The sequence below is a fragment of the Drosophila kikkawai genome, unplaced genomic scaffold (genome assembly GCF_030179895.1).
Source record: "Drosophila kikkawai strain 14028-0561.14 unplaced genomic scaffold, DkikHiC1v2 scaffold_320, whole genome shotgun sequence".
NCBI lineage: Eukaryota > Metazoa > Arthropoda > Insecta > Diptera > Drosophilidae > Drosophila > Drosophila kikkawai.
This window is the reverse complement of record NW_027222669.1, coordinates 147-72,235: the sequence shown is the minus strand read 5'-3', so window position 1 is coordinate 72,235 and position 72,089 is coordinate 147. Positions and strand designations below refer to the sequence as shown.

The 72,089-nt window shown below is 37.3% G+C and overlaps 3 long non-coding RNA genes across 3 annotated transcripts; all 3 read left to right on the top strand.

Annotated features, from left to right (window-relative positions):
• Window positions 1-38,050: 38,050 nt before the first annotated feature.
• Window positions 38,051-39,159, top strand: LOC138929548 (uncharacterized). The gene is made up of 2 exons (XR_011445815.1): window positions 38,051-38,392; window positions 38,452-39,159. It is a non-coding gene; the product is annotated as an uncharacterized lncRNA (long non-coding RNA).
• An 8,186-nt stretch (window positions 39,160-47,345) lies between these two features.
• LOC138929549 (uncharacterized) lies at window positions 47,346-48,521 on the top strand. Its single transcript, XR_011445816.1, has 2 exons — window positions 47,346-47,754; window positions 47,814-48,521. It is a non-coding gene; the product is annotated as an uncharacterized lncRNA (long non-coding RNA).
• A 4,663-nt stretch (window positions 48,522-53,184) lies between these two features.
• LOC138929547 (uncharacterized) lies at window positions 53,185-54,167 on the top strand. Its single transcript, XR_011445814.1, has 2 exons — window positions 53,185-53,400; window positions 53,460-54,167. It is a non-coding gene; the product is annotated as an uncharacterized lncRNA (long non-coding RNA).
• The last annotated feature ends 17,922 nt before the right edge of the window (window positions 54,168-72,089 follow it).

Sequence of the window (72,089 nt, the reverse complement as noted above, 5' to 3'; positions counted from 1 at the left end):
TTTGCTTCGACAACTCTGCAGTTTCCCCCTCTATGGTAAGGGACTCAGAGTGAGGCCAGCTCCTTCAAGCGAAGCAAGTAACACTTGTAGCTAAAAGGTAGCAAAATAATTAACTCTTGTTTCCCCCCACCCGTGGTAAGGAACAGAGTATAAAATAAAAACAAAAAGACACAAAAGAGTCTTTTATGTTTTAAAAACATGCACCATGTAGGTTGCTGTAATACCATGAAAAAAATGGTAAGGCGTGCTGGAGCCAATAATATCAGTAGAAAATGTGCTTAAAGAAAATGTAAAAAGTGCATAAAATTATGTTATGGTATTTGAAATGGCCAACATATACCATATATATATGCAAAAGGATAAAAAAAGAGTCCTTCTTGTTAAAAAAAAAAAAAATGGTCGAGGAATCGACAAAATTAAAAAATAAATATAACAAATATTTATTGCGGGCGTTTTTTCGAGGCCTAAAACATCGAAAAGTCGCGGTAGTGAAAAAAAAAACCTATCGTGACAAAATTTAAAAAAAAAAAACACAATAATAAAAATGTTTTTGGTGGTCGTGAAAACGATAATTCAAAAGGTCAAAAAAGAGTCCCTTTTGTTTTTAAACAAAAAAATTTTTTCCAACTCCATTGGTTGGTTTTTTAAAATTAAAGGACAATAAGAGTCCTTAATAATATTTTTTTTTCCAACTCCATTGGTTGGTTTTTTTGTAAATGCCAGATATGGCAACCAGAAAATAAGAATAAAATAATTTTCTGTGGTCGAGAAATCGGCTAAGATATTGTGTGGAAGTTACCCAGCCCTTGACGGAGAAAAGTAGAAGGAGGGACGACCTCACGGCAGCAACTACAAATAAGTCTGCAACAACAACGACGGCCGCAGCGACGATACAGAAACAGGCGGCATCAGGAAATCATCCTACAACAAACAACGGCGGCAGCGACGACAGCAGCAGCAAAAACAACAACATCAAATTTAAAGACGACGGCGGCGCGGCAGAAGTGGAAAAAGCAGCAGCTAAGTCGACTTAATTAAAATTATTTTTTTTAATATAATAATTTTTTGATTTTGTAAAAGAAAAGAATTTATAAATATTGCACTCATAAGAGGCAGGAACAAAGTCAGATCAGAAGTTATTTAACGCAATATTCCCCCGGCAGGACCTCACTTCGGAGGTATTTATAAAGCTGGAGTTAAAGTCAGAAAATATCAGTTAAAACGAATAGAAATTTTTTCAAAAATTAAGAAAAATAATACAAAACAAAAAAAGAAATACAAAACAAACAAATTTTGATGAATTAAAAATTAAAAGTTAAAAAGAAATAAAATTGTACATGTATTAAGCCATGATACGGAGGGCTTTGTAAAATATTAGTTGCAAAATTAATTATATCGAATGAAACAAAATAAATACAGTCCACTTAATTTTAATTGCAACTAATTTAAATGTACCCCGAATCTTGCTGGCCCTTGGCAGAATGTTCAAACATGAACACGGTTTTAGATAAGAAGCATCTGTTAGCGATTAAGTCCCAGCAGCAGAGCACGGCCTAGCACTTGTATGTGCATATCTATCTATTAATACAACCGCCACTTGAGACTATGTAACAAGTAACCCGAAATATGACCTCCTGTGAGCGGTCTGGGTTTGTTTAAGATATGCGCTATCGAGTTGCCTGTGTGCACTCTTATCGTACTTAAAATATTTCTCACGATCGGGAACTGTCCGATGCGTGGGTCTAGAACTAAGATCTACAATGTACATTCTCATGTTAGCTATATAAGCTAGGGTTTGAATGGAATAAAATCAGTTTCTTACAAAAACTCAACACATGAAGACTTCTCAATTATTTGGGGTTTTCACTAATATTAACCTCTGGGCTATAGACGGGATTATGAATAGTTCTACATCTTTCTCTTTATTTTGATACTGCATTTTTACTTTCAGACTTCCTAGAACTTGGTGAGACTTGGCGTCAGCGGTTCGGACTTGAGACAAAATTGACTTAAAATTGGGATACTTCGAAAAGTCCGTAAGCGCTAGGGATGAACCAATACAACTTATGTTGGCCCCCGTGTCAAGCAAACCTAGTTCAGAAAAATCCAAGAATGCTACGCTGGCATAACTACGACGATCAATGTTGTTTTGAAAAACAGTTGACACAATCATAGTTTTCTTCTTTATTAACGAACGATAGTAATTTCGCATCCTGAGAGTATTCCGTCTACTCTTTTTCACGAGTCCAGCAAAAATTCGTTCTCTTACTAGATAATAGTTTCTTAACCTCTCATGATAGGGCTTAAATGATATATTAACTTCAGGATTCGACTTTTGATCTAACTTACTTTCTAAGATTTTAACCTTTTCAACCTCTGTTCTTGAGCTATCTTCTACTTCTGGGACACCCTTCCTGGATTGGATGCCCCCCCTTGCCGGTTTTCCGCCTTTCGCTTGCAGTTTTGGCAATTGGGTTTATATATTTGCGGGGCTCCGCAACCATAACAAAAAATACGTCTCTCGGCCAAGCAATTTTCCCATATGTGACCGGGAGCCTCACAATTCCAACACAACAAAGGAGTTGTGCGTTGAATTGCTGCAATTTCGTTATCATCCTCACATTCCTGAGTCTCACTGAGTTGATTGTCCTCCACCGCGTATACGCGATATGGTCCGGGCTTAGTTTGTGATGACCGCACTCGGCCTGCTTCCCTAAGAAAATTCTCTCGCTTATGAACCAACCTTCGTAACTCGGAAATAGATGAAATGTTTTCAAATAACAATCTCTCTTTCATGTCGATCAGTAGATTTCCCTGTATCATCTCTACTAGCTCGTCTTCTGCAAAACTCACTGATAATCTATCCATGAGCTTACAAACACTCTCATAAAACGTATCGAACGATTCTCCTGGCTTTTGCTTCCGGGAGCGAATTTGTTCACGTAACTCTGTTGCTGTTCTGCTCTCACGATATTGTTCTCGAAAAGCAGAGCAAAATTCTCTCCAGTTGAATGTTTGAACCCTTTTATGGTATCTCCAGAACCAACTACTAGCTTTACCAATTAAAAGATGATGAATATTTCGGCTGATAATTTCTAGATCACCGTCAAAATGTTCAACTGTCAAAATCTTCACTCGGTATAGAAATTCCTTTACCGATAATCCTTCTACTGTTCCATCAAACCTTACTCCCCATTTCTGAAGAACATCTGCGATTTTATGTGGACCAAGAGTATGCATATGCATACCATTTGCGGACCTATAACTTCGAAGTGTACCTGGACTTGCATGTTCAGCTACTTGTCCGGGTGGCGGTGCAAGGCTCCCACTTCCTGACATGGATGACAAAACCCGAGTCACTGTCTCTCGAACGATAGATTCTATCTCCGCTCGCGGTACACTATTGGCTACTGGTGGATTATTCTGTCTTCTTTGCCTAGGAGGGCGACCTCGTCTAACTGGTGCGTTGGCGACTTGATCTGATCTTGCCCTAACTTCTTGATTCGTAGGCGTACTTCCTGGTGTATGTTGGTTTTCTGAATTTGATAAATTAGACTGGTCGTGAACTCTGACCAGAACCTCGGCTTCCGTTGGTGCCGGTTGTGCAATTGCTTCTAGTTGATGTGCTAACGACCGAGTACACGGACGAGAACCTGTTGCAACGACTCTTTTTGGAGGGTTGTGGACCGCGCTCCTTGCATTCGGCGATTGGCTACCTAAAACTACTTTCCAATCTTTTGGCTGTACTGCTTTTAAGCAGCAAGGACACTCTTTATGTACTGGTACATGTGTTTCCAAACATTGCTTATGAAAAATGTGATTACATTGCGTTATAACACAAGGTTGTGTATTTAACATAATTTCTTCGCAAATAAGACAGATATTTGCTGCCGAATCTGCTTGATGCTGAGTTTTTCCTGACTCAAAGCTGTGTTCAAGTGGCATACTTAACAATTTTTTTTTCTTATGGCGTTTTCAGGGAGACCTAAACAAAAGACGAATATTTCTGGGCTTTCTACTAATTCTGTGCTTTATGAATTTATTTAAATTGGGCTATTGCAATTAGTAAATGTAATTCATGTGCATGACCTCCATTATCTACTTTACTGTACAGTTTTCTACGGACAATAAAACACAAATGCATTTATATTGTATTCCAGTAGCTTACCTCTAGTTCGTTTTCCAACAATGATCACACAGTAGAACACATTGGATTAAGACTTTCTCTTACTTTACTCAAGTTGTTAATTATTCTGATAGCAAGCTACCTGTAATCTCGGTCGAAAGTTTCCGAATACTCAAAAACTCGATTTCCAAAGATGTATAACAAAATCAATCAGTTTTCTTGACTACTTTCATAATGGTAATAAAAATCTCATCAAAGACAAAGAGCTTTCAGATTTTGACTGTTGTAACAACCCGATACTGTTCTCACAAATTACCAAGGCTAAAGCGAAAAACGATTTCGTTTCAACTCTGTCACTCGTTAGATCATACGTTGATGTTATTTGGTTGCAAGCTATTTTATTCCAAAGAATTTTCTTTTTCAGAATTAAATTTCTACGGTCGATGCCTATCAGCACTCGCTAATAATGGATCGCTTTCCAATAGTCTATTTAAAACTTACTAAAGCTTGATTTACACTTTCAATAATCAGGGGTTAGTACCTATACAAAACAAATATTTAAGCACCTGCCTTTTAGCATTAGCGACTGCACGGAAAATCGAAGTGCTGTTCGCACCTGCCTGCTGGGCCAAAATATATGTACCGTAAACGCACTTGCCCCACACGTTGGGCGCCAAAAATCTATGTGACGTAATTTACGCCGTTGAAAGGGGAAAACATAATCAGGGTATCGTTGTTCTCGATCATACCTCCGAGTGCTAACCACATTCAGGCTTGTCGACCCTTAACCATCAGCTGAGCGGGACCCACTGATTCCTAGCTCTAGCGGGAGATGTGGGGGGGGGTTTTTGCTGTGGATAAGGATTGTTACGTCAAAGGTTTTATTATAGAGTCCCTCCTGAATCTACACAATGAGACGATCCTCATTCGAAACCAACACACTAAACAATGGTCTCATAATTAGTAATATATGAAACCAGGCAAAACTAAACTGCAAAAAAAAATTGAGAAACGAGAAAGCACGAATTAATTTTTGAGCCTGCAGGGGTGGCCTTGGCTGTTGTTCGCCACACCCTATATCTTTACCCTCCCAACCATGGTCCTTCTTGTAATCGTTAGCGAAAGACCCCAAAAGTATTTACGTATACATCAGTTTGTTAGTCTCCCATGCCATAAGTAAGAAAACTTAAAAATTCATCATCATTATAATAATTTTTAATAATCAAACAAAAATTCCTTTTCCATATTTTTCAGTGTACATATCTCCAAATTCACAATAATAAACAAAATCCTAATATAATGATGTTTCTGCGTACATTTCAAGGCCTAATTTATTTATTTATTAATTTCTATACCCTATCATTACATAGCCTATTTTATTTACTTATGGTTAATATAATTATTTATTTAATCATTTAAAAAAAAATTTTTCAGTGTCATTATAATTCTAATTTGTTTCGTTTAAAACAATGATAATGATAAGGTGGTGCCTAATTATGATGCTATAAAATATTATTAAAATCTAACTATGCCCATTTAATTGTTTTTATTTTTTGTTGTTTTGGGTCTACATAATTTTATTTATTTATTATTCGATTTTTTGTTTAGCTTCAACAACCTACATCGCACAATTACAATAAAACAGTTTCTATTGCTGAAAACAAGAAAATATGTATATGTAAAATAACAAAATAATTAGGTTTTAATTTTCTCAGTGTAGCGCATGTTTTGGCTTTACATTTAAATGCTTTAAATTTACGATGATAACATGAATTAGAATAAAAAGAGGAATTGGCAAAATAACAAAAATCAATCGATGCTGATAAGCATTAAAGCCGGTAATCAGCCTTTACACTGGGCGACATAAGTTGTTTTCTGTGTTCACTCACCCACTTTGTTGTTCTCGAAGAAGGCCTTCTTGTCGATGAGGTTTTGGTGTGTATTAGGGGAAAATTAAAAATTAAAAATATAGCCGCATGATCTTAATTTGTTTGTTTGTTTTGTTTTTTTTTTTTGATTAATATTTAAAATATGTAGAAGTTATTTAAATTTTTTTTTTCAGTTACGTGTTCATATTTGATATTAATTCTACTACATATTATTTTTTTTATTTTCCTGTGTTTTAGTTTTTTGTTTAGTTGTAAAATTTTTTATATTCTTACTGGCAACGAAACTTTTTATTGCACTGTACGATTTTAGTTGGATTTGCTAAGCTCACGCTCTTGTTTTTTATACCCTTGCAGGGTATTATAATTTCAGTCAGAAGTTTGCAACGCAGTGAAGGAGACGTTTCCGACCCTATAAAGTATATATATTCTTGATCAGCATCAACAGCCGAGTCGATATAGCCTTGTCCGTCTGTCCGTCTGTCCATCTGTCCGTCTGTCCGTCTGTCCGTCTGTCTGTTTCTACGCAAACTAGTCCCTCAGTTTTAAAGCTATCTGAATGAAACTTTGCATATAGTCTTCTATATACTCTCACTGCTATATATGTCGGAACGGGCCGGATCGGACGACTATATCATATAGCTGCCATACAAATGATCGATAAATTTTTCGAAAAAAAATTATAACTTTGCTGTTTTTTAACATTTTTGCACCATTTTTTAGATATGGCCATTCTATATTATTTCTGAATTTTGGTAAAAATTTTATGAAAATCGGACGACTATATCTTATAGCTGCCATAGAAACGATCGGGAAATTAATAGGAAACAAATTATAACTTCGTTGTTTTTCAACATATTTTCATCTACTCTGAGATATAAGCTTATTTTATTATTGTAGAATTTTGGTATAAATTTCATGAAAATCGGACAACTATATCATATAGCGGCCATAGGAGCGATCGGTAGATGTAGAGAAAATGTAAAGGTGTGAATGTAAAACTGTAACTGTCAAACTGTAAACATTATAAGTATAGTTGAAATGTAATGAAATAATATCTGCAAGGGTATACAAACTTCGGCGTGCCGAAGTTAGCTTCCTTTCTTGTTTTTCCTATCATATTGACTGCTCATATGCATCACCATCACTACCACTGTCATTGTTTTTACCCCGTTTACATCTTTTACATGCCTATTTTAAATTTTATATTTCTTATCGGATTTGAGACACTTCATAATAATTCATTTCATAATTTGGCAATAATGATGATGTTTCGAGAGGGTTTAACTCTATTGGTATTTAATAAAAAAAAATAAGATTTATATATTTATATTTATATATATATATGTATTTACACTATTCTGCATGTTTTTTTTTTTCGCTTTGAGGTCGGGTTTTGAAGATTTTACATTTTAACTAGTCGTGTATTTTATGAGTTGTTTTAACCCATTTCCTCGTCTTCGTTAACTTTTAATTTGTCACTAGATTTTAAGGGTTTTTAATTTTTAAATTTCTTTTTTTTTTAATCTGCACTGTTTTTTCACGTTTATTTTTGGGTCACTTTTTGTGGGTTTTTCTCTGCTCCAAGCTGCTGCGAACTCCAAATGAATTTTCCCCAGCAGAGATAGCTGCTCCAGCCGCCTTTTTTGGCCAGAGCGGAATAGCGTAACCAATCTGCTCTGCTGCCTCGTTTAGCTACAGGAATTAAATAATTAATGTTGTGCAAACGAGCCCAGGAATTTTTTAGAAATATTTACCCAGTGCTTCCTTTTCTTGTATTTTTTTCTGCTCAATCGACCTAACGATTTCTCGCCGTGTAGTCGAAGAAAATAAGCGTGACCTACACGTGCAACGAAAATATTATTATATGTCGATCGGCTTGGACATTTTTTTTATAAAAAATATTTACCTTGCCGACACGGCAATCTTTGGCAGCCGGTAGATTGGCGTTTGTTGATGGCCTTTTCCAACCGATGCCGAAATAGCAGTGGGATTAGGGTCCGGAGCACATGTGCATATGCTCTCTTGTATATTTTCCCTGCTGGGTTCGGGACCAACTTCTCAGCTTGACGACTCCAATAGAAAAGATCGAAGCCAGAAGCTGGAGACCCGAAGAACCCTTCACCGATTTGCACTTCGGTATTCACCAGCTGGTGGTTTCAACTGTCATTTTTAAGACGTTGCCAGATAAGAGGTCGATACTAATTATCGCTACTATTTTTAGGCGCGTATCATTTTAATTTCAAAAAAAAAAATACTAAAAAGTTTTTATATGGGTCCATTACAGATTCTGGCTGCAGTCACAAGTACCTCTTCCAGTGCGGAGGTGGAGGAGTCGATGTCGGTTTCAGTATTGAGCTGGGGGGCTAGCTCAATGTGGGAACTCACATACTTTTTGTATTTCATCCAATTGGTTCTGTGCGACGTCAGCCTATAGGGGCGATCCGTAGTTTCTGGGCTTTGAAGGAGGGTTATCAACAGCGGCGAGTGATCTGAAGAAAGGTCTGGAAGGGCCTTGGCGTTTATTAAATTTCGTGGGATGTTTTTTGTCACCGCGAAGTCAATTAGATCGGGTATCTTTCTGGGGTCTGCTGGCCAATATGTGGGGCTACCAGGGGAAACGTAGTCCAGCTTATTTCTCACATTGATGAGAGCGTTGTACAGTTGTCTTCCCTTGGGGGTCACGAGGCGGGATCCCCAATGCGTATGCTTGGCGTTGTAATCTCCTGCAGCTATAAATCGATCTCCAAGTGAGTTGTAAAAATCCATGAATTGACCTTCAGAGATTGTAAAGCGAGGTGGGCAGTAGACAGCAGCAATGCAAAGGTTGCCGTTACCTGACTGCACTTTAATGGACGTAGCTTGCAGGTAATTTGTTGCAAACCTTTGGTGGAAGTGGTGTTTGATGCGTTCTCTGATAAGGATGCCGGTCCCGCCGTGGGCTTTACCATCTGGATGATCTGTGCGGTAGAAGGTATAACCTCTTATATGAAAGTTGTATCTGCTTGTGAGGTGCGTTTCAACCAGTAGCATGGCGTCGATGTGGTTTTCGTTTAGAAATTGTGTTAGTTCAAGTTTATGCCGTGAGACGCCATTGGCATTCCACGTGGATATACGTAGATTGGACATTGATTATTTTGACTGTTGTGCTACGAGCAGCTGTATCACCATATTCTGATTCTGGACGAGCGTTTGCATGGTCGTTTTCATAAATGACATGGTCACCATCATGGATTCCATGTTGTTTTGTGGCTGCTCTGGGGCCTGCTGAGCATTTACTGAGTTTGAGGGGAGTGGATTTTGCATACCTGTCCGTAGAGCTTCGGCGTAGGAGATGCCCGTGGGGGCATTTAGCAGACCAAAAGAAGATCTGGCTGCTTTGGCAAAAAATACTTCTGGAGTAGTTTTTGAATTAAAATACACATTTTGTGTATTTTGTTGGCGTGTAGCTGTCGCTCTTCGCATGCGACTCTTCAGCTCCTTGTAGACCTCACAGCCTCTGTAGTTAGCTGTATGGTTTCCTCCGCAGTTTCCACATATTTTCGTGTTGGGGTCTTCTTTGTTCGCAGGGCAGTGTGCGGAGTTGTGGAAGTCTCCACAGACTACGCAGACTGACCGAAGGGTGCAGTATGTCCTTGTATGACCATACTCCTGGCAATTCGTGCATTGCACAGGACCGTTGCGTTTGTGAGGTTCTTCCACGGTGATTCTTCGATGCAGTAGGAACTGCAACTTGTAGATCGGGTGAACTTCATTCTTCTTTAGGGCTTTACTGTCTGGCTCAAGTTCGACTTTGAAAAGAGGTTGCGGCTTTTTGTTTTTGTTGATAATGTTGCTAACATTCTTGGCAAAGAAACCCTTGCCTTTCAGGGCTTCTATTATCTCGGAGGGGGCGACATCTGGTTCAATTCCTTTCAGCACTACTTGCAGCCCCTTGCTGCTTTTTAGTTGGTAGGTGTAAAAGCTCTTTTTTGCTTCCTGCAGGTTATTAGACACAGCTCGAAAGTGTTCTTCTGTTTTGGTTTGAACTTTGGTTTCGCAGATGTTCCCTTTAATAATCGGAACAACATGAAAGTTTCCGTCCCCGACCACCGCAACAATTTTGTTGACCAGGGCGTTTGAACTTTTCTCCCTTATATATATAGGTGGGGGCTTTGGCTGTTTTTGAGTCTCCTGCTAGTAGTAGGATATCCTCAGAAGCGGGCCAGCTTTGATCTTTAATCGTTAATTAGGGTCATTAATTAAATAGATAGGGGTGATCTGACCCCTGTCACCTTAAAAGGGTAGGGTAATAAAAATTGATTAGGGTGTGATTGAATGGATTGAGGACACGTGAGAAACGTGTGCGGAAGCGGTACCGCCCCGAAGACGCAGTCGATACGGGAGCGAGGGGGCGAGGGAGCGATAACGCACACGATACGCCTTCGAGTGCGTATGCGAGGGAGCGATATCGTTCGACCCGCGCGCGAGCGGGTGCGTTACCGCCTCGAAGGCGCACACGAAACGGCTTCGAGAGGGAGCGATAACGTTCGATCCGCGCGGGAGCGGGAACGTTACCGCCCCGAAGGCGCACTCGAAACGGCTTCGACTCGAAACGGCTTCGTGTGCGTATGCGATGGAGCGATATCGCTCGACCCGCGCGCGTTGGAGGGTGAAAAGGTCACATACCACTGCACCTGTGTTAAAGAAATTGGAAGGACGAACGAGTGCGATCCTTAAAGGGATGAAGATGTTACGAAAGCCGGTGTACACCTGCGAATGCACAATGCAATTAAGAGGGATGAAAAGGTCACAGTCACCCAAGATCTTTAGGAGTGATAGAGAACTTGTGTGTGCTACCTTTCCACCAAAGGACGGTCACTGAAGATGCAAACGAAAAAGGGATGGAGGGTGAAAAGGTGATAAACTGCATTCATCCATTCAATTCCCCCATATCATTCACAACGTGCTGTGATATGCATGAAGGCTCATGTCTTCATCTTAGAAGAGCCGACTTTAGCATAAGGGTGGGGCGGTATGGGAAAAGGTTCAGTCTCATACCCATTTCTCTGATAAAAAAGTCTGAACATCGAAAAAGGAAAGTAACTCCTCCATACATTCTAACTCGCAATGGTATGAGGCGCCACACAAGAAAAAGGATCTTTTTTTTCCAGTCAATCGTGACGAATGCAAAACTGGATCAATATGTTGGAAACTCAGGTGAATGAGACCATAGAGCATTAACGCAGAGCTCTAGACTTTCACTTTTAGTTTGTGTTCCAAGCGACTTCATCACGCCGGTCTTCCCTTCAACTTGAAGAAAATCAAAAGTGCTAGTGAAAATTGAACGAAAATCAAATTTAAACATTTTAAACAAAACAAAAAATATAAACATTGAAAATCAAAAGCAAAAACTTTTTGTTATCCTTCCAAGTGATTTCAACACGCCGGTCTTCCCTTGTCTTAAAGAAAAGACAAAAGTGCAAAAAACAAAAAAACAAAACAAAATAAAAAACAAAAAAACAAAACAAAATAAAAAACAAAAAAAAAAAAAAATAATAAATAAATAAAATAATAAATAAATAAATTTATTTTATTTCAACAATCAAAATCAAAATAACAGCAAGATGAATTCGACAAACAACAACAACAGCAACATCATCAGCACCAGCTCCACCTCCACTAGTAATGCTGGTTCCATTCCCCCTCTTGCGACAACCAGTGGAATTTACTGCAAATATTGCAAAATATATTTGCCGATGGGAGTGCAATGGAAAAATCATATCCGCACTGAAGCCCATAAAGTCTTCGCCACACAACATATAACTGGAAGTGTGAAGCAGATTCTGGATGGATTCAAGGGACGAATTCTGCAATACATGTTTGTCAATGAGGGGCCTGCAATCAGGAATCCCATTGAATTCTTCAATGAAGCGGGTGTAGCATTTCTCCCCCATTTAAAAAAAGCGCTGACCACCCACCTTTGCTCCAAAATTAATTTTGAGTTCTTTGGAGAGTATATGCTAGTAAAGGAGCATGATACTCGTGTTGAAATAAAGTCATTCCAAACTAAAATGACATTTATTACTTCAGCATCAAATTTACCAGCCTACATGAATTTCCATAAAGAGGAACTGGAAATAAAAATGGGAGAATTCCAAGAAAGGGACAGTGGTTGGACCCTAATTCGAATCATCAGAATGGAAATGAATATGATGAAATGTGATCCAATGAAAGGATCAGCTCATTTCAAGCTCCCTGAAATACTACAACGCAAAAACGCCGTAATAAATGTGAATAACAATGATGAATTTTGTTTTAAGTGGGCAATTCTTTCGAGCTTTTCAACAAATGATAAGCCACAGCGATGCTCTACATATAGGGTGAACATATTATCAAATATAATATACGCTGAAGGAGGCGTAAAACTAGATTTTACTGGATTAAATTTCCCAGTGGTGGTGGATGATGTGAAAAAGTTCACTGCACAAAATCCACACATAAGCATAAATGTGCTTGGATGGGATACGGATATAAATAAAGTTATTGGACCACTTTATTCAGATGGAGTGGAAAAAAATACGCACATAAATTTGATGTTTGTCAAAGGACCAACGGCCAACGTTCCCGGACATTTCGTCTACATAAAAAATATGTCACGGTAAGTAAGAATAAAGTTAGAAAATAAATAAATAAAAAAAAAAAAAATAAAAAGGAAAATATATAAATAATAAAAAAAAAAATAAATAAATAAATAAATAAATAAATAAAATAATAAATAATATAATTAATATGCTAATTAAACTCAAAAAATTACTTTTGCAGACTACTCTCAGCCCAAATGGGTAAGCAACAGAAGGCGCGACTTTTCTGCAACAAATGTTTATCTTATTCAACGAATGACGCAAGAGCTGCAAAACATGCGGAAATATGCAGCAATGTCGTCACTGAAGTACCACATCCCAATAAATCAGAGCTGAAATATTCGAATTATCATCGACAACTGGAGGTGCCTTTTGTGGTTTATGCGGACTTTGAATGCATACTGGAACCGATGTCAGTAGCAGTAAGTGAGAAAACAAAGTTAATTAATAAGCATGTTCCAATATCATTTGCATACTACATAAAGTGTGTATATAATTCTAATTTAGATAAGTTAGTTTTAAAAACAGGTGGAAATGTTAGTCGCACTTTCATTGAAAATTTAACGTCCGATTTGTCCGAGATATATCAAAATCATATGTCAAAAATAATTCCACTTCAAATGTCTCAACAAGACAATCTAAATTTTAATACAGCTCTTAATTGTCATATTTGTAAGGGAAAATTAGGGAATGACAGAGTGAGAGATCACTGTCATTTTACAGGCAGATTTCGAGGTGCAGCTCATAATGAATGCAATCTCAAATTTAAAACAGGTAATTTTATTCCCGTTTTCTTCCACAACTTTTCCAAATATGACGCCCATTTATTTGTGAAAGATCTCGGTGAAACAGAAGGAGAAATTCGTGTAATTCCTACGAACAAGGAATTATATATAGCCATTTCAAAATATGTTCCAGTAGGAAAAAATACATTGGAAATTAGATTCTTAGACTCATTCAGATTCATGTCCTCTAGTCTAGAAACTCTTGCGAATAATTTAAATGATGAAGATTTAAATGTTTTAAGCCATCAATATCCAAATAGGGAAGATTTTTCCCTTCTTCGTAGGAAAGGTGTTTTCCCATACGAATATTTAGATTCGTCTCAAAAACTTGAAGATATTTCTCTTCCACCAAGGGAAAAGTTTTATAGCAATTTGACAGAGACAGAATGTTCTGAGGATGATTACGCACACGCATGTAAAGTATGGAGTCATTTCAAGTGTCAATCACTTAAAGACTACTTAGAATTATATTTAAAAACTGATGTTTTGTTGTTGACCGACATTTTTCAAAATTTTAGAGGAATTTGTTTACAAGTTCATGAGCTTGATCCTGCTCATTATTTTACAATCCCGAGTTTGTCTTGGGATGCTATGCTGAAAACTACTCAAATTACCCTCGAATTACTCACGGATATCGACATGATTCGATTTATACAGTGTGGGATTCGAGGGGGCTTAGTACAATGTAGTCATAGGTATACCAAGGCAAACCATAAATATCTTAAAGATTTTGATCCTACCAAGGAGTCAGAATACTTAATGTATGTGGATGCTAATAATTTGTATGGATGGGCCATGTCTGAGCCCCTACCTTATGGAAAGTTTAAGTGGTTAGAAGTAGAAGAAGTAGAAAAATTTAATGTAGAAAATATTAGTGATGACGGCGAGTATGGATATATATTAGAGGTTGACTTAGAATATCCATACTCGCTTCACGATTCACATAATGATCTCCCTTTCTGTCCAGCCAACAAGCTCCCCACAGTAAATTCAAAAACAAAAAAGTTAATAGCAGATCTCCAAGACAAGGAGAGTTATATTATTCATATCAAAACCCTAAAGCAGTGTATGAAGAATGGATTGAAGCTTAAAAAGATTCACTCTATCCTTGAATTTAAACAGAAGCCCTGGTTAAAAATTTATATTGATATAAATACTGAGCATAGAACCCGGGCAGACACTGCTTTTAAAAAAGCCTTTTACAAGCTCTTAAATAATTCAATTTATGGAAAATGTCTTGAGTCAAGTGAAAAGCATGTAGATGTCCGTCTAGTCACTGAATGGGAAGCTCCACCCAGTGGTCCACAAGGAGGACGTCCACGACTATGCGCCAGGGAGTTAATAAGTCGACCCAATTTCCATAGCGCAACAAGGTTTACAGACAAACTGTATGCGATTCAGTTAAAGAAATTACGAAACGTTTGTGATAAACCACTTTATTTAGGTTTCATAATTTTAGAATTATCAAAATGGAAAATGTATGATTTTCATTATTCGTATATGAAACCAAAATTTGAAAATAAATTACAACTTAATTATATGGATACCGATTCATTCGTTTACTCAATAAAAACTGATGATTTATATGCTGACATCAGAAATGATATCGAGTATAAATTTGATACATCCGAGTATTCAGATGAACTGGCTAAGCAATATAATTTTAAACAATGTAATAAAAAGCGCTTAGGTTTCTTTAAGGATGAATTGAACGGTAGGGCAATGACAGAGTTTGTAGGCTTGAGGTCAAAGATGTATGCCTATAAATCAGAAAGTGTCGGTAATCAGCCTGAAAAGTGTGTGAAAAAGAACAAGGGTATAAAATATAGCAGCTTAAAAAAAATAACATTTGATGGATATAAAACATGTCTATTTACTGGTCAGCAAGAATATGATTCTATGTGTATGTTTAGATCTAGAGGACATGAAATAAGCACGATAAAAATAACAAAAATAACATTAGACAATAAAGATGACAAGCGAATTATTTGTGATGATAGAGTTTCAACTTTAGCAATAGGACACTATTCAACAGTGGAAAATAGAATTAGGGGTGAAATGGCGATTTTAGAAGCTCAGTCACAGGATTTGGAGTCTCAAATTCAGAGACAAACTGATAGTCTTGTTCGTACAGAAAGACTAAAAAGAAAGTTGAAGGAAAATGAAAGTGCGACTATCAACCAAATGACACATTTAATAAAGCATTTCGCTTCCGATTATTATGCTAAGAAATTAAAAGAATGTTAAGAAAGACTAAAAAAAAAAAAAAAAAAAAATAAAAAAGAAAAGAAAAGAAAGAAAAAAAATTTGTAAAATATATTAATAAATAAATACAACTATTAATTTAAGTTTGAAACAATATACTTTATTTAAAAATGTTTAAATATAAGATATTAAAATAAATCTAATGTATATAATAATAATCAACACATAATTATAATCAATACAAAACAAAAAACAATTATAATAAAAATAGAATAAAAATATTTCTCCATGTGTTTGAATTATTACAAAATTTCAGATGTTTCAATCCAACTATCAGCACTTTTTGGAAAATTGAGCCAGCGGACAAGCGCTCTGTTACCCTTTCTTTTCAAGACTTTTTCAACTAGGTATTCATCTGGGAAACTAGTTTTTTTCAGTTCTTCTTTATAAAAACCGCCCTTAATTGGATTAGAATTTAAATCCTCCAGTAAGTATGTCACAGGATTAGTATTTTGTACTTTAATAATTTTAAAGATTTCAGTGCTCCAATTTTGCGTATAGGCCTTTTCAAAAACTCCTTTATATTTAGAAATTCGAACATTATCACCAATTTTTAGTTTGCTACCTGTAAACATTTTTATGTTATTGTATACAGTTTTTAAAATATGATTTTCATTCTCGCTGTTTACATCTATGGGAGCCATTTTTATTGTTCTATGTGTTGTATTATTATAATTATTTATTAACTCTTTGTACATGTCAATCCACTTATATGTCCCATTGAAAGAAAACTCTTTCCACATGAGTTCTTTTAATGTTCTATTAAAACGTTCAACAATTGAAGCCTTTAGTGTACTAAAAGTTGAATAATGATTAATTTTATATCGTTTCATTAATGCTTTAAAGTGTGAGTTAAAGAACTCTTTCCCATCATCCGATTGAAGATTCTTAGGTACTCTTCCACCAGTTTTAAATACTTTTTCCATGGCCTCAGTTACATCTTTACCAGTTTTTGATTTAATTGCTTCACCCCATGCAAATTTTGAGAATGCATCTACAACAGTAAGAAGGTAGCGATACCCTTTATTAGTGGATGAATACTTCCCCATCTCGACTAAGTCCACTTGAAATAAATCATCAATCCCCTTCATAATAACCCTACGACGTAAAAAATGTTTACGTGATGGAGCGTGTAATTCATTAATAATACCCCGCCTACTCATTTTCACACAAGTTACTTAGAATATCCTTTTTTTTCAATAATACTTGAAATAATAACCTCAAGTCTGTCTAAACGATCCTCAATATCGGTGGCCCTCACATCAGGAATACTAATAATTAACTCCTCTTGATGTGACATTAGCGATGTCCTTATATCGTTCACAGCTTTATCAACGTACTCCTTGATAACTATGTCACCATTCTCTTTTGGAAAGCCTCCATTTTTTATACGTCTGCGTTGAATATTAAAGTTTCCATCTGTGTCTATGAAAAATCCTGTTGGTGTTTTCTCATATCGTTTTAAATGGTTAGAGCTCTGCTTATCATGAATATAGCGTCCAAACTTGTCAACAGACATTATGCAAATAACCTTATTTGAATACTGTTGTATTAATATATATACTTCATTAGTATATTATTTGAGCCTCTCTCAGTTCTTCAATTATGGATGTAATTTCATTCTCATGACTTGAATTTCCTGCAGATTTCGATGCTATTAATAGCTGTAATCGCTCAACTAATTCGTTTGGATTATCCCAAAATACATACTTTGGTTTATTCATGTCAAGTCTCATGAAACCAGTCCCAGTTATTAGTGGATTAGCATGTTTCGGGGTAGATTCAGCAATAGGAGATTTAGCTAAAAGTGGTTTAATAATGCGAGAATATTTAAATGCTCTCGTTCCTTTCACCTGTCCATTTGGAAGAAAATTTCTTCGATAGACATTGGTTTGTAATAAAATTGATCTATAAATTTCCAATTCATCTGCATTATAATTTTCTGGATGATTATGAAAAATTAGGGAATATAATCCATTAGTAAGTCGCCACTTTTGATTATCATCAAATAAAATGTAATTGTGGGAAACAGTAATGCGACTGCTTCCAAGCATTAATTGACCATTTTCATTTTTTCTTGGGCCATATGTTTTATCCAAAATTCGGTCTCGTGCCAGTTCACTAATGTTCAAATTTTTTGAACTGTCTTCGTCTTCCAATGCTTGTTCCAATATCGAAGACGATACGTCATTAGGTAGTTGACTTGTTAACGCAGGTGATGTGGTAGGAGAGATAACATCATCCTCCTCTATAGCTGGTTGAGAAAAGAAATGGTCATCATCATCATCATCTTCACCATCAGCATCAGCATCATTATTGCCTTTTATTTTCCAATCACTTGAGTTGAAATCATCATTATGTTTAGGTGGTGATTTTTGTTTATTTGCAGTGTAAAATATGAGTTTTCTCTTCTTATTCATATGTGGGGGGGTATCAATGTCTAATGTTGAATTGTTTTGTTTAGTTTTTATTTCTGTATTATCATTTGAAAAATCCTTTGGAAATATATGTTGTAATTTTTTATTATTATTATTAACAAGTTCATGTAATGGGTCAGTTATAGGTTTAAATGCTTCTTCCAAACCCATAGTATTTAGAGATTGATATTGTTTTAATTCTGAAAATTTTTTCTTAAGAGCATTTCGACTTTTTGTCAATTGACTTAAAATATTTTCATTTATCATCATAAATAATGAAAATTAAAAGTTTATGAAGTGAAGTGGATATTACGTCTTCGCAGTTGAAATATGAACTGATGTATAAATCATGTTTCGATATCATTTATAGCGAAATCATAAAACCTTATTAGACCTATCAGCTGATCAGATAATCAGACCTGGTAGCTGATCAGATAAACAGACCTGGTACCTGATCAGATAATCAGACCTGGTAGCTGATCAGATAATCAGACCTGGTAGCTGATCAGATAAACAGACCTGGTAGCTGATCAGATAATCAGACCTGGTAGCTGATCAGATAAACAGACCTGGTACCTGATCAGATAATTAGACCTGCTAATATGTTTTTTTGCATTCTGAAAAAAGAAAGCTGAAATTGAAAACCAAATTCCCAATATCAAATTTATAAAAATTTCTTTTATTTTATTTAATGAAATATTTATTTATTTTTATTATTATTATCATTTATTTAACAATATTTATTTTTATTTTCTTCTCATAATATTTATTTATTTATTTAATAATATTTATTTTTTATTTTTTAACTTTTTAAGCTGAAAAGAAAATGCTGGAAAAAAATGATTCCCATACCCCAAATAAAAAATGTTTTAATTTATTTAATAATATTTATTTTTTATTTTTTAACTTTTTAAGCTGAAAAGAAATTGCTGAAAAAAAAAAAAAAATGATTCCCATACCGCAAATAAAAAAAGATTTAATTTACTTCTCAATATTTTTTTTTTATTTATTTTTTTTTTTTTAACTTTTTAAGCTGAAAAGAAAATGCTGGAAAAAAATGATTCCCCTTCCCCAAATAAAAAATGATTTTATTTACTTCTAATATTTTTTTATTCTTTTATTTATTTAATGTTTACAATTTTGGAAACACATCTGCGTTCCCATCCTCATATTTCATTAACAAATACGTTCTATTTTTAAACTTTTCAATCTCTATGTCCTTAATTATATTAAACCTCTCTGGGAGGTAAACATAGTTGAAGTCTAGCTCTAACTTTATGTTAGAGCCAAACTTACCATTCACCCTCTTCCCCGAATGAATCTCCAAAGGGACATTCACCGGTAGGGCATTAAACGAAATTTTTGTTTTAAGGCGACATCCGTTGAATGCCTTCATCAACGGATCCTCCTCGATATCCCTAATTAGGGCATCAATATCCTCTTGGTTTACACCAAGAGGCAAATTATCGATTTGGTTGTTGATGATATCATTGTTCTCATTGTTATTCATCATGCTTGTGGTGGTGGTGGTGGTGGAGCTGGTGGTGGTGGTGCTGGTGGTGCTGGTGGTGGTGGTGGTGGTGGTGGTGCTGGAGCTGGTGGTGCTGGAGCTGGTGGTGCTGGAGCTGGTGGTGCTGGAGCTGATGGTGCTGGAGCTGGTGGTGCTGGTGGTGCTGGAGCTGATGGTGCTGAAGCTGGTGGTGCTGGTGGTGTTGGAGCTGGTGGTGCTGATGCTGTGCCGATGTCGATGCTGATGCCGTTGTCGATGCTGATGCTGTTGCTGGTAGTCACTGAATGATATTTTCCTTCAGGATCTGGCCGAATTTATACCCAACCAAGGACCACAGTTTTGTGTGTGTGTGTGTGTGTGTGTGTGATTGGTTAAAAAGGGATAGATTTGCCAGTACCTGTTCAGCGTAGGGCAATAAAAAATGGAGGTAGCGATACATCAGTCAGTACTTGGTCCACTGTTGTTTACACTGTATGCTAATGACCTACCATCTGTGTTGTCAGAATGTAATGTGCATCTGTATGCCGATGATGTCCAAATGTATGTGAGTCGTCCTTTAAATAGAATAAGTGAATGTATTGATGTATGTATCCGTGAACTTGCTCGAGTAAATGAATGGGCAATCAAAAATGGACTAGGCATTAACCCAAATAAATCTAAGTGCCTCGTAATAAGCAGAAAAAAAATAAAGCTAGACAATATCGAACCTCTTCACATTAATAACAGTCCATTAGAGTATGTCGAAAAAGCCGTAAATCTTGGATTTACATTCAACAGGACTCTTACATGGAACGATCACATCGCAAAGGCAATAGGAAAAGTATTTGGAATGCTGAGAGCATTGTCTGTGACTAAGGGTTGCCTGCCTATAAATGTTCGTATGTTAGTAGCAAAAACATGTTTAGTTCCGTGTTTATTTTATGGTGTAGAAGTTTTTTCAAATTGTGACTCGATTAGCCAAAATAAAATAAAAATAGTATATAATAGCATCGCAAGATATATATTTAATTTGGCACGAATGGAACATGTGTCGGCTTATGCCTATAAAATTTTTGACGTAGAACTTAGCGGATGGATAAAGATGAGAATATTGACATTTCTTCACAAATTAATATATAAGAAAGAACCAGCATACCTATTTGAAAAATTAACATTTACTGCGTCTAGAAGACTAAACAATCTAATTTGTATAAGGCCCAGATCCCTGACATCCGAGAGACAATTTTTTATTAATGCTATTAGATTATGGAATCAGCTACCCAACAACATTAAAAACATTAGCAATGCTACGCAATTCAAAGAAAAGGTACTCTCACAGTTTAAATAAGTCCCATAAATTAAATTAAATTACAGCGACTTAGGAATAGGATTAGGATTAAGTTAAATTAACTACAAAATATACTAAATAATAATAATAATAATAAACTTTAAATTGTTAGATTAAGAATATCATATGCACAAATTTTGTTTAGATTTAAGCTTTATGACAGTATGTATTGTAACCCTTTGTGACTAGCGCTCTAATTTATAAGTTTTACACTTGTAGCGTTAGGAAGGCAAATAAAATCAAATCAAATCAAATCAAATCAAAGCATCATTAGCGAGACGAAGAGCAGTCTAGCAAGAATTTTAGAGATAAGTGTCCACAGTTGACGGTTCCAAATTTTTGTACCCGCTGATAATTAAACATGAGATTTTTTCCCAAATATAAAACTACTTCCAAAGGTGGTTGTAAATTTCTAAAACTGTCGAAATAATATGAATCTTTTCCTTTTTTAAAATAAGCCACCCAATGCGTTCCAATTGATGAAGAGTCTGCTAAATTAATTACTCCACACTCATGAAGATTTGGGAATTTCGGTAATTCATCCTTCATGTATACTCCACGAAAATGTGGAATATATTTAAAGCCGAACCTCATTATATCAAAGTTGGATAATGCCCTTTTGGGTAGCTCACTTAGTAGTTTTTTTGAATACGTTTTCGTTTTTGTTTATTTTTTGTAAATGAAATCCCATATCCTTTCCTATATGGCTGTAAATATAGGCCCTCACCCAACGCAACTGATTCCATCTTTCTATTATGCCTCTCGTTTTCTTGCAGCTGTGCTTTTGCTAGTCTTGCATTATTAATAGTCTTTGCAATTGCTGCACTTCCTGAAGCCAAACTTCCTACAGCACTTAGAGCTGTTAAAATTGGAACAAGTGGTAAGAAGCCACCCATTTTGGGTACATTGATTACCCTTGGCACAATTACATTTTTCCTACATCCAATTGTGCTTGATACTGCTTTGCGTGCTACTTTAATAGCATTCAATATGTCTAGCGGCTTTTTCTTTTTCAATTCCTTGGTAGCATGGTTTATTATTGAAGCAAGTGATTTTTTTACGACCCTTTTTTTTACTGGCTTTGTTCCCATCCCAAACTTTTTCTTAGCCTTTATCATGTTTGTCACAAAATACGCAGCAGCTTTCTCACCAAGACTACTATCTTTCGCTTTTACACGTTCCCAAGCCCTATCAATTAAAACAGAGTCTGCTTTATGTCTATCACCCAGGTCTTTACTATTTGAATATTCTATATCGTGAATTCTGCAGGCTTCGTCTAATCCATTGATACCTCGATCCCCACGAGCTAATCTTTTATCTAGCTTTGTACCAGGACCACAGAAATTATAACCAGGTAGATGGGCCTCAAAGGGAAGAGCATTAATTATATTATTTACGAGACCTGCACCCTGTTTGACATTTGTTTTATGACTGTTTATATTATAAAAATGTTTACCCATTTTATAACAACCTTAATTATCAAAAGTTTGTCATTGAATGAAGTACATATCTCAATAACATGCGTTTATTTGATTTGATTTGATTTGATTTGATTTTATTTGCCTTCCTAACGCTACAAGTGTAAAACTTATAAATTAGAGCGCTAGTCACAAAGGGTTACAATACATACTGTCATAAAGCTTAAATCTAAACAAAATTTGTGCATATGATATTCTTAATCTAACAATTTAAAGTTTATTATTATTATTATTATTTAGTATATTTTGTAGTTAATTTAACTTAATCCTAATCCTATTCCTAAGTCGCTGTAATTTAATTTAATTTATGGGACTTATTTAAACTGTGAGAGTACCTTTTCTTTGAATTGCGTAGCATTGCTAATGTTTTTAATGTTGTTGGGTAGCTGATTCCATAATCTAATAGCATTAATAAAAAATTGTCTCTCGGATGTCAGGGATCTGGGCCTTATACAAATTAGATTGTTTAGTCTTCTAGACGCAGTAAATGTTAATTTTTCAAATAGGTATGCTGGTTCTTTCTTATATATTAATTTGTGAAGAAATGTCAATATTCTCATCTTTATCCATCCGCTAAGTTCTACGTCAAAAATTTTATAGGCATAAGCCGACACATGTTCCATTCGTGCCAAATTAAATATATATCTTGCGATGCTATTATATACTATTTTTATTTTATTTTGGCTAATCGAGTCACAATTTGAAAAAACTTCTACACCATAAAATAAACACGGAACTAAACATGTTTTTGCTACTAACATACGAACATTTATAGGCAGGCAACCCTTAGTCACAGACAATGCTCTCAGCATTCCAAATACTTTTCCTATTGCCTTTGCGATGTGATCGTTCCATGTAAGAGTCCTGTTGAATGTAAATCCAAGATTTACGGCTTTTTCGACATACTCTAATGGACTGTTATTAATGTGAAGAGGTTCGATATTGTCTAGCTTTATTTTTTTTCTGCTTATTACGAGGCACTTAGATTTATTTGGGTTAATGCCTAGTCCATTTTTGATTGCCCATTCATTTACTCGAGCAAGTTCACGGATACATACATCAATACATTCACTTATTCTATTTAAAGGACGACTCACATACATTTGGACATCATCGGCATACAGATGCACATTACATTCTGACAACACAGATGGTAGGTCATTAGCATACAGTGTAAACAACAGTGGACCAAGTACTGAACCTTGGGGGACACCACGAGTGACATTTCCAAATTCCGACGATACATTAGATAGAACAACTGATTGACGACGATTATTTAAGTACGAAGACACAAGCTTAACAGAAGTTTTTGAAAAATGGAACATATTACGTAACTTTGAACATAGAATATTATGGTTTACAGTGTCAAAAGCCTTGCTATAGTCCAGTAAAACTAAAAATGTGACATTGTTATCGTCCATTTGTTTCCTTATGTCGTCAGTAATCTTTAATATAGCTGTAGTACAGCTTCGACCTTTCCTAAATCCTGACTGATTATTATTTAGCATTTCATTGTCAGTGAGAAATTTATTTATTTGTTTTGCCATTATATTTTCTAATATTTTAGAAAGGTACGGCAGGATCGATATAGGTCTGTAGTCAGTATTTGATTTTGGAATCGGAATAATCTTGGCCGTTTTCCAGCAGTCAGGAAAAGTCGAGGTTGTTAATGCTTTATTTAATATATGAGTTAAATAAGGCAGAATCCTAGGTAACAAAATTTTGATAAATTTCGGATTAATGTCGTCAAGTCCAGTCGCATCACTCTTAATGTCAAGTATAGTCTGTAGAATATCACATTGATTAACAGTCACAAACCTAAACCTATTATCACAGACGATTTCAGGTGCAAGTTGTAAGTATTGATTGTCAAGAACTTCAGGTACTGAGCATTTTATAAATTGTTTATTTAGTTCATTCACATCTATGTCCTGTTCCACCCTCCCTTTGGATTTTCCTATTCCCAAACTTTTTATTGTTTTCCATGTTTCTTGAGTAGAAGATGTTCTTTCAAATTTACGGGAATAGTAGCTGCTTTTAGCAATGTCAATGAGCTTAGTTACAGATTGTCTCAGCAAACTAAATTTCCTGTATTCATGTGATGTCCTATACCTCTTCCACTTTTTGAAAGCTTTGTCGCGTTCATTGATCGCATTCCGAATGCCATTATGAAACCATGGTTTCTCCGTTGCACGAATTATTTTTCTACGAACCGGAACGCAGCTGTTATACAAGTTAAGTATATTATCCTGAAAGTACTTTACTTGATCGTCAACTTCTGCGAGTAAATATAGGCCATCCCAATTACAGCAGTTAAAGGTTTCATTTAAATGTTCATAATTTATATTTCTAAAGTCCCTAAAGACTATGGTATTGTCATGATATAGAAGGTCAATTGCGTATGTCAGAAAGATGAGGTCATGTTTCGAAAAAGACGGGACGATTAGCTGGTCATATAAAGCTACTTTGTCAGTATTAGTCACAAAGAACACATCTAGTAATGAGCTGCGAGTGTTGCAAAAATGCGTAGGGGAAGTAGTGTTTACTACATTTAACCCTAGCGACTCCATATTATTTGTAAGATGTGATTCTCTTATTAAATCACTATTAAAGTCACCTGCAAGAATAACATCTGCATATTTTGTTGACAAATCAGCTAGGATACTTGTAATGTTGTCATAGTTGGTCCGACAATTAGGCCGATAGGCGCACCCAATCAGCATTTTTGCAGTGTGTTGTAACTTATATTTAATTTCTACAAATAAATATTCCACAGAACTACAAGCAGGATGTTTACATACAAATTTGGACTTCAATTTTTTGTTCACATACATTGCAACCCCTCCACCATGACTTTCACGATCAGAACGATACAAGTTAAAGCCGTCACATTCAACTAAGACATCACAAATATTCGGGACAAACCATGTTTCAGATATACATATAACATCTATTTCTGAGTCGATAAAGAGATACCTAAATTCTTCAATTTTTTTAGTCAGGCTTTGAGCATTTATATGACAGATTTTTAGACCAGATCTCTGCTTTCCAAGAATGCGCAGTAACGCGCGGCTATTTTGACTATTTTGATTTATGTTGTCTTCCATGTTATATTAATAAATTTTAAAATTATTAGCATTTTATCAAGAATTATTCTAAATTTAAAGACTCCCACAATAAATATAAGCTTCCTATTACAGCGACTGTTTTTAAATATTACTAAACTTTTTAAATAAAAAATGCATTTTAAACTACGTTTAGGCGCGAAAAGAACTATTTTGTAAAGCTCCAACACTTGAAACTTCTAAAGTAAGGGACTCATTACCGAGCCCCATCTCCAACTCCAGATGATCCAGATCGCCAAAGCTCTGCAAGCACCTAGCCTCTGCACCTACTCGTTCCTTCACGAATATCTCCCCTCGCCGAGTGAAAACAGCTGATAAGCGCTTTATCCGTTTGAGATGCATTGCTCGTTTGAATATTTCATATTTCGGTTTCGTCAGCTGCTCGTTTATGTAGATAAACGCTGGCGAGTCTAGGCCTATAAGCTTTAAGCTTAGTTGCGTTTTATTATTTCGCCGGAATGCAGCCACTGCACGTAAGAGCATCGCTTTATCGCTCACGTGGTCCAACTTTATAATTATGATCGGATCAACTATAGAATGTGCGGGTTGTTTTGGTCGCACGCGAAAAATATTTCGTATTTTGGGCGGAGGAGTTAGCTCAAGTGAGAAGCAGAGTGCGTGGAAAAGTGCCCTCAGGTTCTCCCCATCCGTTTGTGGGACTCCATGCCAGCGCAAGTCGCATGCGATTTCTGCCTCTGCCTGCGCATTACAAGTTGCCACTAGCCTGGCCTCGAGCGCCTCGACGCGTTTATCGCTTTGGGTATCCGCTAGCTTCTTCTCCAGCTCCGAGACCCGCTGCTTCAACGCGCCCATCTCTCTCACCTCGTTCTCCAGTTTGGCCACCAGCTGGCATAGCTGGTCGTATTTCTCGGTCATCGGTTGAAGTTTCTTCTCCAGGAAGCCAGTCAGACTCTCCTTTAGGTCTGCGAATTTCAGGTCGAATTTCTGCAGCAACTGGGCATCTGAGGGCCGGGATCCGTCCTGGTCGAGCTGAGTCTCCTTCCTGGATCGCTTTGCCATCGAACTCATTGTGTTGTTGTTTTGAGTGTTTTGTGCGCGCGCTTTGTGTTTTATGTTTTGTGTATGTGTTTATGTGTAGGCGAGTGCACAAGCGGTTTGCTTCGGTTCGATGTAAATGTTCTATGTTCGATTCGCACGACAATAACAAAATGCACAGCGTTTAACAAGCTTTTTAGTTGTTAAAAAACAATGTAAATAGTGCAAATTATTGTTTACTTCGATATAATCGCTGCAGAACTATGTTTGTTTTGCAGGAAAAAAGCAAAGTTATGAGATTTTGACGATTATTTCGATTTATAAAATGGATTTAATGCGGAGTAAAAGTAAACACGTCCGTGTTCCAAGATGGTTCGAACATTTTTTTTTTTTTTTTTTTTTTTTTTTTTTTTTTTAAGACAAAATAAAAGCATCATAGTTAGAAACATTGAATGTGGAGGACATGGAGAGAACAGAGCTCCACGCCATAGTACTTTGTTGCCGAATTCGATTAGAGCTTTGGTTATCGGTCCATCCAATTGTGGAAAAACTAACGTGATGATAAGCTTACTCGAGGATCCAAACGGTCTTAAATTCCAAAATATTTATGTGTTTTCAAAAAGCTTATACCAACCGAAATATCAATACTTGGAAAAACTAATAAAACCAATACAAGGAATGGGATTTTACACATTTTCGGATAATGAAATAGTTTTGTCGCCACAGGAAGCTAAAAGTAATTCAATATTTATCTTTGATGACGTCGCTTGTGAAAAGCAAGAAAACATTCGGAACTATTTTTGCATGGGACGTCATAGAAATATTGATTCATTCTACTTATCACAAACTTATACACATATACCAAAACATTTGATACGTGATAATGCAAATTTTATTATAATGTTTAAGCAGGATGAATTGAACTTACGAAACATTTATCGAGACCATGTTGTTACTGACATGAATTATGAGACTTTTATGAAAATTGCACGAGAGTGTTGGATGGATAAATATGGCTTTCTCATAATTTCAAAGGATGATGAAATAAATACTGGTCGATATAGAAAAGGCTTTGATCAATTTATTATTCTATAATATTTAAAAATCATATATCTCTATCAAAATGATGATAAATAAGACAGTTCAGAAACAAGCGTCATAATGTCTACATCGCTAACAATTGCCTTAACTGGAAATACATCAATTATAAGCGAAAACTTTTTTCCACAAATTGAATTAAAACGTAATTATGAATGTGCTCTCATTGATTTTTATACATTCAATTCTATTCCGAATGTTGATAAGAGGAATAATCTATTTCATATTGGTGATAAAGTAATAGAAATACCGGAGGGTTCATATGAATTTGATGACATTATAAAATATATTTTTAATAAACTTAAAGAACATCAACTTCATGAGAGCGTTAAAATTGAATGTAATAATAATACATTTCAAGTTCAAGTTCTAACAAAAAATGAAACTATATATTTTAATCATGAACGATCGATTGGTCAGCTATTTGGATTCAATAAACGGAAATTAAGGCCTCATAATGATGAAATTCACAACTCGGATAATCCAATAAATATTTTAAAAGTAAATTCCATTAGATTGCAATGTAATATTATTAGCGGATCGTATGTTGGAAATAAACCAAATCATGTGCTTCACGAATTTGGGATTAATGTACCCCCTGGCTATAAAATGAACATTACCCCACGAAACTTAATTTATTTACCTGTCAACTGTAGAGAAATAAGCACGCTTGAAGTACGGGTAACTGATCAGAACGGAGATTTAATTAATCTGCGAGGAGAAACTGTATCAATTCGTTTACACTTGCGAGCAGCAGAATGATCATCTATAATAAAAAGCCCATTCCTCGCGCCCCTATCAACATTACTAAGTCGAAAGCTGAAGTGAAAACATCAACATCATCTCAAGGAGCTTCACATAAACGAGCTGCTCTATCATTAAAAAATAAATTGATTTTAAAATCACTTGGATTTAATATTAAATAAAGTTTTATAACTAGTTTTCAAATGAATGAAATTTTTCATGTTCAAGAAAAGCCTATCAATGATCAAAGTATCATTAAAAAGGAGTACCATACGTATCATCCATATCAACAAAACTTCAAAACAAATGATGAAGTCCGGATCTGTGTACAGAACTCTGACATCAATCTGTTGCCATGTGAAAGCTTTCTCCACTTTGAAGGCACACTTAGCAAAATTATTGATGCAAATACAGGAACAAGCAGTACAAATGGTGTTGATGGTCTACTTAAAAATAATTGCATGGCTTATTTTTTGGATGAAATAAGATACGAACTAAATGGAACTGAGCTTGATAGGACACGGTTCACTGGTATTACATCAACCCTCAAGAACTTTCTATCCATCAGTCATGAGGAAAAACATCTTTATCGCAATGCTGGATGGAGCGGAGGAGATGATATCAGATCTGGGGGTCATTTCTCCTTTTCTGTTCCGCTTCGGATGCTGTTGGGTTTTACAGAGGATTTTAGGAGAGTCATGTTAAATTGTAAACATGAAATAATCCTCCTACTAGCTAAAAATACAGATGAAATGTATCATAAAACTGTGGATGGGAAAACACATAATATTGCTATACACAGTATTAGTTGGAAAGTACCCCATATTGTTCCAAGCGATAGTACAAAAATTAAAATGTATAATATAGTGAAAAGTGGAGCTAGTCTTCCACTTTCATTTCGCAGCTGGGATTGTTATATAAATCCAACATTGGTACAGGGAACGCATCATGTATGGAATGTTAAGCTGGCTGCAAATAGAGAGAGACCACGATTTGCTATTATTGCATTCACCTTAAATGGAGAACTAATTTCAAACAATTTGAGAAATGCAAAGGTATATCTTAATTCCGATGTGTACCCTTATGAGGATTTGAATATTAAATACAATGAAAATCGTTTCGCTGTCTTGTATGATATGTATGCCAGATTTCAAGAGAGCTATTACAATAGAGAGTCCCATCCACTTCTATCTCCAACGGAATTTATGAGCAGGGCTCCCATTGTAGTTGTCGATCTCTCATATCAAAATGAGAGTGTAACATCAGGACCCATTGATATAAAAATTTCAACAGAACTAACTAAAGCGAGTGAGATGAATACGAAGGTATATTGCCTTCTCATTCATGATCGGTTAGTCGAATACACACCACTAACTGGATTGGTTCAACGTATTGTATAAAAATTGAATAACATTTCTTCAATCAATTTCTGGAAATCGTTGGAAGTGGACGTCTACGGAACAAAACATAAAAAAAAAATAAATTCAACAAAATAATTAAATAAAAAATACTATAAAATGTTTATAAACAAAAGTGAAATGAAAAATGTATCCAAAATGGGGATCTATGAACTTATATGCAGAATAAACAATTTCTTGAAATATTGGAACAAAGACAATAAAATTTTCGGCGAGCACAAGAAATATCTGGAAGATTCAATAAAATATTTCAATAGAAGGATGGCCGATACTCCACTGGTTTCTAATGAACACGGACAACACTTCTCATCATGTTGCTGGGCTAAAAATGATGTCAACCATGGGGTTGATACATGCGCATGTCATTTCTTTACTGTACGCTCAACCAAATGTTTAAAAATTATAAATTCGTATTGTAATTTAGAACATCGATTTAGTTATTGAGAAAATAAAATTATACAATATTCAGAAAAAATAAACTATATTCAATACTTTTCATTGGGAAATGGGAAAATGGTTATTCTTTTCAGTTTTTTCATTTTCAGGTATGGGAAATTTACCTATAATAAAGGGGTGAGAGGACGAATCCTTTTCACCCTTAATTGAAAATAAATGAGAGACGTCTCACCAGTTAATTGCAGAAAATATGTTGGTCTCGGTGACTTTTTATCATTTTGAAATGACTTTTGAGAACTGGTGGTATACGAAGCCATGGTCCTTTGTTTATCACATTAAGCAAATGAGATTGCCTCTAAAGTGGACGGCGTTCGGCGCCAGCCTTCGTTGACTTTTCCCTTCCTTTTCTTTGTTTTGAAATTAGTTTTTAAACGGGTTGTATATCAATGCATGTTCCCTTCACCCACCCATTAATAAATGAGCTGTAACCTTCTTGAGAAGTCTTCAATTAGTCAACATCGTAAACAACCTTTTTTTTTATGACTCTTTGACTCCGAAAGGGTATGTGGCATGGGTTTAAACCTCATCCCTTGAGTCCCGGTCGCATACATTATTTTACCTGTCTATGAGCGCCCTCCCCTCTCTTTATGAAATGGTTGATCGCTGACCAGCTTGTCCTTTCGTGTACACACAAGTCTCCATATGTATCACGAGCAAAAATCTCGACTGACCTTTTCATCCCTCCCTCTTCATTGCATTGTGCGTTTGCAGGTGTACCCGGTGTCATCTTCATCCCTTTAAGGATCGCACTGACCTTTTCACCCTCCATCCCCTTTTGGTGTGGGATTTGATTGTGGGAAACGAATGCGTGCGGGTCGAACGCTATCGCTCCCTCTCGAAGCCGTTTCGAGTGCGCCATCGGGGCGGTAACGTACCCGCTCCCGCGCGGATCGAACGTTATCGCTCCCTCTCGAAGCCGTTTCGTGTGCGCCTTCGAGGCGGTAACGCTCCCGCTCCCGCGCGGATCGAACGTTATCGCTCCCTCTCGAAGCCGTTTCGAGTGCGTCTTCGAGGCGGTAACGCACCCGCTCGCGCGCGGGTCGAACGATATCGCTCCCTCGCATAAGCACTCGAAGGCGTATCGTGTGCGTTATCGCTGCCTCGCCCCCTCGCTCCCGTATCGACTGCGTCTTCGGGGCGGTACCGCTTCCGCACACGTTTCTCACGTGTCCTCAATCCATTCAATCACACCCTAATCAATTTTTATTACCCTACCCTTTTAAGGTGACAGGGGTCAGATCACCCCTATCTATTTAATTAATGACCCTAATTAACGATTAAAGATCAAAGCTGGCCCGCTTCTGAGGATATCCTACTACTCCTGCTCCAGCTCTGCTTCATTATTCTCACCAGCTGCTAGCGGAGAAAATTTGTTGGTGCTGTTTGGGTCGTAGCTTTTGGTGACACGGTTGATCTTAGGCTTGTTACCAACCGTGTTATGGGGGCTAAGCTTACGCTTAATTTGGATGTAGCGATCCATGCCAGTCTGTATGGCCGGAACCGCTTGTTGCTTATCGGAGCTCACGGTTTTTGTTACCATTGTATTTTGCGCTGCGGCCGTTGGCACCGATTTCGCAATATTGGTCGTTGGTTTAGTTGTTGCTGTTGCTTTTGATGCGTTTGCAGAAATTGCAGCTCTGCTTGTTGTTGGTGCGTCTGACACGGTTGATCTTAGGCTTGTTACCAACCGTGTTATGGGGGCTAAGCTTACGCTTAATTTGGATGTAGCGATCCATGCCAGTCTGTATGGCCGGAACCGCTTGTTGCTTATCGGAGCTCACGGTTTTTGTTACCATTGTATTTTGCGCTGCGGCCGTTGGCACCGATTTCGCAATATTGGTCGTTGGTTTAGTTGTTGCTGTTGCTTTTGATGCGTTTGCAGAAATTGCAGCTCTGCTTGTTGTTGGTGCGTCTTCCATCGAAGCCGCTGGTGGTGGGGTTTGGCATTGGGAGCTCCAAGATGTAGGAGCTGGAATAAGTAGGGCGGGAGAGCAAGAGCGCGCTCTCGTGCCGTCGGCGGTCAGTAGAGCCGGGTTGGGCTTGGTAGACGTTTTTTCTGCTTCGATATCGCGAGTTGAGAAATAAGAGAAAACACCGTTTCTTTGGTTTACAGAGGTTCTACGCTCATTCTTTTGATCGCCGCTCATTATTTTGAGCTTGTTACGCGTGGCACAATATAAATGAACTTTGCAGCTCAAAAACACGTCTCACGCACTAGTGTCCGTATGTCATACGCACTGTAGGGCTTGGCCTAGCTGACAGTACGTAGTTTAGAGTTCCGAATTTACTTTTTCACCATGAAAAAACACTTCGAGAATAAACCCCGCGTAGCGGTCGTCCGTAAGCACGTCTGCACTCGATGAAGGTCGAATGCGAAATGAACAAATTTACAATTGAGTATGCAAATGTATTAGCCTTGTAAAAACTAATATAAATACAAACTCTGAAGTGGATACAGGCATTATTAGGTGAGTTGTGAACTTTTTGTTTACAAATTTACAATTGAGTATGCAAATGTATTAGCCTTGTAAAAACTAATATAAATACAAATTCTGAAGTGGATACAGGCATTATTAGCTGCGCTGTGAACTTTTTGTTTACAAATTTACAATTGAGTATGCCGTGTAAAAACTAATATAAATACAAATTCGGAAGTCGATACAGGCATTATTAGCTGAGCTGTGAACTTTTTGTTTACAAATTTACAATTGAGTATGCAAATGTATTAGCCGTGTAAAAACGAATATAAATACAAATTCTGCCGTGGATACATGCATTATTAGCGGAGTTGTGAACTTTTTGTTTACAAATTTATAATTGAGTATGCAAATGTATTAGCCATGTAAAAACTAATATAAATACAAATTCTGAAGTGGATACAGGCATTATTAGCTGAGTTGTGAACTTTTTGTTTACAAATTTACAATTGAGTATGCAAATGTATTAGCCATGTAAAAACTAATATAAATACTAAATTCTGAAGTGGATACAGGCATTATTAGCTGAGTTGTGAACTTTTTGTTTACAAATTTACAATTGAGTATGCAAATGTATTAGCCTTGTAAAAACTAATATAAATACAAATTCTGAAGTGGATACAGGCATTATTAGCTGAGTTGTGAACTTTTTGTTTACAAATTTACAATTGAGTATGCATTGTAAAAACTAATATAAATACAAATTCTGAAGTGGATACAGGCATTATTAGCTGAGTTGTGAACTTTTTGTTTACAAATTTACAATTGAGTATGCAAATGTATTAGCCTTGTAAAAACTAATATAAGTACAAATTCTGCCATGGATACATGCATTATTACCTGAGTTGTGAACTTTTTGTTTACAAATTTCATTATTAGCTGAGCTGTGAACTTTTTGTTTACAAATTTACAATTGAGTATGCAAATGTATTAGCCTTGTAAAAACTAATATAAATACAAATTCTGCCGTGGATACATGCATTATTAGCGGAGTTGTGAACTTTTTGTTTACAAATTCACAATTGAGTATGCAAATGTATTAGCCGTGTAAAAACTATACACATTCCTATGTGGATACATGCATTATTAGCTGAGTTGTGAACTTTTTGTTTACAAATTTTATTATTAGCTGAGATGTGAACTTTTTGTTTACAAATTTACAATTTAGTATGCAAATGTATTAGACGTGTAAAAACTATTATAAATACAAATTCTAAAGTGGATACATGCATTATTAGCTGAGATGTGAACTTTTTGTTTTCAAATTTACAATTGAGTATGCAAATGTATTAGCCGTGTAAAAACTGTTATAAATACAAATTCTGAAGTGGATACAGGCATTATTAGCTGAGTTGTGAACTTTTTGTTTACAAATTTACCCTTTTTTTTTTTTTTTTTTTTTTTTTCAGGCTTTGCTTTTATTTATTGAATCTTCTCATTTATGAGACTAACAATAAGTGTATCAAATCTTACAATACTACCTAACTAGCAGTCATGAGACTGGTACAGAGTAAATGGCCCTGAATAATTATGGCTGGATGCTCGTATCAAGTCCCTTGCTAAAGGATTTGGATGGGTGGAGAGTTTTTCCTTGTAGGACGCTTTTTGTTTTTCTATTTCGTTCTTAACTGCAGGAATGCCGAGATCCCTGTGGATGGCTTTAGTGTGGAGTTGTAGAGCAGGACCTTGTAGTCCAGGGGCGATCGGGAGTTTATGAGCCAGTGGAGGCTGCTGGCTTTTAGTTTTAGATGAAGTTTCTTGCATTCAATATGTCTTCGCCATCTTAGGCGTCTGTCCAGGTGGACGCCCAGGTACGTTACCACGTTGACTTCGGGGATCAGTGTGCTGTTCAGGTAGAGCGGGGGGCATGTTTGTCTGTTGAGGGTGAACGTTATGTGCTTACACTTTTGTTCATTTATTTTAATACGCCAATCAGATAGCCACTTCTCGACTACCTTGAGGTGGTTGGCGAGCTGGGCTGTTGCACGGACTGGGCATCTGGAACGGCTGAGGATCGCAGTGTCATCAGCGAAAGTGGATAATGTTAGCTGGTCGCTTGTGGGGACATCCGCTGTGTATAGAACAAATAGGGTAGGCCCAAGTGCACTTCCTTGTGGGACTCCAGCTTCGATTGAATAGGTGCCGCATGTTGTTGCGTTGCACCTCACTGCGAAGACTCTGTTGTAGAGATACGACTCAAGTAATTTGTGTGTGTATACCGGCAAGAGTGTTTTTATTTTGTGCATGAGGCCGTTGAGCCAGACTCGGTCGAATGCTTGAGAAACGTCGAGAAATATCGCGCTGCAATATATTTTCGATGCTCGAAGGCTGTGCGAATTTCTGATGTTATTCTGTTTACTTGCTCGATAGTTCCATGTTTTTCTCTGAAGCCAAATTGATGAACTGGGATAATGTTGTGAGCTCCCAGGTAAGGGATTATGCGCTTTAGTAGGCATTTTTCAAATAACTTGGACAAGCATGATAGTAGACTTATTGGTCGGTAAGATGACGGAATCGTGTGGTCTTTTCCGGTCTTCGGTATCATTATAATTATAGATTTTTTCCATTTTGTTGGGTAATGGCCGAGACTTATGATCCCATTGAAGATTTTACAGATGACCTCAATAGCACAATTCGGAAGTTCAATTATCATTTTTTGAGTTATTAGGTCAACGCCGGGAGCCTTTTTCGGCTTCAGTTCCCTGATGACCTTCGTTATCTCGTTCGGACGAAATGATGCTGGAGTAGATTCCGTTTCAGTGTGGATTTGCGGTAGATCAAATGGATTTGCAGCAGGGTTCGGCTGGAAAACGCCCTGGAGATGTGAGGCAAAAGTTTCGGCTCGGTCTTTGTCGCTGCGGGCCCAGCAACCAGATGACTTTCTTATCGGGGTGATGGTTTCAGCCGGTGAGCTTAAATTTGGGTGAGCTCTCCATAAGGGATGCTTTGTGCTGGTTGGCGAGAGTTTTTCAATATATCTTAATTGTGCTTTTTCGGCATCTTGCTTCAGGGCCCGGCTTAGTTTGCGTGTGGCTTCATTTCGACGTTGCTTTGAGCATGGCGATCTATTGGTATGCTACACCCGTCGCAGACGCCTCTTTTCTTGGATAAGCTGTTCAATTTGCTGGTTCGTTTTGAATTTGATTTTTTGCACATCCGTCTGTTGTGGTGTTGAGATTCTGGCTGCAGTCACAAGTACCTCTTCCAGTGCGGAGGTGGAGGAGTCGATGTCGGTTTCAGTATTGAGCTGGGGGGCTAGCTCAATGTGGGAACTCACATACTTTTTGTATTTCATCCAATTGGTTCTGTGCGACGTCAGCCTATAGGGGCGATCCGTAGTTTCTGGGCTTTGAAGGAGGGTTATCAACAGCGGCGAGTGATCTGAAGAAAGGTCTGGAAGGGCCTTGGCGTTTATTAAATTTCGTGGGATGTTTTTTGTCACCGCGAAGTCAATTAGATCGGGTATCTTTCTGGGGTCTGCTGGCCAATATGTGGGGCTACCAGGGGAAACGTAGTCCAGCTTATTTCTCACATTGATGAGAGCGTTGTACAGTTGTCTTCCCTTGGGGGTCACGAGGCGGGATCCCCAATGCGTATGCTTGGCGTTGTAATCTCCTGCAGCTATAAATCGATCTCCAAGTGAGTTGTAAAAATCCATGAATTGACCTTCAGAGATTGTAAAGCGAGGTGGGCAGTAGACAGCAGCAATGCAAAGGTTGCCGTTACCTGACTGCACTTTAATGGACGTAGCTTGCAGGTAATTTGTTGCAAACCTTTGGTGGAAGTGGTGTTTGATGCGTTCTCTGATAAGGATGCCGGTCCCGCCGTGGGCTTTACCATCTGCATGATCTGTGCGGTAGAAGGTATAACCTCTTATATGAAAGTTGTATCTGCTTGTGAGGTGCGTTTCAACCAGTAGCATGGCGTCGATGTGGTTTTCGTTTAGAAATTGTGTTAGTTCAAGTTTATGCCGTGAGACGCCATTGGCATTCCACGTGGATATACGTAGATTGGACATTGATTATTTTGACTGTTGTGCTACGAGCAGCTGTATCACTATATTCTGATTCTGGACGAGCGTTTGCATGGTCGTTTTCATAAATGACATGAGTTCCATCATGCTTTGTTGCATGGTCACCATCATGGATTCCATGTTGTTTTGTGGCTGCTCTGGGGCCTGCTGAGCATTTACTGAGTTTGTAGTGACCAGCTAAGCTTACACTTACAAAAACTTTTCGACCTACCCTCGCACTTAAAATTATAGGAACTTTTCCATAGCGAAAATAGCTAATAACTGGCTAAGACCAATCACGATTGACAATGATCATACGATTGAACAGTTAGTCTAAGTAAAGCTCTGAACCGCGGTTACTTGCAGTCAGCTTCCCAAAGCTTAATTCACTCTTTGATAAAAACCCTTTGGCAAACGTTTATGTTTCTCGGCGCGGCCAAATTTAAGTCAATATTACACGCGGTAATACAATTTATTAATTAAATAATCCGAGTGAAACCCAGAGTGGTATAGCCAGCTATAACTTCTCGTGTGAATTTGTGCGTGGAGAAAAGGTGAATAAGTGCAAATTTAGTGCGTTTCAATGCTAACTCAGTTTTCATAGGGATCCGGCTTCAGAGGCGTGACGGAGGCCTAGACCTCGAAAAGGCAGATTCCCCTGCTCTACGGCCGTCTTTAACCAATTCCGCCAACCGCCAGCAGTGGATCTCAGTTGACACCAGTTTCGCTCCATACTCAGCGGCCCGGACGGACTTAACCTCCGGCCGATGATTACATAACCGCCCACGTTTGGATGAGAGCGGAACCACCCCAAGTGGAAGACCTGAGCGCAGCAGACCAATTCCGCTGGCGCAGTTTTTTTATTAGACCGGAGCAGCTGCTTGGTTATCACCATCGGCAAGCTGCCGTGAAAACACCCCCTCGCTCCCCTCATCTGGCCGACGAAGGCCTAAGCTATTGATATACGCTTATCGCCAGCGCAGTGGATGCTGCCTAAGACCCGTTAGGATCACCTAGACGGACACCTGCCGTCGCGGGAGTTAACTTTTTATTTTCTTCTTGTTTTGATTATACCTTTCTTATATATTTCCGATTATTAATGATTTAAATACTCGCAGAGCAACTGGAGTATGGCATTCGGTAGAATTTTGACTTAGGGTTTGTAGGGGTCAGAGGGTAAGGGCAGGGAAAACAAATAGGAAAATATAAATAAGTATAATCGTAAGTTTAAATGATAGAACCGACCCATCGAAACGCATATGCCGCGACTAGAGTGTAGGGTAGCGCCTTCCAGAACATGCCGTTTTTCTTCTACCTGCATTCGCAGCGCCAGCGAAATCGTACGATTTTTTGCTTATTTTTCCTTCCTCCAGTCCTTCGCTCGCGAGCATCGAGAGCGCGAGAGAGGATTTGGGAAAAGTCCCGTAGCTTTTGGCTCGTTTGCTATGCAAGGCACGCTGCGTGTAGAGAAATTTTGTGACGCTCGCTCACTTGAAATTGAAAACCAGAGCAAAGCACACGCATCGTAGATCATTTTTACTATAATAATTCCGGCACGTGGATTATACAGTTTTAATCGAATTAATAGTAAAGTGCCAGCAAGAGACCAGTGACAAAACTTAATAAGTGTTGTGCACGAGTGAGAACGGGTAAATATTAACTACGGAACGGCAGAGTTTATAGTGTAGTTAACCCTTTTGTTGTGCAGGGCTAGTTTGGCGCTAGGCGACGGCTCTTACGTCCTTCGCTAAGCGTGGCGTATCGCCGGCGTGGCAGCCACACGCGGCAAAAGTTGGCGATCAGCGAACAAGGCGGCGCGGTGCAACCGAGCGGCCATAACCTTACTCTTTGGAAGCCCTACGGCGGCAGCGACGTCGACGTGCAGCCCAACGCTGTGCGACCGAGCGGCCATAACCTAACTTTTCGGAGGCCCTACGGCGGCAGAGACGTCGACGTGCGGCCAACGCAGCACGTGCGCGTAACCCTACTTTTTGGGAACCTCTGCTTTGCCACGTCGGATGCCAAGGAGCTATAGCGATCCGAGTGCGACCGCACTAAACCGGGAGCGAGAAATCTCCAAGAGTCAGACCAGAGGCGGCCTGTGTCTGAGTTCTCGGAGTAATGTAACCGGCCTCGTGCAGCCCCAACTAAGGCGATTCGGCTGTATGGACAGCGGCTAAGCATTACCTTTTCGAGCATAAGCCAGTAGGAACAGTGGAGGTGCAGCGAAGGTAGCTGAGCGGAGACTAGGCAGGAGCAGGCGCAGCCGGATAGAGAGCTCGCTTGAGCGGCAGGCATGTGACCTGTCGAAGAAGTTGGAGGCGCGTCGCGGTGAGCAGCGCGCTCCCGCTGGATGATTCCAGTAACCCGAAGGACGTAAAGTTTTGAGATCGATTAAATTTAGAGTGATGCGTAACATTAGATAGAAAGTAACTGATATTGTTGTTGCTTTTCTGCCGTTTAGCGTAATATGTGAATGCGAACGCGGGCGTCCCATTTAAATATCGTTTCTGAACTTTCCAACTAACAGCCATCAGCACCTGCAACTTCGATGGGCCCAACGAACCAGCAGCGGAGGATCTGAGCGTAAGTCAGTATATCGAAAGTAAATTGGCACCAAGGCCGCATATTTGATTTATTCTGTATATATATATATATCGATCGTATGTATAACTTAAACGGGATCCTAAGCGAGCCGCACATTTACGCGTTTGTTTATATGAATTTCAATTAACGTAGAGATAAATATCTAGGGATTAGATAAATTAAGAAAATGATTAATAATTATAAGAGACAAAATTATGAATTATCCTGAAGTTTAACGAAATAATAATGGAGTAAAAACTTTGGTCTATGTTAATACAGCAAGTGGATGTCGAATTACTTCAGAATGAGCTAAGATCGAAAAGATGAACTTAGTTAAGGGGTAACACTTAAATTATCAGAGTTTACCACGGCAGGGAGGGTAAAGACGTGGGGGCGGATGACACCTCAGCCACCCACAACGCGAGTGTTCCTCTCTTATACCTACTCTTTAGGGTCCGTCCGTACGTCCGATTAATTCAACCGTTGACCAATCATTTAGTTTACAGAATGTGCACTTAAACTTTTATTACAGTAGTGAAAGGGTGTGACTTATAATCGGTGAGGAAGGCCCACGCCATATCCGACGAGCTTTGAACCGAGCATAGCAAGAAGTGCACAAATACCGATCCGATTGTACACTGGAAAACCCACAGTATCTAGTGAGCACTGCCTCTTGGCTACTACATAAATAAAATGGCGCCCAACGTGGGGCCAAAGACCGTTATCTGCATTTGAGAAATAAGAGGAAGAAGAATATCAAGCTATAGTGCAACTCGCAGGAGCCGCAAATACCTATTGTTTTAGGTGCAGGACCCTCGAGTGGTTTTAGCCCATGAAAATGCTCGACTATCCATCCAAAAGAATTTTTTTGTAATTAATTTACTCAGCAGAAATTGTTACTATTTTATACTAGAGATTTGCTAGTTGCGAGTTGAGGACTTCTTAGCCGGAATTGCGTCTTCGATTCGAGATCTTACGGATCAAGGCGACCGCAACGAACCCACTCACAGGCGCAAAAACTCGACCCTGAAATTAGTTAGGTGGATCAAACTCCCGTTCAATAGGTAGAGGGAAGCGAATTCGGAATTAGTAGCTTGGAATAGCGATATGTTATCAAAACTTCGTGGTACTATCGACCAGTGCTAACCGAGCGCAGAATACTATCCAAAGGCGACAGTTTAGACTACTGGCAAAAGGTACTGTACGCGTATTTAGGAATATCAAGTGGTCAGAGGAACTTCGATGGATGACCAATACAGCGAATACAAACCTACAAAGCCGCAACAATATAGACAATATTAGTATAGAGTTGGTTAGGAGAGAACGCTCAGCAAGAAGGTATTCGACAGAAACTAGCTGGAAAAACAAAGACCATAATTTGAAAATATTAAGCAACCAATAACAGTTACAGAAGAAGAAAATGCCTATTCATCATAGCTTAGAGAATTTAGCAGCCGCTTCTAATAATGACGAGAGTGTTTGCATTCTATGCACACGACCTTTAAGCGTGATCGATCTGACAGCAGCTTCTCCTTGTAATCATCGATTTCATCATCAATGTATTAGAGATCACTTGTCAGTAACGAACTCGTGTCCGACTTGCAATCAACCATGCACGGTGCAGCAGTTGTCAGTATCGAACAATAACTTATTAGCCGAATTGGCAGATGCAGAACAAAGATCCGAGTCAGGAAGAGCACCCAATGAATATGACGCTGGCAAAGGCAGCAGCAATCTTATCACAAACCGAGGCCGTAACAGGAATGAACCAAGAAGAGGTCGAAGTTTGGGGCAACGCAGAGGTATGGTTACTAGGTCTCAGCAACGTAGTAACGTGGCGCAGCAGCGCGATAGAAGCGCTAATACACCATCAATTCTCGATTCATCTAGAGCAGAGAGTGTCGAAGAAATAGGTAGAGTAGTTCAAGCAGCAATGCAGTCTCAGCAACAGAAGCTTATGCAGGATTTGACTCGTTTCATACAATCACAGATATCGAATTTGCAGCTCGAACAGAATGCCCAATCCCCGAGTAGGAGAAGCATGAACAATGTAACACAGGGACAAGCTTTCGCAGTAGGTCAAACTCAGCCAGGGTCAGGATTGAACTTACCGAACAGGGAGCAAAACGAGAGATTAGGGAATCGACAATCTAGTCGAAACTCTGAGAGGTCGCACACTTCGGTGCAGCCGGAGAAGGTGCCCGGTATTATCCAGAGTTGGCACATCAAATTTGATGGAGCCAAAGATGGCTTGCAGACAGAGGATTTTCTGTACAGAGTACAAGCACTAGCCCAACAAAACTTGAACGGAGATCATCAGCTTCTTTGTGATCACCTACATCTGTTCTTTACCGGCAAAGCGAATGAGTGGTATTGGAAATTCCACCAAGCATGTACGAATTTTACATGGGCAGAGTTTTGCAGGGAATTTAGACAGAAATTTCGAGATGTGGATACAGACATGGACATATGGGAATCTATCAATAGTAGGCGTCAAGCAGACAGGGAACCATTCGAAGAGTACCAATTCCAAATAGAAAAGTTGGTTTCGCGCTTGAGTACTCGACTTTCAGAGCAGTCGTTAGTTGAACTGCTGATTCGACATGCGAAGCCATCGCTGAGGTACGAGTTGATGCATTTGCGCATAGATTCCTTAGTCACCTTAAGGGAAGAGATACGAACGCACGAACAGTTTTGTAAGCAGAATAGACCGCAGCAAGGGAAGAACCAAGTCGGAACACGACCTTATATTGCTCAACTAGAACAGGAATCCGAGGATGTAGGTCGAGAAGATGTGTCAGCCCTACAGACTAATCAGATAAGATGTTGGAACTGCGATAAGATAGGCCATAGGTTCGACGAGTGTCTCGAAGTTCGCAGCATCTTCTGTTATGGATGCGGAGCCAAAAACACTTTTAAGCCGAACTGTCAGCACTGTAGACCATCGGAAAACCGACAAAGGGATGCGTCGGCCAAAATCCACGCGTCGCATCCGAAACATTAAAATCCAGTAGTGGTACGCAGACAGAACCGTGTGAAGTTTTAAATCTGCAAGAAGTACACCCAAACACAGCAAAAGTTAACCAACCGTATCATATACGTGAAGCACAGTACGCTGAAGCCAGACGAAGAATATTCGCAGACGTTTGCAGCAGTATTGACACTCGCAAACCCGGACGTTCAACACTAAGAGCACGATCATTTTGGAACAAGGTTCGAAAGAACCGGAAAAAGTTGAAAGCAGCAGTTTTTATGAATTCCGATAACCGTTTATACACGGAAATCGATTTAGTGGGTAAGCGCTATGTGGCGTTACTCGATTCAGGAGCAACGATAAGCTGTATCGGAGGCAACGCTGCTAGAGACTTAGTTCAGAACCCAAATTTACGAAAATGTTCAGGTCGCATTAAAACCGCGAATAACTCCGAGTGCTCAGTCGTAGGCAGACTCGTGGCAGACATCAATTATCAAAATCGTACACATCCAGTCGAATTTTTTGTGATCCCAGGGCTGAAGCAAGATATATATCTGGGAGTTGATTTCTGGCGAGACTTCGGTCTATTGTCCAAAATAATGGAAGAGACCGGAAGTGTAGCTGAACTTGACGTAGGGCGAGACGAAGATCCGGACGATAGCCCGAAAACGCATGTCCTTTCGATCGAGCAACAGAAGAGGCTAGAGACTGTATTCTCTAAGCTTCCCTCTTACGAGTCTGAAGGATTAGGTCGAACTCAACTAATTGAACATTCCATAGACGTTGGTCAAGCGAAGCCGGTAAAACAGAGGCATTGGCCCATCTCACCAGCTAAGGAGAATCTTGTGTTTGCCGAAGTACAGAATATGATCATGAACGGAAAGGACTATGAATTACTAAGAAACATTAAGTCGTTACACGATGATACTTTGTTGAAAACGCCTGATGTCATGCAGCTAGCACGTAATCAAGCACAGAAGAAAATTAAGGAAACGCATGAAAACAATGCAAAAGTTAATAATTTGCGCTCGCGTTCAGCATGTTTTAAAGTCGGTGACACTGTGTATGCCCGTAGTTTTGCGCAAAGCAATGCGGCTAAACAATTCAACAGTAAGCTGGCTCCAGTCTTTATGAAAGCGACAGTTACTAAGAAGCTTAGCCATATTTACTATGAATAAGAAAACGATGTCGGGAAATCCTTAGGGGTGTATCACCTGAAAGACATAAAGAGCTAGATTCTTGTCTGACCTTTTTCAGTTAAAACCTCTTCGAGTAGGACTCTCGATGAGTTAACTGTGGTGTAGGGGTCAGAGGGTAAGGGCAGGGAAAACAAATAGGAAAATATAAATAAGTATAATCGTAAGTGTTCACGCCAGAAAGGCGCTCAATTTCGGGAGGCAGTGTGATCCCGAACGCTCTCCTTTTCTCTCCCTCTTCCTCCGGACTTCCAGTCCTAGAGCTTCTAATCCGCTCTCCCTAGTTTTAGTTTTTGTTCTTTGTATTCAGTACCAATTTACCTACGACTAAATAAACATCCCGACGCACGTCGCGTAAAACCCCGACAAGTTCTACGTGTTATTATTTATCCGAGTGCATTTCAGCTTAAAGCCGCCCCCCTCCAACATTTGGTCCTTCGAGCCGGATATCATCCACCAGCAGCTCCGGTGGCTTTAACACCGCACCAGATAAGTTCATTACATTATTGCTGCCGGTCATACAGTTAGGTTTTGCGAAACTCAATTCGTCTTAACTTCTCTGTATGATTATTGTCTAAATCCAAGTCCGATTAATCCGACACACGGCAGCATAATAACTTCCAATTCCAAATTCAAAATAATTCGGTTTCCAAATTTTCTACATTTGTGTCAAATTTCTGTGCCGAAATCCAAAAGTTTAAATAAATGCAATAGCCACAGTGAGAATTTAATTCCAATAGTTCTCAATTCCTCTTCGTTAACTGTGTTCCTGCTAGCATTTATTTACATTTACAAACATATACAGTCCACTCCATAAGACTACGATCACTGTCAACATTGACATTTCCCCAAATCGAGAAATTATATCCAAATAATTTCTATACAAGGTCTTCGTTCCAAAATTCCGAAAGTGTTTGTTTAAATAAATGCCTAAGCCACAGTAAAACTTTCCAATTTCGAATTATTCTTAATTCCTTCTCGTTTACTGTGTTCCCGCTAGCATTTATTTACATTACATACATACTACAAATACAGTCCACTTCACTCCGAAACTTATATTTACAAATTTATTTAACCCTAGACGGTCATGCTTATTTTTCCTACGTTAAGGTTATGCTTCGTCGAATCGACGACGCCAATTTTAAAATAAGTATAAATGATAAAAAACAAACAAATATTGTAACAAAAATTTTTACAGCGTTTAATTCATCATTTTAACTGTTCAAAATTAGAAATAATAATTCATTCTCATATTAAGAATATACTTAAAAACTAAAAATAAAAAACAGCCCTTTTTTCATTTTTCGATCTTTTGTGATTTTGCGTCGTCGAATCGACGAAGCATGACCGTCTAGGGTTAATAACAAATTTATTTAATTCGTACATATATTGTTGTTTTTTTACTCCCTCGCTCTATTCTGAGCTGCAATACGTATTTACATACATACATAATCGTCTGCATACGACGCTCCGATATTTGGCAATTTTTTCCGCCTCTCCTTATCTCCGCTATTTTGCACTTGCATACGGCAAGTGCACAAATATACACACACACACGTATTGGTTCCGAAATACAGCACCGGTCAATCAAATAAGACCAGACAAATAAAATTATTTTAAATTATTTTATATTAAAATTCCAACTAACCGATTAAGTTAGAAATCCAAGTGTGCTTCCATATACACATTAGTGTGACCGTATTTTCGTAATTCCGTATTTAATTCAAATATTCTCGATTTGAATTCCTTACGAGAAAAATACAATTTTCCACAAATAATAATTATTTCAAAAATAATTATTACGAGTCCGGTTGGTTCCTAAATTCCCAATCCAACTTCGACCTATAAATTATTTTGTAATATATACCTATTTATAGTAAAAATTATAAAGAAATATCCAGAATGGCTCCTTCAATTTTAGACAAATTTACGTTGATCTGTGACCGTCTGAGTCACTTCGAGTCCAGAGTCTGCAATCCAGCAGCACCCACTCCATCCAAGTACTCTTGTCAAATCCATCTCTACCAAGTCCGAGCGCTATGGGACAAGGTCGAGACAGAGTACGAAGCTTGTTCAGAGCTAATTTCAGTTGGTTTAGAGGGCGCTGCAGACATCTTGCCTACTCTTAAGGCAAAATACGACTACTCCTATTTTATTTACGGACGGTGTGCCGCCCAGCTCATGGAACAGATCGATACGATCTCTGCTAAAGCAGCTCCAGTCCAACCTCCTGCGCCCCAAAATTCCTTTCCGTCTGGCTGTCGGCTTCCTCCGTGCGAAACGGAAGTTTTCTCGGGCGATTATCTTCGCTGGCCGACTTTCCGGGACCTTTTCACAGCGGTCTATATCGACAATCCTACGCTGACCCCTGTAGAAAAGTTGTTCTATTTAAATGCCAAGACTAGTGGTGAAGCTCATTCTATAGTTTCCAATTCGCCACTCACCAATGACGGTTTCCGCTCAGCATGGGGAAACCTAACTGAGCGTTTCGAAAATAAACGCGCGTTGGTGAACAGCCAACTGAAGAAATTACTAAACATACAATCCATCAAACGCGAATCCTCGGCAGCCTTGAAGAAGCTGCAGAATACAATTCAAAATTGCCTCACATCCCTAACTCTGTCCGGCCTTCCTACGGATAATTGGGATTGTCTATTGGTTTATTTGTGTTCCACGAAGCTTCCAAAGCTGACGCTCTCATTATGGGAGCAGTCCTTACCAAATAAAACCGAAATTCCGACGTGGCTAGAATTAGATTCTTTCCTTACTGAGCGCCATAGAACTCTGGAATCTATGAATTCTATTCAACCTCCTACGATACGCCTCAGTCCGTCCAACCCGACAAAATCCATCGTGGCACCGCGAGTACTAAAATCCTTTAGTACGCGGATTGTTCCCATATCCAAAAGATGCGATTTGTGTTCTGCAGAGAACCATCCAGTGCGTAAATGTCCACGCTTCCTCCAGATGACGATAGAAAATCGAACTTCGTACATTGAGAAAAAGCAGTTGTGCTTAAATTGCTTTGCAAGCGGTCATCCACTCCGTAATTGCACAAGCGCCCACAGCTGTCTTACGTGTCACGGTCGGCATCAAACATTGTTGCATCCAAGCAACACTTTATCCAGTGTTCCGAATCCTCGTGATGACGCACCACAAATTCCTGCACCCATCCAAAGAATTTCCTCGTTCTCCACACGAGTGACTACTTCGGCCGATTCCAATTACTGGGTTCCGTACGACGACAGCAAGAGCAGACGTTCCCGAGGTATTTTATCCTACCAATGCCGAGTCTGCCAAGGGAACCATCCTCTTCGGAAGTGTCACCGTTTTCTCCGGCTTGATGCGAAGAAACGGCTCCAGACAGTCATCGACAGGAAGTACTGCGTCAACTGCCTGGCCCACCACCATTCCGGAGGATCCTGTCGAAGTAGCGACCGATGCCAGTCGTGTGGACAGGATCACCACACCCTTCTACATGCCGACGAACGCTCAGCGTTATCCTACGCTTTCCAGAGCTAATACTTCCTGGTACTTTTGCTGCGTATCCTCGCAAGGGGGGGAGAATGTTCACGCCAGAAAGGCGCTCAGTTTCGGGAGGCAGTGTGATCCCGAACGCTCTCCTTTTCTCTCCCTCTTCCTCCGGACTTCCAGTCCTAGAGCTTCTAATCCGCTCTCCCTCGCTTTAGTTTTTGTTCTTTGTATTCAGTACCAATTTACCTACGACTAAATAAACATCCCGACGCACGTCGCGTAAAACCCCGACAAGTTCTACGTGTTATTATTTATCCGAGTGCATTTCAGCTTAAAGCCGCCCCCCTCCAACAGTAAGTTTAAATGATAGAACCGACCCATCGAAACGCATATGCCGCGACTAGAGTGTAGGGTAGCGCCTTCCAGAACATGCCGTTTTTCTTCTACCTGCATTCGCAGCGCCAGCGAAATCGTACGATTTTTTGCTTATTTTTCCTTCCTCCAGTCCTTCGCTCGCGAGCATCGAGAGCGCGAGAGAGGATTTGGGAAAAGTCCCGTAGCTTTTGGCTCGTTTGCTATGCAAGGCACGCTGCGTGTAGAGAAATTTTGTGACGCTCGCTCACTTGAAATTGAAAACCAGAGCAAAGCACACGCATCGTAGATCATTTTTACTATAATAATTCCGGCACGTGGATTATACAGTTTTAATCGAATTAATAGTAAAGTGCCAGCAAGAGACCAGTGACAAAACTTAATAAGTGTTGTGCACGAGTGAGAACGGGTAAATATTAACTACGGAACGGCAGAGTTTATAGTGTAGTTAACCCTTTTGTTGTGCAGGGCTAGTTTGGCGCTAGGCGACGGCTCTTACGTCCTTCGCTAAGCGTGGCGTATCGCCGGCGTGGCAGCCACACGCGGCAAAAGTTGGCGATCAGCGAACAAGGCGGCGCGGTGCAACCGAGCGGCCATAACCTTACTCTTTGGAAGCCCTACGGCGGCAGCGACGTCGACGTGCAGCCCAACGCTGTGCGACCGAGCGGCCATAACCTAACTTTTCGGAGGCCCTACGGCGGCAGAGACGTCGACGTGCGGCCAACGCAGCACGTGCGCGTAACCCTACTTTTTGGGAACCTCTGCTTTGCCACGTCGGATGCCAAGGAGCTATAGCGATCCGAGTGCGACCGCACTAAACCGGGAGCGAGAAATCTCCAAGAGTCAGACCAGAGGCGGCCTGTGTCTGAGTTCTCGGAGTAATGTAACCGGCCTCGTGCAGCCCCAACTAAGGCGATTCGGCTGTATGGACAGCGGCTAAGCATTACCTTTTCGAGCATAAGCCAGTAGGAACAGTGGAGGTGCAGCGAAGGTAGCTGAGCGGAGACTAGGCAGGAGCAGGCGCAGCCGGATAGAGAGCTCGCTTGAGCGGCAGGCATGTGACCTGTCGAAGAAGTTGGAGGCGCGTCGCGGTGAGCAGCGCGCTCCCGCTGGATGATTCCAGTAACCCGAAGGACGTAAAGTTTTGAGATCGATTAAATTTAGAGTGATGCGTAACATTAGATAGAAAGTAACTGATATTGTTGTTGCTTTTCTGCCGTTTAGCGTAATATGTGAATGCGAACGCGGGCGTCCCATTTAAATATCGTTTCTGAACTTTCCAACTAACAGCCATCAGCACCTGCAACTTCGATGGGCCCAACGAACCAGCAGCGGAGGATCTGAGCGTAAGTCAGTATATCGAAAGTAAATTGGCACCAAGGCCGCATATTTGATTTATTCTGTATATATATATATATCGATCGTATGTATAACTTAAACGGGATCCTAAGCGAGCCGCACATTTACGCGTTTGTTTATATGAATTTCAATTAACGTAGAGATAAATATCTAGGGATTAGATAAATTAAGAAAATGATTAATAATTATAAGAGACAAAATTATGAATTATCCTGAAGTTTAACGAAATAATAATGGAGTAAAAACTTTGGTCTATGTTAATACAGCAAGTGGATGTCGAATTACTTCAGAATGAGCTAAGATCGAAAAGATGAACTTAGTTAAGGGGTAACACTTAAATTATCAGAGTTTACCACGGCAGGGAGGGTAAAGACGTGGGGGCGGATGACACCTCAGCCACCCACAACGCGAGTGTTCCTCTCTTATACCTACTCTTTAGGGTCCGTCCGTACGTCCGATTAATTCAACCGTTGACCAATCATTTAGTTTACAGAATGTGCACTTAAACTTTTATTACAGTAGTGAAAGGGTGTGACTTATAATCGGTGAGGAAGGCCCACGCCATATCCGACGAGCTTTGAACCGAGCATAGCAAGAAGTGCACAAATACCGATCCGATTGTACACTGGAAAACCCACAGTATCTAGTGAGCACTGCCTCTTGGCTACTACATAAATAAAATGGCGCCCAACGTGGGGCCAAAGACCGTTATCTGCATTTGAGAAATAAGAGGAAGAAGAATATCAAGCTATAGTGCAACTCGCAGGAGCCGCAAATACCTATTGTTTTAGGTGCAGGACCCTCGAGTGGTTTTAGCCCATGAAAATGCTCGACTATCCATCCAAAAGAATTTTTTTGTAATTAATTTACTCAGCAGAAATTGTTACTATTTTATACTAGAGATTTGCTAGTTGCGAGTTGAGGACTTCTTAGCCGGAATTGCGTCTTCGATTCGAGATCTTACGGATCAAGGCGACCGCAACGAACCCACTCACAGGCGCAAAAACTCGACCCTGAAATTAGTTAGGTGGATCAAACTCCCGTTCAATAGGTAGAGGGAAGCGAATTCGGAATTAGTAGCTTGGAATAGCGATATGTTATCAAAACTTCGTGGTACTATCGACCAGTGCTAACCGAGCGCAGAATACTATCCAAAGGCGACAGTTTAGACTACTGGCAAAAGGTACTGTACGCGTATTTAGGAATATCAAGTGGTCAGAGGAACTTCGATGGATGACCAATACAGCGAATACAAACCTACAAAGCCGCAACAATATAGACAATATTAGTATAGAGTTGGTTAGGAGAGAACGCTCAGCAAGAAGGTATTCGACAGAAACTAGCTGGAAAAACAAAGACCATAATTTGAAAATATTAAGCAACCAATAACAGTTACAGAAGAAGAAAATGCCTATTCATCATAGCTTAGAGAATTTAGCAGCCGCTTCTAATAATGACGAGAGTGTTTGCATTCTATGCACACGACCTTTAAGCGTGATCGATCTGACAGCAGCTTCTCCTTGTAATCATCGATTTCATCATCAATGTATTAGAGATCACTTGTCAGTAACGAACTCGTGTCCGACTTGCAATCAACCATGCACGGTGCAGCAGTTGTCAGTATCGAACAATAACTTATTAGCCGAATTGGCAGATGCAGAACAAAGATCCGAGTCAGGAAGAGCACCCAATGAATATGACGCTGGCAAAGGCAGCAGCAATCTTATCACAAACCGAGGCCGTAACAGGAATGAACCAAGAAGAGGTCGAAGTTTGGGGCAACGCAGAGGTATGGTTACTAGGTCTCAGCAACGTAGTAACGTGGCGCAGCAGCGCGATAGAAGCGCTAATACACCATCAGTTCTCGATTCATCTAGAGCAGAGAGTGTCGAAGAAATAGGTAGAGTAGTTCAAGCAGCAATGCAGTCTCAGCAACAGAAGCTTATGCAGGATTTGACTCTTTTCATACAATCACAGATATAGAATTTGCAGCTCGAACAGAATGCCCAATCCCCGAGTAGGAGAAGCATGAACAATGTAACACAGGGACAAGCTTTCGCAGTAGGTCAAACTCAGCCAGGGTCAGGATTGAACTTACCGAACAGGGAGCGAAACGAGAGATTAGGGAATCGACAATCTAGTCGAAACTCTGAGAGGTCGCACACTTCGGTGCAGCCGGAGAAGGTGCCCGGTATTATCCAGAGTTGGCACATCAAATTTGATGGAGCCAAAGATGGCTTGCAGACAGAGGATTTTCTGTACAGAGTACAAGCACTAGCCCAACAAAACTTGAACGGAGATCATCAGCTTCTTTGTGATCACCTACATCTGTTCTTTACCGGCAAAGCGAATGAGTGGTATTGGAAATTCCACCAAGCATGTACGAATTTTACATGGGCAGAGTTTTGCAGGGAATTTAGACAGAAATTTCGAGATGTGGATACAGACATGGACATATGGGAATCTATCAATAGTAGGCGTCAAGCAGACAGGGAACCATTCGAAGAGTACCAATTCCAAATAGAAAAGTTGGTTTCGCGCTTGAGTACTCGACTTTCAGAGCAGTCGTTAGTTGAACTGCTGATTCGACATGCGAAGCCATCGCTGAGGTACGAGTTGATGCATTTGCGCATAGATTCCTTAGTCACCTTAAGGGAAGAGATACGAACGCACGAACAGTTTTGTAAGCAGAATAGACCGCAGCAAGGGAAGAACCAAGTCGGAACACGACCTTATATTGCTCAACTAGAACAGGAATCCGAGGATGTAGGTCGAGAAGATGTGTCAGCCCTACAGACTAATCAGATAAGATGTTGGAACTGCGATAAGATAGGCCATAGGTTCGACGAGTGTCTCGAAGTTCGCAGCATCTTCTGTTATGGATGCGGAGCCAAAAACACTTTTAAGCCGAACTGTCAGCACTGTAGACCATCGGAAAACCGACAAAGGGATGCGTCGGCCAAAATCCACGCGTCGCATCCGAAACATTAAAATCCAGTAGTGGTACGCAGACAGAACCGTGTGAAGTTTTAAATCTGCAAGAAGTACACCCAAACACAGCAAAAGTTAACCAACCGTATCATATACGTGAAGCACAGTACGCTGAAGCCAGACGAAGAATATTCGCAGACGTTTGCAGCAGTATTGACACTCGCAAACCCGGACGTTCAACACTAAGAGCACGATCATTTTGGAACAAGGTTCGAAAGAACCGGAAAAAGTTGAAAGCAGCAGTTTTTATGAATTCCGATAACCGTTTATACACGGAAATCGATTTAGTGGGTAAGCGCTATGTGGCGTTACTCGATTCAGGAGCAACGATAAGCTGTATCGGAGGCAACGCTGCTAGAGACTTAGTTCAGAACCCAAATTTACGAAAATGTTCAGGTCGCATTAAAACCGCGAATAACTCCGAGTGCTCAGTCGTAGGCAGACTCGTGGCAGACATCAATTATCAAAATCGTACACATCCAGTCGAATTTTTTGTGATCCCAGGGCTGAAGCAAGATATATATCTGGGAGTTGATTTCTGGCGAGACTTCGGTCTATTGTCCAAAATAATGGAAGAGACCGGAAGTGTAGCTGAACTTGACGTAGGGCGAGACGAAGATCCGGACGATAGCCCGAAAACGCATGTCCTTTCGATCGAGCAACAGAAGAGGCTAGAGACTGTAATCTCTAAGCTTCCCTCTTACGAGTCAGAAGGATTAGGTCGAACTCAACTAATTGAACATTCCATAGACGTTGGTCAAGCGAAGCCGGTAAAACAGAGGCATTGGCCCATCTCACCAGCTAAGGAGAATCTTGTGTTTGCCGAAGTACAGAATATGATCATGAACGGAAAGGACTATGAATTACTAAGAAACATTAAGTCGTTACAGGATGATACTTTGTTGAAAACGCCTGATGTCATGCAGCTAGCACGTAATCAAGCACAGAAGAAAATTAGGGAAACGCATGAAAACAATGCAAAAGTTTATAATTTGCGCTCGCGTTCAGCATGTTTTAAAGTCGGTGACAAACAATTCAACAGTAAGCTGGCTCCAGTCTTTATGAAAGCGACAGTTACTAAGAAGCTTAGCCATATTTACTATGAATTAGAAAACGATGTCGGGAAATCCTTAGGGGTGTATCACCTGAAAGACATAAAGAGCTAGAACGATTCTTGTCTTACCTTTTTCAGTTAAAACCTCTTCGAGTAGGACTCTCGATGAGTGGTGTAGGGGTCAGAGGGTAAGGGCAGGGAAAACAAATAGGAAAATATAAATAAGTATAATCGTAAGTTTAAATGATAGAACCGACCCATCGAAACGCATATGCCGCGACTAGAGTGTAGGGTAGCGCCTTCCGTTTTTCTTCTACCTGCATTCGCAGCGCCAGCGAAATCGTACGATTTTTTGCTTATTTTTCCTTCCTCCAGTCCTTCGCTCGCGAGCATGGAGAGCGCGAGAGAGGATTTGGGAAAAGTCCCGTAGCTTTTGGCTCGTTTGCTATGCAAGGCACGCTGCGTGTAGAGAAATTTTGTGACGCTCGCTCACTTGAAATTGAAAACCAGAGCAAAGCACACGCATCGTAGATCATTTTTACTATAATAATTCCGGCACGTGGATTATACAGTTTCAATCGAATTAATAGTAAAGTGCCAGCAAGAGACCAGTGACAAAACTTAATAAGTGTTGTGCACGAGTGAGAACGGGTAAATATTAACTACGGAACGGCAGAGTTTATAGTGTAGTTAACCCTTTTGTTGTGCAGGGCTAGTTTGGCGCTAGGCGACGGCTCTTACGTCCTTCGCTAAGCGTGGCGTATCGCCGGCGTGGCAGCCACACGCGGCAAAAGTTGGCGATCAGCGAACAAGGCGGCGCGGTGCAACCGAGCGGCCATAACCTTACTCTTTGGAAGCCCTACGGCGGCAGCGACGTCGACGTGCAGCCCAACGCTGTGCGACCGAGCGGCCATAACCTAACTTTTCGGAGGCCCTACGGCGGCAGAGACGTCGACGTGCGGCCAACGCAGCACGTGCGCGTAACCCTACTTTTTGGGAACCTCTGCTTTGCCACGTCGGCTGCCAAGGAGCTATAGCGATCCGAGTGCGACCGCACTAAACCGGGAGCGAGAAATCTCCAAGAGTCAGACCAGAGGCGGCCTGTGTCTGAGTTCTCGGAGTAATGTAACCGGCCTCGTGCAGCCCCAACTAAGGCGATTCGGCTGTATGGACAGCGGCTAAGCATTACCTTTTCGAGCATAAGCCAGTAGGAACAGTGGAGGTGCAGCGAAGGTAGCTGAGCGGCGACTAGGCAGGAGCAGGCGCAGCCGGATAGAGAGCTCGCTTGAGCGGCAGGCATGTGACCTGTCGAAGAAGTTGGAGGCGCGTCGCGGTGAGCAGCGCGCTCCCGCTGGATGATTCCAGTAACCCGAAGGACGTAAAGTTTTGAGATCGATTAAATTTAGAGTGATGCGTAACATTAGATAGAAAGTAACTGATATTGTTGTTGCTTTTCTGCCGTTTAGCGTAATATGTGAATGTGAACGCGGGCGTCCCATTTAAATATCGTTTCTGAACTTTCCAACTAACAGCCATCAGCACCTGCAACTTCGATGGGCCCAACGAACCAGCAGCGGAGGATCTGAGCGTAAGTCAGTATATCGAAAGTAAATTGGCACCAAGGCCGCATATTTGATTTATTCTGTATATATATATATATCGATCGTATGTATAACTTAAACGGGATCCTAAGCGAGCCGCACATTTACGCGTTTGTTTATATGAATTTCAATTAACGTAGAGATAAATATCTAGGGATTAGATAAATTAAGAAAATGATTAATAATTATAAGAGACAGAATTATGAATTATCCTGAAGTTTAACGAAATAATAATGGAGTAAAAACTTTGGTCTATGTTAATACAGCAAGTGAATGTCGAATTACTTCAGAATGAGCTAAGATCGAAAAGATGAACTTAGTTAAGGGGTAACACTTAAATTATCAGAGTTTACCACGGCAGGGAGGGTAAAGACGTGGGGGCGGATGACACCACAGCCACCCACAACGCGAGTGTTCCTCTCTTATACCTACTCTTTAGGGTCCGTCCGTACGTCCGATTAATTCAACCGTTGACCAATCATTTAGTTTACAGAATGTGCACTTAAACTTTTATTACAGTAGTGAAAGGGTGTGACTTATAATCGGTGAGAAAGGCCCACGCCATATCCGACGAGCTTTGAACCGAGCATAGCAAGAAGTGCACAAATACCGATCCGATTGTACACTGGAAAACCCACAGTATCTAGTGAGCACCTGCCTCTTGGCTACTACAGGTTCTATAAATTTGACCAACAGCTCTTCAATGTCGACGTGAACTTGGGCCCAACTTTACGCACACATCATGGAGTGGATAATTAAAAGGTCGTGAGTACTAAATAAAACAACAACAAGAACAACAAATACCCATTATAAAAGTTCTATAAAATGCCGCTCTAGTGTCGTTTGAAATCTTGCTCTTGATCTATAATAATTTGAATTTTCTTTAATTGATATATAAATGCTTATTACTACTTCTTATTAAATATTAAATATTATGAATTAAACTATGGGTTAGGGAATAAATAGGAAAGAATAGAAGATAGATTAAGATTTGTTATTTGTAATTAAAATTAAATTTAGAATCAATGAAGATAAATTTGGAGAAATGGAATTACAAATGAAATAGAAATTTATTGAATATGAATGTTGAATAAATAATTATAATGGTTTGTCGAGTACTTGTGTCGGACATTTACTTTATTATGTGGTAGGGTTATTTGAACTCGGCTAAGGGACAATGAGGAATTTAAGCAACATTGTCATGGTAGGGAGGGTAAAGACTCATGGAATTATTAACACCTTAATTCCCAATACCTATCAGAATCCTTAGTTCAGCTTTAACGCGAGTCGGCGTGCATCCGTAGTATATTTATAGATTCAGTCTCCGATATTATTTCTCTAGTTCAGCTTGATTATGATTTATTGTTTTGAATAAGCCGCACTAATTAAATGTAGTAGCGTCGTACTATCCCTAGCTAAAAGATCCCCGACCTACGGCGAGCTAGACCCGAGCATAGCAAGAGTGCGCATCCCTAGCGAAGGAAGTACACGGTCCTCTTTTATAGTAACTACCACCCTCTATAAAAAGGCCACATAATAAAAATATTTAAAACTACGTACACTACAAGTTTGAGGGGAGTGGATTTTGCATACCTGTCCGTAGAGCTTCGGCGTCTCGGGCATCTCCGTGGGGGCATTTAGCGGACCAAAAGAAGATCTGGCTGCTTTGGCAAAAAATACATCTGGAGTAGTTTTTGAATTAAAATACACATTTTGTGTATTTTGTTGGCGTGTAGCTGTCGCTCTTCGCATGCGACTCTTCAGCTCCTTGTAGACCTCACAGCCTCTGTAGTTAGCTGTATGGTTTCCTCCGCAGTTTCCACATTTTTTCGTGTTGGGGTCTTCTTTGTTCGCAGGGCAGTGTGCGGAGTTGTGGAAGTCTCCACAGACTACGCAGACTGACCGAAGGGTGCAGTATGTCCTTGTATGACCATACTCCTGGCAATTCGTGCATTGCACAGGACCGTTGCGTTTGTGAGGTTCTTCCACGGAGATTCTTCGATGCAGTAGGAACTGCAACTTGTAGATCGGGTGAACTTCATTCTTCTTTAGGGCTTTACTGTCTGGCTCAAGTTCGACTTTGAAAAGAGGTTGCGGCTTTTTGTTTTTGTTGATAATGTTGCTAACATTCTTGGCAAAGAAACCCTTGCCTTTCAGGGCTTCTAGTATCTCGGAGGGGGCGACATCTGGTTCAATTCCTTTCAGCACTACTTGCAGCCCCTTGCTGCTTTTTAGTTGGTAGGTGTAAAAGCTCTTTTTTGCTTCCTGCAGGTAATTAGACACAGCTCGAAAGTGTTCTTCTGTTTTGGTTTGAACTTTGGTTTCGCAGATGTTCCCTTTAATAATCGGAACAACATGAAAGTTTCCGTCCCCGACCACCGCAACAATTTTGTTGACCAGGGCGTTTGAACTTTTCTCCTTTATATATATAGGTGGGGGCTTTGGCTGTTTTTGAGTCTCCTGCTCCAGCTCTGCTTCATTATTCTCACCAGCTGCTAGCGGAGAAAATTTGTTGGTGTTGTTTGGGTCGTAGCTTTTGGTGACACAGTTGATCTTAGGCTTGTTACCAACCGTGTTATGGGGGCTAAGCTTACGCTTAATTTGGATGTAGCGATCCATGCCAGTCTGTATGGCCGGAACCGCTTGTTGCTTATCGGAGCTCACGGTTTTTGTTACCATTGTATTTTGCGCTGCGGCCGTTGGCACCGATTTCGCAATATTGGTCGTTGGTTTAGTTGTTGCTGTTGCTTTTGATGCGTTTGCAGAAATTGCAGCTCTGCTTTTTGTTGGTGCGTCTTCCATCGAAGCCGCTGGTGGTGGGGTTTGGCATTGGGAGCTCCAAGATGTAGGAGCTGGAATAAGTAGGGCGGGAGAGCAAGAGCGCGCTCTCGTGCCGTCGGCGGTCAGTAGAGCCGGGTTGGGCTTGGTAGACGTTTTTTCTGCTTCGATATCGCGAGTTGAGAAATAAGAGAAAACACCGTTTCTTTGGTTTACAGAGGTTCTACGCTCATTCTTTTGATCGCCGCTCATTATTTTGAGCTTGTTACGCGTGGCACAATATAAATGAACTTTGCAGCTCAAAAACACGTCTCACGCACTAGTGTCCGTATGTCATACGCACTGTAGGGCTTGGCCTAGCTGACAGTACGTAGTTTAGAGTTCCGAATTTACTTTTTCACCATGAAAAAACACTTCGAGAATAAACCCCGCGTAGCGGTCGTCCGTAAGCACGTCTGCACTCGATGAAGGTCGAATGCGAAATGAACAAATTTACAATTGAGTATGCAAATGTATTAGCCTTGTAAAAACTAATATAAATACAAACTCTGAAGTGGATACAGGCATTATTAGGTGAGTTGTGAACTTTTTGTTTAAAAATTTACAATTGAGTATGCAAATGTATTAGCCTTGTAAAAACTAATATAAATACAAATTCTGAAGTGGATACAGGCATTATTAGCTGCGCTGTGAACTTTTTGTTTACAAATTTACAATTGAGTATGCCGTGTAAAAACTAATATAAATACAAATTCGGAAGTCGATACAGGCATTATTAGCTGAGCTGTGAACTTTTTGTTTACAAATTTACAATTGAGTATGCAAATGTATTAGCCGTGTAAAAACGAATATAAATACAAATTCTGCCGTGGATACATGCATTATTAGCGGAGTTGTGAACTTTTTGATTACAAATTTACAATTGAGTATGCAAATGTATTAGCCATGTAAAAACTAATATAAATACAAATTCTGAAGTGGATACAGGCATTATTAGCTGAGTTGTGAACTTTTTGTTTACAAATTTACAATTGAGTATGCAAATGTATTAGCCTTGTAAAAACTAATATAAATACAAATTCTGCCGTGGATACATTCATTATTAGCGGAGTTGTGAACTTTTTGTTTACAAATTTACAATTGAGTATGCAAATGTATTAGCCATGTAAAAACTAATATAAATACTAAATTCTGAAGTGGATACAGGCATTATTAGCTGAGTTGTGAACTTTTTGTTTACAAATTTGCAATTGAGTATGCAAATGTATTAGCCTTGTAAAAACTAATATAAATACAAATTCTGAAGTGGATACAGGCATTATTAGCTGAGTTGTGAACTTTTTGTTTACAAATTTACAATTGAGTATGCAAATGTATTAGCCTTGTAAAAACTAATATAAATACAAATTCTGAAGTGGATACAGGCATTATTAGCTGAGTTGTGAACTTTTTGTTTACAAATTTACAATTGAGTATGCAAATGTATTAGCCTTGTAAAAACTAATATAAGTACAAATTCTGCCATGGATACATGCATTATTACCTGAGTTGTGAACTTTTTGTTTACAAATTTCATTATTAGCTGAGCTGTGAACTTTTTGTTTACAAATTTACAATTGAGTATGCAAATGTATTAGCCTTGTAAAAACTTATATAAATACAAATTCTGCCGTGGATACATGCATTATTAGCGGAGTTGTGAACTTTTTGTTTACAAATTCACAATTGAGTATGCAAATGTATTAGCCGTGTAAAAACTATACACATTCCTAAGTGGATACATGCATTATTAGCTGAGTTTTGAACTTTTTGTTTACAAATTTCATTATTAGCTGAGATGTGAACTTTTTGTTTACAAATTTACAATTTAGTATGCAAATGTAATAGACGTGTAAAAACTATTATAAATACAAATTCTAAAGTGGATACATGCATTATTAGCTGAGATGTGAACTTTTTGTTTTCAAATTTACAATTGAGTATGCAAATGTATTAGCCTTGTAAAAACTAATATAAATACAAATTCTGCCGTGGATACATGCATTATTAGCGGAGTTGTGAACTTTTTGTTTACAAATTTACAATTGAGTATGCAAATGTATTAGCCATGTAAAAACTAATATAAATACAAATTCTGAAGTGGATACAGGCATTATTAGCTGAGTTGTGAACTTTTTGTTTACAAATTTACAATTGAGTATGCAAATGTATTAGCCTTCTAAAAACTAATATAAGTACAAATTCTGCCGTGGATACATGCATTATTAGCGGAGTTGTGAACTTTTTGTTTACAAATTTACAATTGAGTATGCAAATGTATTAGCCATGTAAAAACTAATATAAATACTAAATTCTGAAGTGGATACAGGCATTATTAGCTGAGTTGTGAACTTTTTGTTTACAAATTTACAATTGAGTATGCAAATGTATTAGCCTTATAAAAACTAATATAAGTACAAATTCTGCCGTGGATACATGCATTATTACCTGAGTTGTGAACTTTTTGTTTACAAATTTCATTATTAGCTGAGATGTGAACTTTTTGTTTACAAATTTACAATTGAGTATGCAAATGTATTAGCCATGTAAAAACTAATATAAATACAAATTCTGAAGTGGATACAGGCATTATTAGCTGAGTTGTGAACTTTTTGTTTACAAATTTGCAATTGAGTATGCAAATGTATTAGCCTTGTAAAAACTAATATAAATACAAATTCTGCCGTGGATACATGCATTATTAGCGGAGTTGTGAACTTTTTGTTTACAAATTCACAATTGAGTATGCAAATGTTTTAGCCGTGTAAAAACTATACACATTCTTAAGTGGACACATGCATTATTAGCTGAGTTGTGAACTTTTTGTTTACAAATTTCATTATTAGCTGAGATGTGAACTTTTTGTTTACAAATTTACAATTTAGTATGCAAATGTATTAGCCGTGTAAAAACTATTATAAATACAAATTCTAAAGTGGATACATGCATTATTAGCTGAGATGTGAACTTTTTGTTTTCAAATTTACAATTGAGTATGCAAATGTATTAGCCGTGTAAAAACTGTTATAAATACAAATTCTGAAGTGGATTATGCATTATTATCTGAGTTGTGAACTTTTTGTTTACAAATTTACAATTGAGTATGCAAATGTATTAGCCTTGTAAAAACTAATATAAATACAAATTCTGAAGTGGATACAGGCATTATTAGCTGAGCTGTGAACTTTTTGTTTACAAATTTACAATTGAGTATGCAAATGTATTAGCCATGTAAAAACTAATATAAATACAAATTCTGAAGTGGATACAGGCATTATTAGCTGAGTTGTGAACTTTTTGTTTACAAATTTACAATTGAGTATGCAAATGTATTAGCCTTGTAAAAACTAATATAAATACAAATTCTGAAGTGGATACAGGCATTATTAGCTGAGTTGTGAACTTTTTGTTTACAAATTTACAATTGAGTATGCAAATGTATTAGCCTTGTAAAAACTAATATAAATACAAATTCTGAAGTGGATACAGGCATTATTAGCTGAGTTGTGAACTTTTTGTTTACAAATTTACAATTGAGTATGCAAATGTATTAGCCTTGTAAAAACTAATATAAATACAAATTCTGCCGTGGATACATGCATTATTAGCGGAGTTGTGAACTTTTTGTTTACAAATTTACAATTGAGTATGCAAATGTATTAGCCATGTAAAAACTAATATAAATACAAATTCTGAAGTGGATACAGGCATTATTAGCTGAGTTGTGAACTTTTTGTTTACAAATTTACAATTGAGTATGCAAATGTATTAGCCATGTAAAAACTAATATAAATACAAATTCTGAAGTGGATACAGGCATTATTAGCTGAGTTGTGAACTTTTTGTTTACAAATTTACAATTGAGTATGCAAATGTATTAGCCTTGTAAAAACTAATATAAATACAAATTCTGAAGTGGATACAGGCATTATTAGCTGAGTTGTGAACTTTTTGTTTACAAATTTACAATAGAGTATGCAAATGTATTAGCCTTGTAAAAACTAATATAAATACAAATTCTGCCGTGGATACATGTATTATTAGCGGAGTTGTGAACTTTTTGTTTACAAATTTACAATTGAGTATGCAAATGTATTAGCCATGTAAAAACTAATATAAATACAAATTCTACCATGGATACATGCATTATTAGCTGAGTTGTGAACTTTTTGTTTACAAATTTACAATTGAGTATGCAAATGTATTAGCCATGTAAAAACTAATATAAATACTAAATTCTGAAGTGGATACAGGCATTATTAGCTGAGTTGTGAACTTTTTGTTTACAAATTTACAATTGAGTATGCAAATGTATTAGGCTTGTAAAAACTAATATAAATACAAATTCTGAAGTGGATACAGGCATTATTAGCTGAGTTGTGAACTTTTTGTTTACAAATTTACAATTGAGTATGCAAATGTATTAGCCTTGTAAAAACTAATATAAATACAAATTCTGAAGTGGATACAGGCATTATTAGCGGAGTTGTGAACTTTTTGTTTACAAATTTACAATTGAGTATGCCGTGTAAAAACTAATATAAATACAAATTCGGAAGTCGATACAGGCATTATTAGCTGAGCTGTGAACTTTTTGTTTACAAATTTACAATTGAGTATGCAAATGTATTAGCCTTGTAAAAACTAATATAAATACAAATTCTGAAGTGGATACAGGCATTATTAGCGGAGTTGTGAACTTTTTGTTTACAAATTTACAATTGAGTATGCAAATGTATTAGCCATGTAAAAACTAATATAAATACAAATTCTGAAGTGGATACAGGCATTATTAGCTGAGTTGTGAACTTTTTGTTTACAAATTTACAATTGAGTATGCAAATGTATTAGCCTTGTAAAAACTAATATAAATACAAATTCTGAAGTGGATACAGGCATTATTAGCTGAGTTGTGAACTTTTTGTTTACAAATTTACAATAGAGTATGCAAATGTATTAGCCTTGTAAAAACTAATATAAATACAAATTCTGCCGTGGATACATGCATTATTAGCGGAGTTGTGAACTTTTTGTTTACAAATTTACAATTGAGTATGCAAATGTATTAGCCATGTAAAAACTAATATAAATACTAAATTCTGAAGTGGATACAGGCATTATTAGCTGAGTTGTGAACTTTTTGTTTACAAATTTACAATTGAGTATGCAAATGTATTAGCCTTATAAAAACTAATATAAGTACAAATTCTGCCGTGGATACATGCATTATTACCTGAGTTGTGAACTTTTTGTTTACAAATTTCATTATTAGCTGAGATGTGAACTTTTTGTTTACAAATTTACAATTGAGTATGCAAATGTATTAGCCATGTAAAAACTAATATAAATACAAATTCTGAAGTGGATACAGGCATTATTAGCTGAGTTGTGAACTTTTTGTTTACAAATTTACAATTGAGTATGCAAATGTATTAGCCTTGTAAAAACTAATATAAATACAAATTCTGCCGTGGATACATGCATTATTAGCGGAGTTGTGAACTTTTTGTTTACAAATTCACAATTGAGTATGCAAATGTTTTAGCCGTGTAAAAACTATACACATTCTTAAGTGGATACATGCATTATTAGCTGAGTTGTGAACTTTTTGTTTACAAATTTCATTATTAGCTGAGATGTGAACTTTTTGTTTACAAATTTACAATTTAGTATGCAAATGTATTAGCCGTGTAAAAACTATTATAAATACAAATTCTAAAGTGGATACATGCATTATTAGCTGAGATGTGAACTTTTTGTTTTCAAATTTACAATTGAGTATGCAAATGTATTAGCCGTGTAAAAACTATACACATTCCTAAGTGGATACATGCATTATTATCTGAGTTGTGAACTTTTTGTTTACAAATTTACAATTGAGTATGCAAATGTATTAGCCTTGTAAAAACTAATATAAATACAAATTCTGAAGTGGATACAGGCATTATTAGCTGAGCTGTGAACCTTTTTTTACAAATTTACAATTGAGTATGCAAATGTATTAGCCATGTAAAAACTAATATAAATACAAATTCTGAAGTGGATACAGGCATTATTAGCTGAGTTGTGAACTTTTTGTTTACAAATTTACAATTGAGTATGCAAATGTATTAGCCTTGTAAAAACTAATATAAATACAAATTCTGCCGTGGATACATACATTATTAGCGGAGTTGTGAACTTTTTGTTTACAAATTTACAATTGAGTATGCAAATGTATTAGCCATGTAAAAACTAATATAAATACAAATTCTGAAGTGGATACAGGCATTATTAGCTGAGTTGTGAACTTTTTGTTTACAAATTTACAATTGAGTATGCAAATGTATTAGCCTTGTAAAAACTAATATAAATACAAATTCTGAAGTGGATACAGGCATTATTAGCTGAGTTGTGAACTTTTTGTTTACAAATTTACAATAGAGTATGCAAATGTATTAGCCTTGTAAAAACTAATATAAATACAAATTCTGCCGTGGATACATGCATTATTAGCGGAGTTGTGAACTTTTTGTTTACAAATTTACAATTGAGTATGCAAATGTATTAGCCATGTAAAAACTAATATAAATACAAATTCTACCATGGATACATGCATTATTAGCTGAGTTGTGAACTTTTTGTTTACAAATTTACAATTGAGTATGCAAATGTATTAGCCATGTAAAAACTAATATAAATACTAAATTCTGAAGTGGATACAGGCATTATTAGCTGAGTTGTGAACTTTTTGTTTACAAATTTACAATTGAGTATGCAAATGTATTAGGCTTGTAAAAACTAATATAAATACAAATTCTGAAGTGGATACAGGCATTATTAGCTGAGTTGTGAACTTTTTGTTTACAAATTTACAATTGAGTATGCAAATGTATTAGCCTTGTAAAAACTAATATAAATACAAATTCTGAAGTGGATACAGGCATTATTAGCGGAGTTGTGAACTTTTTGTTTACAAATTTACAATTGAGTATGCAAATGTATTAGCCTTGTAAAAACTAATATAAATACAAATTCTGAAGTGGATACAGGCATTATTAGCTGAGTTGTGAACTTTTTGTTTACAAATTTACAATTGAGTATGCCGTGTAAAAACTAATATAAATACAAATTCGGAAGTCGATACAGGCATATTATCTGAGCTGTGAACTTTTTGTTTACAAATTTACAATTGAGTATGCAAATGTATTAGCCTTGTAAAAACTAATATAAATACAAATTCTGAAGTGGATACAGGCATTATTAGCGGAGTTGTGAACTTTTTGTTTACAAATTTACAATTGAGTATGCAAATGTATTAGCCATGTAAAAACTAATATAAATACAAATTCTGAAGTGGATACAGGCATTATTAGCTGAGTTGTGAACTTTTTGTTTACAAATTTACAATTGAGTATGCAAATGTATTAGCCTTGTAAAAACTAATATAAATACAAATTCTGAAGTGGATACAGGCATTATTAGCTGAGTTGTGAACTTTTTGTTTACAAATTTACAATAGAGTATGCAAATGTATTAGCCTTGTAAAAACTAATATAAATACAAATTCTGCCGTGGATACATGCATTATTAGCGGAGTTGTGAACTTTTTGTTTACAAATTTACAATTGAGTATGCAAATGTATTAGCCATGTAAAAACTAATATAAATACAAATTCTGAAGTGGATACAGGCATTATTAGCGGAGTTGTGAACTTTTTGCTTACAAATTTACAATTGAGTATGCAAATGTATTAGCCATGTAAAAACTAATATAAATACAAATTCTGAAGTGGATACAGGCATTATTAGCTGAGTTGTGAACTTTTTGTTTACAAATTTACAATTGAGTATGCAAATGTATTAGCCTTGTAAAAACTAATATAAATACAAATTCTGAAGTGGATACAGGCATTATTAGCGGAGTTGTGAACTTTTTGCTTACAAATTTACAATTGAGTATGCAAATGTATTAGCCATGTAAAAACTAATATAAATACAAATTCTGAAGTGGATACAGGCATTATTAGCTGAGATGTGAACTTTTTGTTTACAAATTTACAATTTAGTATGCAAATGTAATAGACGTGTAAAAACTATTATAAATACAAATTCTAAAGTGGATACATGCATTATTAGCTGAGATGTGAACTTTTTGTTTTCAAATTTACAATTGAGTATGCAAATGTATTAGCCTTGTAAAAACTAATATAAATACAAATTCTGCCGTGGATACATGCATTATTAGCGGAGTTGTGAACTTTTTGTTTACAAATTTACAATTGAGTATGCAAATGTATTAGCCATGTAAAAACTAATATAAATACAAATTCTGAAGTGGATACAGGCATTATTAGCTGAGTTGTGAACTTTTTGTTTACAAATTTACAATTGAGTATGCAAATGTATTAGCCTTCTAAAAACTAATATAAGTACAAATTCTGCCGTGGATACATGCATTATTAGCGGAGTTGTGAACTTTTTGTTTACAAATTTACAATTGAGTATGCAAATGTATTAGCCATGTAAAAACTAATATAAATACTAAATTCTGAAGTGGATACAGGCATTATTAGCTGAGTTGTGAACTTTTTGTTTACAAATTTACAATTGAGTATGCAAATGTATTAGCCGTGTAAAAACTATACACATTAAGTGGATACATGCATTATTAGCTGAGTTGTGAACTTTTTGTTTACAAATTTCATTATTAGCTGAGATGTGAACTTTTTGTTTACAAATTTACAATTTAGTATGCAAATGTATTAGCCGTGTAAAAACTAATATAAATACAAATTCTGAAGTGGATACAGGCATTATTAGCTGAGTTGTGAACTTTTTGTTTACAAATTTACAATTGAGTATGCAAATGTATTAGCCTTGTAAAAACTAATATAAATACAAATTCTGCCGTGGATACATGCATTATTAGCGGAGTTGTGAACTTTTTGTTTACAAATTCACAATTGAGTATGCAAATGTATTAGCCGTGTAAAAACTATACACATTCTTAAGTGGATACATGCATTATTAGCTGAGTTGTGAACTTTTTGTTTACAAATTTCATTATTAGCTGAGATGTGAACTTTTTGTTTACAAATTTACAATTTAGTATGCAAATGTATTAGCCGTGTAAAAACTATTATAAATACAAATTCTAAAGTGGATACATGCATTATTAGCTGAGATGTGAACTTTTTGTTTTCAAATTTACAATTGAGTATGCAAATGTATTAGCCGTGTAAAAACTGTTATAAATACAAATTCTGAAGTGGATTATGCATTATTATCTGAGTTGTGAACTTTTTGTTTACAAATTTACAATTGAGTATGCAAATGTATTAGCCTTGTAAAAACTAATATAAATACAAATTCTGAAGTGGATACAGGCATTATTAGCTGAGCTGTGAACTTTTTGTTTACAAATTTACAATTGAGTATGCAAATGTATTAGCCATGTAAAAACTAATATAAATACAAATTCTGAAGTGGATACAGGCATTATTAGCTGAGTTGTGAACCTTTTGTTTACAAATTTACAATTGAGTATGCAAATGTATTAGCCTTGTAAAAACTAATATAAATACAAATTCTGCCGTGGATACATACATTATTAGCGGAGTTGTGAACTTTTTGTTTACAAATTTACAATTGTGAGTATGCAAATGTATTAGCCATGTAAAAACTAATATAAATACAAATTCTGAAGTGGATACAGGCATTATTAGCTGAGTTGTGAACTTTTTGTTTACAAATTTACAATTGAGTATGCAAATGTATTAGCCTTGTAAAAACTAATATAAATACAAATTCTGAAGTGGATACAGGCATTATTAGCTGAGTTGTGAACTTTTTGTTTACAAATTTACAATAGAGTATGCAAATGTATTAGCCTTGTAAAAACTAATATAAATACAAATTCTGCCGTGGATACATGCATTATTAGCGGAGTTGTGAACTTTTTGTTTACAAATTTACAATTGAGTATGCAAATGTATTAGCCATGTAAAAACTAATATAAATACAAATTCTACCATGGATACATGCATTATTAGCTGAGTTGTGAACTTTTTGTTTACAAATTTACAATTGAGTATGCAAATGTATTAGCCATGTAAAAACTAATATAAATACTAAATTCTGAAGTGGATACAGCATTATTAGCTGAGTTGTGAACTTTTTGTTTACAAATTTACAATTGAGTATGCAAATGTATTAGGCTTGTAAAAACTAATATAAATACAAATTCTGAAGTGGATACAGGCATTATTAGCTGAGTTGTGAACTTTTTGTTTACAAATTTACAATTGAGTATGCAAATGTATTAGCCTTGTAAAAACTAATATAAATACAAATTCTGAAGTGGATACAGGCATTATTAGCGGAGTTGTGAACTTTTTGTTTACAAATTTACAATTGAGTATGCCGTGTAAAAACTAATATAAATACAAATTCGGAAGTCGATACAGGCATTATTAGCTGAGCTGTGAACTTTTTGTTTACAAATTTACAATTGAGTATGCAAATGTATTAGCCTTGTAAAAACTAATATAAATACAAATTCTGAAGTGGATACAGGCATTATTAGCGGAGTTGTGAACTTTTTGTTTACAAATTTACAATTGAGTATGCAAATGTATTAGCCATGTAAAAACTAATATAAATACAAATTCTGAAGTGGATACAGGCATTATTAGCTGAGTTGTGAACTTTTTGTTTACAAATTTACAATTGAGTATGCAAATGTATTAGCCTTGTAAAAACTAATATAAATACAAATTCTGAAGTGGATACAGGCATTATTAGCTGAGTTGTGAACTTTTTGTTTACAAATTTACAATTGAGTATGCAAATGTATTAGCCTTGTAAAAACTAATATAAATACAAATTCTGCCGTGGATACATGCATTATTAGCTGAGTTGTGAACTTTTTGTTTACAAATTTACAATTGAGTATGCAAATGTATTAGCCATGTAAAAACTAATATAAATACAAATTCTGAAGTGGATACATGCATTATTAGCTGAGTTGTGAACTTTTTGTTTACAAATTTACAATTGAGTATGCAAATGTATTAGCCATGTAAAAACTAATATAAATACAAATTCTGAAGTGGATACAGGCATTATTAGCTGAGTTGTGAACTTTTTGTTTACAAATTTACAATTGAGTATGCAAATGTATTAGCCTTGTAAAAACTAATATAAATACAAATTCTGAAGTGGATACAGGCATTATTAGCTGAGTTGTGAACTTTTTGTTTACAAATTTACAATTGAGTATGCAAATGTATTAGCCTTGTAAAAACTAATATAAATACAAATTCTGAAGTGGATACAGGCATTATTAGCTGAGTTGTGAACTTTTTGTTTACAAATTTACAATTGAGTATGCCGTGTAAAAACTAATATAAATACAAATTCTGAAGTGGATACAGGCATTATTAGCTGAGTTGTGAACTTTTTGTTTACAAATTTACAATTGAGTATGCAAATGTATTAGCCTTGTAAAAACTAATATAAATACAAATTCTGAAGTGGATACAGGCATTATTAGCTGAGTTGTGAACTTTTTGTTTACAAATTTACAATTGAGTATGCAAATGTATTAGCCTTGTAAAAACTAATATAAATACAAATTCTGAAGTGGATACAGGCATTATTAGCTGAGTTGTGAACTTTTTGTTTACAAATTTACAATTGAGTATGCAAATGTATTAGCCTTGTAAAAACTAATATAAATACAAATTCTGAAGTGGATACATGCATTATTAGCTGAGTTGTGAACTTTTTGTTTACAAATTTACAATTGAGTATGCAAATGTATTAGCCTTGTAAAAACTAATATAAATACAAATTCTGAAGTGGATACAGGCATTATTAGCTGAGTTGTGAACTTTTTGTTTACAAATTTACAATTGAGTATGCAAATGTATTAGCCTTGTAAAAACTAATATAAATACAAATTCTGAAGTGGATACAGGCATTATTAGCTGAGTTGTGAACTTTTTGTTTACAAATTTCATTATTAACTGAGATATGAACTTTTTGTTTACAAATTTACAATTGAGTATGTAAATGTATTAGCCATGTAAAAACTAATATAAATACAAATTCTGAAGTGGATACATTCATTATTAGCGAGTTGGGAACTTTTTGTTTACAAATTTACAATTGAGTATGCAAATGTATTAGCCTTGTAAAAACTAATATAAATACAAATTCTGAAGTGGATACAGGCATTATTAGCTGAGTTGTGAACTTTTTGTTTACAAATTTACAATTGAGTATGCAAATGTATTAGCCTTGTAAAAACTAATATAAATACAAATTCTGAAGTGGATACAGGCATTATTAGCTGAGTTGTGAACTTTTTGTTTACAAATTTACAATTGAGTATGCAAATGTATTAGCCTTGTAAAAAGTAATATAATACAAATTCTGCCATGGATACATGCATTATTAGCTGAGTTGTGAACTTTTTGTTTACAAATTTACAATTGAGTATGCAAATGTATTAGCCATGTAAAAACTAATATAAATACAAATTCTGAAGTGGATACAGGCATTATTAGCTGAGTTGTGAACTTTTTGTTTACAAATTTACAATTGAGTATGCAAATGTATTAGCCTTATAAAAACTAATATAAGTACAAATTCTGCCGTGGATACATGCATTATTACCTGAGTTGTGAACTTTTTGTTTACAAATTTCATTATTAGCTGAGATGTGAACTTTTTGTTTACAAATTTACAATTGAGTATGCAAATGTATTAGCCATGTAAAAACTAATATAAATACAAATTCTGCCGTGGATACATTCATTATTAGCTGAGTTGTGAACTTTTTGTTTACAAATTTACAATTGAGTATGCAAATGTATTAGCCTTGTAAAAACTAATATAAATACAAATTCTGAAGTGGATACAGGCATTATTAGCTGAGTTGTGAACTTTTTGTTTACAAATTTACAATTGAGTATGCAAATGTATTAGCCTTGTAAAAACTAATATAAATACAAATTCTGCCGTGGATACATGCATTATTAGCTGAGTTGTGAACTTTTTGTTTACAAATTTACAATTGAGTATGCAAATGTATTAGCCATGTAAAAACTAATATAAATACAAATTCTGCCGTGGATACAGGCATTATTAGCTGAGTTGTGAACTTTTTGTTTACAAATTTACAATTGAGTATGCAAATGTATTAGCCTTGTAAAAACTAATATAAATACAAATTCTGAAGTGGATACAGGCATTATTAGCTGAGTTGTGAACTTTTTGTTTACAAATTTACAATTGAGTATGCAAATGTATTAGCCTTGTAAAAACTAATATAAATACAAATTCTGCCGTGGATACATCATTATTAGCGGAGTTGTGAACTTTTTGTTTACAAATTTACAATTGAGTATGCAAATGTATTAGCCTTGTAAAAACTAATATAAATACAAATTCTGAAGTGGATACAGGCATTATTAGCTGAGTTGTGAACTTTTTGTTTACAAATTTACAATTGAGTATGCAAATGTATTAGCCTTGTAAAAACTAATATAAATACAAATTCTACCATGGATACATGCATTATTAGCTGAGTTGTGAACTTTTTGTTTACAAATTTACAATTGAGTATGCAAATGTATTAGCCATGTAAAAACTAATATAAATACAAATTCTGAAGTGGATACAGGCATTATTAGCTGAGTTGTGAACTTTTTGTTTACAAATTTACAATTGAGTATGCAAATGTATTAGCCTTGTAAAAACTAATATAAATACAAATTCTGAAGTGGATACAGGCATTATTAGCTGAGTTGTGAACTTTTTGTTTACAAATTTACAATTGAGTATGCAAATGTATTAGCCTTGTAAAAACTAATATAAATACAAATTCTGAAGTGGATACAGGCATTATTAGCTGAGCTGTGAACTTTTTGTTTACAAATTTACAATTGAGTATGCCGTGTAAAAACTAATATAAATACAAATTCGGAAGTGGATACAGGCATTATTAGCTGAGTTGTGAACTTTTTGTTTACAAATTTACAATTGAGTATGCAAATGTATTAGCCTTGTAAAAACTAATATAAATACAAATTCTGAAGTGGATACAGGCATTATTAGCTGAGTTGTGAACTTTTTGTTTACAAATTTACAATTGAGTATGCAAATGTATTAGCCTTGTAAAAACTAATATAAATACAAATTCTGAAGTGGATACAGGCATTATTAGCTGAGTTGTGAACTTTTTGTTTACAAATTTACAATTGAGTATGCAAATGTATTAGCCTTGTAAAAACTTATATAAATACAAATTCTGAAGTGGATACAGGCATTATTAGCTGAGTTGTGAACTTTTTGTTTACAAATTTACAATTGAGTATGCAAATGTATTAGCCTTGTAAAAACTAATATAAATACAAATTCTGAAGTGGATACAGGCATTATTAGCTGAGTTGTGAACTTTTTGTTTACAAATTTACAATTGAGTATGCAAATGTATTAGCCTTGTAAAAACTAATATAAATACAAATTCTGAAGTGGATACAGGCATTATTAGCTGAGTTGTGAACTTTTTGTTTACAAATTTACAATTGAGTATGCAAATGTATTAGCCTTGTAAAAAACTAATATAAATACAAATTCTGAAGTGGATACAGGCATTATTAGCTGAGTTGTGAACTTTTTGTTTAACATTTTACAATTGAGTATGCAAATGTATTAGCCTTGTAAAAACTAATATAAATACAAATTCTGCCGTGGATACATTCATTATTAGCGGAGTTGTGAACTTTTTGTTTACAAATTTACAATTGAGTATGCAAATGTATTAGCCTTGTAAAAACTAATATAAATACAAATTCTGAAGTGGATACAGGCATTATTAGCTGAGTTGTGAACTTTTTGTTTACAAATTTACAATTGAGTATGGATACATTC